The sequence below is a fragment of the Ambystoma mexicanum genome, chromosome 7q, assembly GCF_040938575.1.
Source record: "Ambystoma mexicanum isolate Mex_15411 chromosome 7q, UKY_AmexF1_1, whole genome shotgun sequence".
Lineage (NCBI taxonomy): Eukaryota > Metazoa > Chordata > Amphibia > Caudata > Ambystomatidae > Ambystoma > Ambystoma mexicanum.
In genome coordinates this window covers 805408796-805480884 of record NC_090941.1, presented here as the reverse complement: position 1 = coordinate 805480884, position 72089 = coordinate 805408796, and positions in this window count along the sequence as shown.

The following is a 72089-nucleotide window of genomic DNA, read 5'->3' as shown; positions in this document are numbered from 1 at the left end:
GGTTTCATTTGGTTGGGCTCATGGACCCGGGATTGTCTTGTATATAGTTCTTCTATGGATTTTTGGATTTTTTGGATTTTTTTCATGGACATTCATCTTCTTTTTGTTGTTTTGCTTTGTGGTTTTTCTAATTTCATTTCCATTCTTGTTTATTTTCAATACATTTTTATTTTCATCCTTCAATGTGTCGTATCATCTCATGACTTTCATGCATGTCATGTTGGGTGTTTTAACATTCACTTGCAGCCATTGTGTGTGACAGACATGTGTTCATTTGCATTATTTACATTGGGTGTGTAACATGTAATTTCCTTTGATATGTTGGTGGATGTGATAGTTGGTTGGGCCTTTTGGCAGGGGAGGATGGCCATTACGGACATGATTGGGGATTGTTGGGACCCAGGTGCAGGGGGGCATGGATGGGACATGGGTGGGGGCCTGCTGGCAGGTGCCCCACAGTGCTGGGGGTGGGGGTGGTGGGGGCATGGATGGGACATGGGCGAGGGCCTGGTGGAGGGTGCCCCGCAATGCTGGGGGGTGGGGGTGGTGGGGGACATGAGTTGGACATGGGTGGGGGCCTGCTGGCAGGTGCCCCACAGTGCTGGGGGGTGGGGGTGGTGGGGGACATGAGTTGGACATGGGTGGGGGCCTGCTGGCAGGTGCCCCACAGTGCTGGGGGGTGGGGGTGGTGGGGGACATGAGTTGGACATGGGTGGGGGCCTGCTGGCAGGTGCCCCACAGTGCTGGGGGGTGGGGGTGGTGGGGGACATGAGTTGGACATGGGTGGGGGCCTGCTGGCAGGTGCCCCACAGTGCTGGGGGGTGGGGGTGGTGAGGGACATGAGTTGGACATGGGTGGGGGCCTGCTGGCAGGTGCCCCACAGTGCTGGGGGGTGGGGGTGGTGGGGGACATGAGTTGGACATGGGTGGGAGCCTGCTGGCAGGTGCCCCACAGTGCTGGGGGGTGGGGGTGGTGGGAGACATGAGTTGGACATGGGTGGGGGCCTGCTGGCAGGTGCCCCACAGTGCTGGGGGGTGGGGGTGGTGGGAGACATGGGTGGGGGCCTGGTGGAGGCTGCCCCTGGTGACTGGGGGGGTGGGGGTGCTGGGAGACATGGGTGGGGGCCTGGTGGAGGCTGCCCCTGGTGACTGGGGGGGTGGGGGTGCTGGGAGACATGGGTGGGGGCCTGGTGGAGGCTGCCCCTGGTTACTGGGGGGGTGGGGGTGCTGGGAGACATGGGTGGGGGCCTGGTGGTGGGTGCCCCTGCACTGCTGGGGGGTGGGGGTGGTGGGGGACATGGGTGGGGGCCTGGTGGAGGCTGCCCCTGGTGACTGGGGGGTGGGGGTGCTGGGAGACATGGGTGGGGCCTGGTGGAGGCTGCCCCTGGTGACTGGGGGGTTGGGGGTGCTGGGAGACATGGGTGGGGGCCTGGTGGAGGCTGCCCATGGTGACTGGGGGGGGTGGGGGTGCTGGGAGACATGGGTGGGGGCCTGCTGTCAGGTGCCCCACAGTGCTGGGGTGTGGGGATGGTGGGAGACATGGGTGGGGGCCTGGTGGAGGCTGCCCCTGGTGACTGGGGGGGTGGGGGTGCTGGGAGACATGGGTGGGGGCCTGGTGGAGGCTGCCCCTGGTGACTGGGGGGGGTGGGGGTGCTGGGAGACATGGGTGGGGGCCTGGTGGAGGCTGCCCATGGTGACTGGGGGGGGTGGGGGTGCTGGGAGACATGGGTGGGGGCCTGCTGGCAGGTGCCCCACAGTGCTGGGGGGTGGTGGGAGACATGGGTGGGGGCCTGGTGGAGGCTGCCCCTGGTGACTGGGGGGGTGGGGGTGCTGGGAGACATGGGTGGGGGCCTGGTGGAGGCTGCCCCTGGTGACTGGGGGGGTGGGGGTGCTGGGAGACATGGGTGGGGGCCTGGTGGAGGCTGCCCCTGGTGACTGGGGGGGGTGGGGGTGCTGGGAGACATGGGTGGGGGCCTGGTGGAGGCTGCCCCTGGTGACTGGGGGGGGTGGGGGTGCTGGGAGACATGGGTGGGGGCCTGGTGGTGGGTGCCCCTGCACTGCTGGGGGGTGGGGGTGGTGGGGGACATGGGTGGGGGCCTGGTGGAGGCTGCCCCTGGTGACTGGGGGGGTGGGGGTGCTGGGAGACATGGGTGGGGGCCTGGTGGAGGCTGCCCCTGGTGACTGGGGAGGTGGGGGTGCTGGGAGACATGGGTGGGGGCCTGCTGGCAGGTGCCCCGCAATGCTGGGGGTGGGGGTGCAAGGGGACATGAGTTGGTGATCATTGGTGCAAGGAGACATGTGCCTTTGCTGGGGGGCATGCCCATGTTGGGTGGGCTGCCTGCGGGACATGACCAGGGATGCAGGGTAGTCCCCTGTGGTGTGGGCTGCCTGCAGGGGCCGTGGAGGGTGTACAGGGAACACCTGGGAGGACCCACACTGGCAAATCACATGTAGGACTCCCCGGCACCCCTGAAATACACGTACCCTGCTGAAATCGCGTGTAAAACTTTGTGCGCACCCCTGTAATACCCGCACGCAGCCCAATCGCGTGTGAAACTTTGCGCGCACCCCTAATACCCGCACGCAGCCCAATCGCGTGTGGAACTTCCCGCGCACCCCTGAAATACACGAGCCCAGGCCAATCGCGTGTGGAACTTCCCACACACCCCTGAAATACACGCGGCCAGGACAATCGCGTGTGGAACTTCCCGCGCACCCCTGAAATACACGTGCCCAGGACAATCGCGTGTGGAACTTCCCGCGCACCCCTGAAATACACGCGCCCAGGACAATCGCGTGTGGAACTTCCCACGCAACCCTGAAATACACGCGGCCAGGCCAATCGCGTGTGGAACTTCTCACGCACCCCTGAAATACACGTAGCCTGCTCCCCCAGGCCCGATCGCGTGAAAAAGTTCACGCGAACCCCTGAAATACACGTAGCATGCTCCCCCAGGCCCGATCGCGTGAGAAACTTCACGCGAACCCCTGAAATACACGTAGCCCGCTCCCCCAGGCCCGATCGCGTGAGAAACTTCACGCGAACCCCTGAAATACACGTAGCCCGCTCCCCCAGGCCCGATCGCGTGAGAAAGTTCACGCGAACCCCTGAAATACACGTAGCCCGCTCCCCCAGGCCCGATCGCGTGAAAAAGTTCACGCGAACCCCTGAAATACACGTAGCCCGCTCCCCCAGGCCCGATCGCGTGAAAAAGTTCACGCGAACCCCTGAAATACACGTAGCCCGCTCCCCCAGGCCCGATCGCGTGAGAAACTTCACGTGAACCCCTGAAATACACGTAGCCCGCTTGCCGTGCTGGTACAGGGTTAGCGCAGCCCTTTGCACTGGATTGGGGATTTTGATGGCTTTTCCCTGCGCGGAAGGCGTTCTTGGGGGCGTAACTGGCGCTGCTGCAAGGTCGCTGCGCCACTGTGCGCCACGGCTGGTTTTGGTGGCTGGAATCCATGAATACGCTGTGCGCGGAAATGGGTTTTGGCGCACGTGGCTGGCGCAGGGATTCGCACGTGCACACTGTGCGCCAGCCGCGTGCGCCACTTGTGCGCTTAATTCTATGAATTACCCCCTATGTGTCTGTATGAAGATAAAGAAGACTTAACTATACTACAATCAAAACTAAACAATGAGCAGCGTAGCATTTTTCAAGAAGTAACAAAAGAAATTGCACATGGTGTACAACATGAAAATAAAGAATGCACCTGCCAAAATTACAAACCTATACTACTGTACGTCAGTGGTGAAGCTGGTTCTGGCAAAACATTCTTAATCAAAATCATCAGCAAATTCCTTCAACAATTGACAAACAACAAACTGGCAGCTGTTGTCACTGCCCCCACAGGTTTAGCTGCCTACAACATAGGCGGTGTCACTTTACACCGATTACTACTCCTGCCAGTAGAACACCAAAACAAATGAGACTATTACAAACTTTCTACAGAAGCTGCAATGGAACTACGCAGAGTATTAAAGCAAATGAAAATGCTACTAATAGATGAAGTGAGCATGGTCTCCAACCTAATGTTGGCTTTGATTCACCTCAGATTACAAGAAGTACTCAAAACAAACTACAAAGAGCTCTTTGGAGGAAAACACATTATTGTTTTCAGAGATCTTCTTCAATTGTCACCAGTGAAAGGTGAGCCTATTTTTAAAACCTTAGGACACAAACTCTGCCGTAAAACTGTTGGCAGCATAGGAAATGTCAACCTTTGGCAACATTTCCTATACAGAGAATTAACAGAAAACATGCGGCAATCTGCAGATCTCACTTATGCCAACATCTTAAAAAGTATTAGAGTTGGTATACTATCTCAAGAAGCACAAACAATATTGAAAACCCGGCACATTCATGCACTTTATGGCGATAATGCATGTGCTATGGATGTTATGGAACAATTAATACACAAAAATATCAATTGTATGGCCTTAATGCCAACTCTTGCAAGCTGTTCGAAATTCAATGAAACAATGTTGAAAAAAGAAATGCAACCAATAATTGAAATTAGCGCCACAGACAAACTAGATTTACATGGTATGACACTACTCATGTGTGAGCAAGCCACAACAAGACTAAAGAGTTTAGAAAATTCAAGCTCCAACACAGCTGGGTTGGAAAAAATATTAAAATTTTCCTTAAACTGTAGAGTAATGCTTAAACATAACCTTGACGTGGATCAAGGACTAGTTAATGGAGCACTGGGTACAGTTGTTGGCTTTCAAACATACCCACGTGACAACAACATTCAGTTTGTCAATATTCTCTTTGACAAAATTTCAGAAGTGAAAAGGATACAACGCTCAACAGCTCGATTCCTTGTATGTATGTACGCAGAGTACAATTTTCTCTAACTCTTGCATACGTAGTCACCATTCATAATTCACAAGGTCTTACCCTAGACAAAACATCGATAGATATTGGTAACACAGTCTTCGAAAGTGATGTCATCTTTGATGTCCTGGGTGTTAGTGTTCGCAGTGCACGGTGGCACGAGTTATGGTTGCTTATCTTACCATAACTGCCGAATTTCAGGGGTTTTTCGGTTTTACTTTGAACCATAGCGTCCCTTTAACAAAGTTTTTTCACTGAATTTCATAGGTTTTTAGTAGCGCAACTTAACCATAAAGTCCCTTTAACAACGTTTTTTTACTGAATTTCATAGGTTTTTAGTAGCGAAACTTAACCATAACGTCCCTTTAACAAAGTTTTTTTACTGAATTTCATAGGTTTTTAGTAGCACAACTTAACCATAATATCCCTGACTTTAAATACATGTAACATAGAACATACTGAACCCCTAGCTAGTGATTTCGATGTCCGCGGACTACCGCCATGTCCGCGGACATATCGAAAATCTGAGCGTGGTGAATGTAAATTTAAATAGTGTGACCCATTTCTCCTTTGAGGTTGGCTCTGAAAAGAGCTGTTTTTTTGTTTTCTTTGCAGATGCTTGACAGACACCTGTTATTTAGTATTTTCTTTCTTCTTTTTTTCTTACTTTACTCCTAAAATCTTTACATAACCTTCTCCAAAGCAACCGTTACATTCCAAAACAGCATGGCATTTCCCATAAAAGATAAGGAAATGCCATCTTCTTTAAAATAAACATGTTCGGTTGATTACACACCTAGCATTGTTTTGATGAGGACAAAAAACTGAACTATTTTCCCATATTGCCCTAGGTAGTAATCCAGAAAAAATTACTTTGGCATTTGGAAGGATGTTCATTACTGCTTGAACCAAGTGTTCCAAATCTGCCAACAAAGTAGGGGCACTGACATAGCCCAAACGGAAAGCACCATACTGCAAAACTACCACATGGGGACTGTTGATCCTGCCCATATCTTCACAAACTTGTACAATTCCCTGTACATTGCAATCAGGCACAGTGCTCCACACGACCTCCACTCCTTTAACATCAAAATTCTTTGCAACATGCCTGCATTGAGCATACTGTTGTAAACCATGCACAAACATATCTCCGAGCACCAACACCCTGTCTTTCTCCACTCTGCCATCTTCACTACACACAGTCTCTTTCAACACAAATCCACAACCTCAACATCTGATTGGCTGATCCCTACAGTCTTCTTTCCATGCTGGATTTGCTGGAAAACCCCGGATGTAGCAAGCCCTGTCCACAGACAGCCGCGGTGTCGCGGTCTGCATAACTCTTGGACAGCCCTTCTACCATTTCCACTTCACTCTCTGTGCCATTCCCTCATTGCATAAAGCTAAGCAGTCACACAATACAGAGAACGTCCTCAGAACACCCCCATTTTGTTTATTTTCGAAGATTTCAGGACACCGCAAGTGTTCTTATAACACATGCAACTTGCCAGCGAACAATACGGACAACATCCTCAGAACACCCCCATTTTCTTTATGTACGAACATTTCAGGACACTGCGAGTGTTCTTCTGGCTCCTCTTTTTTCTTTTGCTGACATATCTAGGCCACATGTTTTTCTTCAGTAACAGTCAGAAACTAAAAATTGTATTTTATTTGTAGACGTATCCTACAAGTAGGTTCTTATAGTAATTCCCTTAGAGTCCAGTCACATCATATGAAACATATTCATAGGGGAAGACACAAGCTTTAAAGACAGCATTATTTTCAAGCAAATAAATGATGATTTCTCTGTTTCAAAGCTGCTATTTACCCTATGTATATGTATATTGGTATGTGTTCTTGTCTCTTTCTGTTTTCTCTTATAGTAATGCAATTATGTAATACATGGGTTTTATTAGCTACTTATTACATATTTCACAGTACACAAAAATCTATTAAGAAAAAAATTATCATTTCATTATTCAACATATTAACATTACGAATATTATACCTTCATCTTGTACTCTGCACACAATGCTATGTTTCTGTATTAGTAGCTTAGTATACTAGATAGAACCCCATAATAGAATGCTATTTATATCAATGCATCGTTCAAAGCACTAATTAGGGTATGATATTTATTGCAATGATCCTTGACACTTTTTTCGCAACATTATAATAAGAATCCCTTGTACACATATTTCATGAAAAGTACATACACATGTGATGTCATCAGTGATGTCATCAATTACATTTGTGATGTCATCTTTGATGTCCTGGGTGTAAGTCTTAGCAGTGCACAGTGGTGGTGCGAGTTATGGTTGCTTAGCTTACCATAACTGGCAAATTTCAGGGGTTTTTCGGTTTTACTTGGAACCATAATGTCCCTTTAACAAAGTTTTTTTATTAGCATGCAAACAATATACAAAGATGGAGTGTAAAAAGCAATTTCTCAGAGATGGCTGTACACAGAATGTTGCAAACTAAGAATTTATGGTCGTTTACAGTGAAGGTCAGCTGCTTCCATTTATTGCTCGCGTGCCGGAGAGGACCACGACTCGCACTATAAGTTTCTATTGTTTTTTGACTTTGACAGACAGGGATCATGCTAAAAGACTTCTTTTGAAGGAGTGCTGCAAAAACGTAAGACACGATAAGGATGACATTTCTGAAACAAAACCACTTTTATATATTATATCACTATGAGAAAGATCGTTGGCACAGACGGAGTCGTATTTTGGGACTGCACTACGCTTAGACAATGGAAAATGTAAGTAACCCTTTAGATTATTTTATACCGGAATATAATAACAATAGCGTGGCGTTGAAGCCCGGTTAAGTTGTACTTGTTCGTTCAATGTGGCATAGTGTTTTCTACCGCGCACTATCACTGCCGAATTGGTCCCCTGTCGCTTAGAGGGCTCTGAAAAAGGCAGAGGACAGAGGGTGGGTTAATGGGAATAAGTTAACATACTCCGTTGCACTATCCTCACTAGCAAATAGTTTCACGCCCTAATAAATAAAATGAATATTTTTAATGAAGATCGGCTGGTGAGACTAATTTATGTTTTTTAAAACAGGTATGTCCTTCCGTACTGTCAATGCCACGATTTTCAGACCCCGGCCGACTGATTTTTTAACTGCCAGGTGCAGCTACTTCTAAACAACTTCATGACCCTCACCATTTTATGGGACAATCGCCAAGGACCAATATGCCCTTGCGCGGTACTAGCGGCTAGAAGCAACATACCAACCATTATGGTGGTCTAATGCCTCGTTGTTGGAACAGCCTTCCGATTATTAGTGCGACCATAGTGCTTCTTTTATCATAAACCAACACCCTGTGTACCGCAAAGGAACAGCGCGTGACCCAAGATGAACTTTTGCGGATCGACAGCAAAGACAAATGCAAATCGCTCAATATTCTCTAAACATTTGATGTCAAATAAAAGTACTTTACGAAATGTACAATCTTGCTGTTTGCTTTTAAATCACAGTTTCATATTCCGAATTGTTGCGCGCTGTGTTGTGAGATGATCGGTGTTGTTTTCCGGGTTCTGTGTAAAGTCGCGTAGGACTGGAGACGACTAGGCGCGTTTGGCTACGCACCCTGTACCGTAACGGAGAGAGACGGGGAATATGAATGCTTTGATATGTCAGGCTTAGGGGCGGGAGATATGATTTAGTGTCACAAAACCGGGTCAGCCAGGTCGATGGGGCAAGTGATAGGATTATCACATAATGTCGACACACAGAAGCCTGATTTATCGTTTGTTTAGTGGACAAAAAGTCGGGTAAGGGCCATAGGAAATTGTAATGTCAACGGACATAAGGAGGGTTCTTAGAACACTTTCAACCTGAAAAACGAACAATACGAACAGCGTTCTCAGAACACCCCCATTTTGTTTAATTGCAAACATTACCTCCACGTCCACTCTTCCTCGTCCCAGTACTTACTTCACGAGGCCCCTGCCTCCGACACAGGATCTTCTTCTATTTCTTTAAATTCCTATAACTCCTCCCCCACATCCACATCACTCAGTTTCATATTACCAAGCCGGAGCATGGGACCTTCCCCGCAGGTAGGGTGAGGAGGGTCGTCAGTACTGTGACGAGGAAGAGTAGGACTAGGAGTAATGAAGATTACCGGTAAGTAATCAGAGCATTTCAGGACACCGTGAGTGTTCTTAGAACACATTCAACTTGCCAGAGTACAATACGGACAGCGTCCTCAGGACACCCCCATTTTGTTTATGTACAAACATTTAAGGACATCGCGAGTGTCCTTAAATCTTAGCTTGCTTGCGAACAAAACGGACACATGCTCAGTCCTCAGAACATCCCACCATTTAGTTTATATAGAACATTTCAGAACAGCCATGTTGTCCGCAGACAAATCGAACGCAACAGAAGTGTCTAGCATAGAAAAAAACACAACATTGAATCTATCTCATACTCCCCCACCGTCCCCAAACACTCTTACACACCAACACACTCCACTAAATACAATTTTTAATCCAAGTTTCACCGCGCTGTCCGCGGTCGTCCGTGAATGCAAGATGGCGGGCGCCACAGAAAATCTGATGCACTTCACGCACCACGTCGTCCAATCAGCGAACACGTCGCATGTCCGTGGACATCACGCAAGCCGCTCGGCCAATCAGGGCACTGTCCAGGGAGCGAACCGGGAAGTCCGTCCGCGGAGCAAACAGAGATATCACTCATTTTTTGCCTTACATTTTGGTCATTTTAAAAAAAACTACTGGACGGATTTACATCAAATTTTCAAAAGCACGCTTTCGGGACCAAGCCCCCGCTCCTGCCGCAAATGTGGTGTAAACCCGTCCAGCGGTTTGGGCTGTAGGCGTGTGCAAAGTTTTTTCCCATTATGTCTATGGGAAAAAACAAAAGTTTTGGGACCCCCCTTATAACTTTGCCCCCCCTGGACGAATCCTCACCAAACTTTGCAAAAATTCAGAGTGGGCCATATACTTTTTTTGCAAAGTTTGGTGAGGATTCGTCCAGGGGGAGCGAAGTTATAAGCCCAAAAAGTGCTCTTCCTATGGAAACACCAACTTAACCATAACTACATGGACGCTATATATGGAGCAGCAATCACCAAAATGGTGACAATACAATTCAGAAAATAAGTAAGGCAATGGAATTCAGTTTTGAGCAGTACATAAGCAAAAACACAGGAAAAAGACAGTTTTGGTTTGTGCAAAGATAGCGCTTGGCTTAATATTTCCGCAAAGTTCTCAATTCACAAATGAGCAATTCTACACTGATGTAAGTACGTAGCAGGTATTTAGGAATGAACAACAGAATACAGTGTTTGAATATAATCTTCCCTCCCCAAACAAGAGAGGAAACGCTTTTGGAACTTTGCCAATTTTAAAATGATAGTTGGAAATGGCTTTGTGAAACAATGAAAAGTGTGCAAAAATGCTTAAATGTATAAGAATTCCTATGGGAGTAACACTGAACAGGTCCTAACAAACATAAGCTACAAGATGAGCAAAAGAACACACTTTAAATCCGAATGGAATTTTAAGAAAAACTTTGAATGGGAAAAGACACGTGTAAAACTTTTGCAAAAATGCAAATTCGCGCCTAATTTTCGCTATGCAATTTTTAATAAAAATGGGTCAAATATACTGTTTTGCAATGCAGTTCAAAGTTATGGATGTAGCCAAGAGTCTTAGGTTTAAGTGAGCATTGAAAATACATTTCTATCTATAAAATTGAAGAAGTTATGCAAGTTTGAATAAGAGGCGTTTTTGAAAATAAAGACGCGAAAATGAAAACAGAAATCCATTCTTACAATGACAATTATGCTCTAAACTAGGGTATTCAGGCTGGTTACCAGTTTTAAACACAGTAAGCCCCAGAGTGGTCTACGGAAACCAACCCTAGCACCTCTGTGTCCGCCTTGGAGGACTCAGTCGGATTACCCGTGGGATGATTTTTAAGGGTTTGGGATTTTCACAAGACAAAAGGATTTTTAGAAATTATTACTATTACAAGAAATCAAGGCAAGGTTTCAGACTGGTGTGACGCTATTATAAATTCTTAAATTAAAGAGAGGATGGGTTGAGATTGGGATAGGATAAGGCAAATATACTATGGGTTACTATGATTCCTGTTGATACTTATAGTCCACTGTAAATTTAGATTGGACCATCAGGGTTCTGGTCATCCGGATCGGGTCTACAGGCAGCAGGGCACCTCTGGCAGGATGGTCAGCTGGGCGGCTCGGGTCAATGGGACTGGCACCTCAGACTGGATTTGGATTGGCCCTTCTGGTCACTGGACACTGTAGATTAGCGGGATGGTGAGTTCCGTAGGCAAGCATGAATGGTAGCAAGCCAGACTGGATCAGAATTATTCTTTCCTGAAGTTTGGGATGGTTCAGTATTTGGGGCTAGATGAAGAAGAGTTCAGCAAATGCTTGGCCTTGGTTTTGCAAAGTATTCTGGAATCAGGACAAGGTGAAAAGTTCTGGACTGGATGAAGAATTCAGGAACAAAGCACTGCGCGGAAATCAAGATGTATTCAGGAATCAGTGTGTCTGTGTGTGGTGAAGTTCCTATATTTATCATGCCAAGTGACAACGCACAGTTTATGGTAGGGGCAGAATTTCAAACCACACCCCCAGGGCTGTGATAGGTCAAAGGCACTTGCCTTTTCTTGAATGGAAGTCAGAAAGAGATGTCATATATTATGACGTGTTTTGGGAACTCCCACATTGATTTGAGCCACAATTTGTCTTTCCCACAAATGCACATTTCTATGAATATGCTCCCTAATAAAATCGGACACATGCATTACATATGTGATGGGTTATCTTTACATTCAATTCCCATCTCAGTGAGAGCTGACTTTGTGGTTCTGTGGAATTTTGTTAATTTTTAATCATTAAGATTTGCCCTAACAATTCCTAATTCAGTACATATCTGTGCAATCGCCCCTAGAACAGAGGTATTGTAAGAGGATTCAATTCAGCACTACAGCTAAGTTAACGCCTAGTCTAGAATACTGAATGAAAACCCTTATTGATATATCTTTATGTCCAGTTCATGCGTTCTGGATGACTACCCCTATATAACACCCCTCTCTTGGAATCCCCCTGACCCCACTGAGCCAAGAAGTAGTTCTGTTTTGCAAGTTTAAAAGGTTTATTTGATAATTTAAAATATATATATATCACACTTTATAATAAATTAATAATTGAATAGCACACTTAATCTGATATGATAAAGATTAACAACGGAGAATCTGGCACTAACACGCTTCTCTATAATCAATAAGGAGTTGACATGAAATGGATAAGGTAGCACACAGGTGAATAGGAACAAAAGAAGAAGGTGGTACAAAATGCTTTATAGAGTTCAAATGGATGCAAGGTTGAATGAATGAAATGCAGTATAGAAATACTCAATATGATTTCAACAAAACAATGTAATCACTTTTCTCGGGCAATCCCCTCCCCCCCTTGATGCAAGGCAAGGAAATGGAAGGAAAACACACAGTTCTCAGAAATGCAATCAATGTAAATCAGTTCACCCCAGCAAGCTTACACGACAGAAAACAGATAGGAGTTTTGAAAACACAGGCAAAATGCTTTGATATGTGCTAGCAATGGATGAGAAATATGCTGGAAATGCTTTTAATTCCCTTTCAGAGGTTCAGGGTGAGTGGTATCTAGTTAATATTAGTCCAGGCTCACACTAGCAATGATGCAGGGATAGTTAGCAGGTTAAACGAATTTCTGGCAAATGGAAGGCAAGCAGCAGCAGTTTTTACATGTGAAGAAATTTGCAAATCGCGGTAAAATTCGCGAATGCGTGTTCCGCGATTGCGGTAAAACTATAGGGGGTAGGAATGCGGTTCTAGGTTCGTAGGAAAGCCACGATTCTAAGCTTTCTAAGGCAAGTTATTGCAAGTCTCTAGCACAAACGGTTGCGGAGATATAAGCGATTTTGTGAAGGTCGTTTTTCAGATTTGAAATTTTAAAGTTCAAAAAGACAAGTGCAGCTTGCAACTAGGAAATGACAAGTGATAGCTTTACAAATGACAGGTGACAGTTAGGAGGCAGTTCTACTTAGATTAAATAGGATTGAATTATATTATTTTAACTAGGAGATTGGTTCTGCACAGTTTTCTAGGTACTCACACTATATTCTTGAGTGAAATGGGCCTCGCCATGGATCTGGTCAGGTTTTAAACTCGCCTCTGGTCTCTGCACTTCACAGTGATCTGGGTCAGCTCTCTCTGGTTCTCTGGTCTGGGTCTCTAGTTCTGGATAGATTGAAGTCTCTAGTTTGGCTCTCTGGAGGTTTGATGGAGGTAAAGTATGGATTTTTCCGGCAGAGCTTCCAGCGGCAGATGGATTTGAAAGGTCCCTATCTGTCCTGTCTGTCTGCTTTTATGTGTTTAGAATGTGGGTGTGTTCTAGCATCACTGACCCTACCTCTCTCTCAGTTTCTAATTGGTCAAACTTCCATTTATCATTTGATTGGGGGAGCTAGGTTGGGTCAGAGTGATGTCATTTTACAGCCTGCAGAAAGTCCACTCCTCCTGTCAACTTACACACAAATCTAGATTTGAAACAAATACATATTTGCAGAGGTACATATTGTTTTAAAATCATATGCACCCATCATGCATTACAGGAGGTATCCCCTGTTCAAACTCTGCTCTTCCTGGGAGCTTGCATTCAGAAATGGCACATAATTGACTTTTTAACTGATTTTTCACTTTCTGACATTGACCCAACTTTACATACATGTGTGCAGGGAGTATGGACATTAACTGATGAAGTTTCAGATTTTTAACATGCATACATTTAGAGTAATATCCACTTTTCCGCTAAAACCCCCCTGAACACGCCACCGGGTCGAAAAACCTCTTAAAATGTGGGCAGAAAAATCACAAGAATTATGGTATCATTTATAAAATTTTCACATGTCCGCTCTATGAATGATCCATCTTTTTAAAGTTATGTTCTGGCTCCAAAGGGGTGTGGTTTCCTCACAGCACAAGGTAGAAATACTGGTTTATCCAGTTCTTCCAAGCCAGCTTGCTCTCACAGGCAGTGCCCCTCCCCTTTCCTCAGGAGGAAGCCACTTTTTACGACCATTTACGACTCCTGCCAATAAAACCTTTGCCTGAGCCAGGACAGGGCTTTGTTCAGAGCTCCTGTAGAGCACAGGTAATTCAATTATCAGATAGATGGCATATCCTTAGTGTGAGCAGCAAAAGGGCAGCTAGGCCTGGGAACACAGCTGTGACTCAAGTTTCACTCCTGATGGGGGTAGTTGCCAGGCAGAATTCAGTTCCTTAAACCAGACTTTCAGCTAACTGTCATGTTTTTTTGTTGCTTTTTAACTTAACTTGCAATTTTACACATGCAGCTAGAATGCTGATTCTAAGTTTAAACTATGACATTTAAACAATTGCAAAGGCATGTGAGACCAAACATAGGTCACTCATTTAATCTAAACATTTTCGATTTTAGTGTCTTTAAATCCAGTGCAACTTAAACTGCTGCAATCCACAGCTCAGCCAGTCTTGTTATAAACCTTCAAGTCACTTCAGAATATCACTTTACATTGTATCCACCTCTCAGTAAGTCTTTCTTTGGCCTGCTTTGGGTTCATTCATTTTTACACAAAAAAGTAAAATCTGATGTGGTTTTAAAATGCCGGCTTTTGGATAGTGGTGAGTACTGGTACTGCACCCATTTTTGGGATTTAAGAATGAATTCCCCACAATTCTAGGTTGCATTTGGCAATCAGCATTGCCATTCCCAATGGTTTCAGACTACTGTGCGGGTAGTCCAATGGTGGTTTTAGGCAGTGTCCTTCTGTGCCCATAACATCGGCAAAAATGGGTGGCAGCCTATTCTTCCTGCATTTCCCTGTGCATTTTCTGGGAAGCTCTGGCCATCATGATGTTTTCATGTCAGTACTGCACAGTTTTGAGGTAGGGCTCGGATGCATGGGTAAATACAGCCCACAAGCCCCCCTCTTGCGATGGCCATTCGGTTTCACTGATGGGACTCGCAATATCTGGGATGTTTCCTCATCTTCTTCCAATAGATGGCACAGTTCAGCATCTTTTCCTCCATCCGGTCGGATCGATCGGTTCTCCTCGCCGGTCCTGATGGGAGTATTGGGCGGTCCACTGGGCCCATTGGATCTTCGTTCCCGGTCTCTGGATCGTCCTTCTTGGCCAGTCTCAAGGTCTTCTTTCTCCTAGGACGACAAAGGAAGAGCGGCAATACCTACTCATAGACGTTTTTCCACCACTGTTGAGATGGTGGGACAGCATATGCATTTCATCATGACGAAACATTACATTCTTATTTTGATAAAAAACAGTATAACTAAGAGACAGTTTCATGCAAATCACAATATTTTAGAGACTAGATGTGGTATGTTTTATGATTGGAACAGAATTAGTCCGAGACAGTACCCGCTAGGATTCCAGAGGATTCCTCCAGTTGTTGCAGAGTGTGCCTGGGATGGCAACATTTCAACTGGTTTATGTGGACCCACTTGTCTTCTCCCTCTGCCGAACCGCCTTTCGGGATGTGGATTTTGTAGGCCACAGGTGAGATCTTGTCGATGATCTCAAAGGGTCCCTTCCATGTAGGCAAAAATTTGCGCTGCTTGGCCTGGTTCCTTTGGAAGTTGTATAGATAGACCCGGTCCCCCACCTGATATTCCTTCCTGGAAGTTTTCAGGTCATAGTGGGTCTTCATGCTATCAGCTGATCTTTCTAGATTCCGCTGAGCATAAGCAAAAGCATGTTGGAGGTGTTTCCTTAAATTCTCTACATACTCATGAGTAGTGGAGGCATTTATCAGTGTCTGCTCTTGGGTCCTATAGAGCAAATGCTGAGGAAGCACCATCTTGCGCCCAGTCATCAACTCAAATGGTGACATTTTGGTTGCAGATGAAGGGGTAGATCTGATAGCCATTAGGACCAGAGGTAATCGGATATCCCAACTTGGCCCAGAATCTGCCACAAACTTCTTTAATATGCTCACAATTGTCCGGTTATATCTCTCTACTGCCCCAGAAGAAGCTGGTCTATAAGCAATATGCAGCTTTCTCTTGACCCCCAGTATCTCCCACATCTTTGTCATTACTGCACTGGTGAAGTGGCTACCTCTGTCTGACTCAATCCTTTGAGGTAGACCAAAACGGGAAAAGATGTGGTTAATCATCAAGGCAGCTGCCGTTTCTGCCTTGCAGTTTGGGGCTGGGAGACATTCCACCCACTTGGTAAACAAGCATGTCACAGTCAACATGTACTTATTCCCCCTAGCCGAGCGAATCACAGGGCCTACAAAGTCGATTTGTAAATCTGACCATGGCAGTGTCATTCCTCTCTTTTGTAAAGGCGCCCGGTGCGTAAGGGATGATGGCTGAAATTGTGCACACACAAGACACCCCTTCAAGTATTGGTCGAGGTCCTGCCCCATGTGTGGCCAGTATGCAACCTCTCTTAAGATTTCCAATGTTGTGTGAAACCCCCTATGACCGGCGGTGGCCGCATCATGGGCGTGACTTAACATCAGGCTTCGGAATGAGGTAGGAACCACCCACTGATCGTGGCCAGCTTTGGATTTCCTTACCAACAAACCGGCTTGGATCCGGAACATTTTTGGACATTTCATCAACACTCTTAGGTCCTCTTTCCCAATGTAATCGGTATCCGTCAGGCGAAAGTTCTCAGGGTCCTCAAGGTGTTGGTAAAATTTACCAATTATTGGATCCCCTTTCTGAGCGGTAATCAAATCAGCATCAGGGGTCTCCTTACTCCATTGTGCAATTGAAAGGTCGTTGTGAGCATTTGTCTGGGACCTAGTGATAGCAGTGACCTGGATTTCCCCCAACAGGGACTCAATCTCAATTAGATCCCCTTGGATGGCCCCGGTTTTGGCCAGCTGATCAGCTAAGTCATTTCCAGTTTTGTCTGGTCCCTCTACTTTGGAATGACCCTTGATCTTTTTCCAATAGATGGTCATCTCATTCGATGTGACCAGATCATCAATGTTTTGGATCAACTTCCCATGTTTCAAGGGTTTGTTGTTAGCACATAACATGCCTCTGGTTTTCCAATTAACCAGGTGCTCCACGAACCCGTTCCGTACATAATCCGAATCTGTGATTATGACCAGTTCGTGGAGTTGATGCTGGACAGCAGTGAGGATGGCCTGATGCACAGCCATCAATTCTGCCACCTGACTACTTCGGGGACCAATTTTGTATCCAGCGGAGGGTTCTGGGAACTCATTCACCCATGCATTCCCTACGCCGGCCACCAGTTCTTTCTCCCCGTTGTTGTCCACATGGTAAGAGCATCCATCCACATACACAGTGGCCATTCCCTCACACTTGTCTTCTTCAAAGACTTTGTGGGGGGAATTAAGGTATGCCTCCATGTTGTCCTTTATTTTTAGACTTTCGTCCTCGAGACAGTTTTCTCTTGCACAATCATGCAAGTCAGCCAGACCTTGCGCGAGGGGACTCTTCTTGTTTTGGCCATATCTGACCTCCACAGGAAAGCCTTGCATTGACAGAATCCAGGAAGTAATTCGGGAATTACTCACATTTCCGGCCCGGATTTTGTCACTTTGGAGATATTGCAGAGGCTGGTGTGGAGTCTCCACTATGATGTGTTCCCCCTGGATAAACGGGCGGTAATTCTTCAATGCCCACACCGTTGCCAGGAGTGCCTTCTCACAATCGTTGAATTTTTCCTCCACAGAGGATAAAGTTTTGCTCGCATAGGAGATTACTTTATTGACCTTGTCATGCTTTTGATATAATACTGCCGTCAAGCACGTATTAGAGAACCCTGTCTCCAGGAAGAACTCCTTGTTTCTGACCGGTTAAGCTAGGCAAGGCGCTTGTGAGAGGCTTCTTTTGAGTTGTTTTACTGCCTCGGCTTGTTCTGGACCCCATTCCCACTTGACCCCCCCCTTCAGGAGATGAATCAGGGGTCTGGTGATCTCTGCGTAGCCCTCAATGAACTTTCTGCTGTAATTAGTCAGTCCAAGGAGGCTCCTTAGTTCCCGCAGAGTTGTGGGGTCTTTCAGTTTCTGAAGTGCTTCCACTTTCTTTTCCTGGGGACAAAGACCCTGAGGAGTAATCTCATGCCCCAAGAAGTTAACACGGGTTTTACACCACTGTGCTTTCTGAAAGGAAAGTTTTGCTCCGGCGGCCCTCAACTGTGTCAGAACATAACGGATCTCCGCTATGTGTTCCTCAACAGTTGAGCTTTTGATGAGGACATCATCTACATAAGCCAGGTTACCCCTTGCACCCAAGTCGGGCATGGCCTTGTGTAGAAAAATGTTGAATTCATTGCCGGAGTTGAGGTATCCGAAGGGAGTCCGGGTCCATGTGTACTGCTGGCCCCCAAAGGTAAAAGCCAGCTTGTATTGGTCCTCCCTACTGACAGGCACGGTCCAGTATCCATTAGTCAGGTCTATTGCATTGAATACCTGTGACCCCTGAATCTGGGCCAGACCTTGGTCAATGTAGGGCAGAGGCCATCGGGAAGTATGGACCCGTTTGTTGAGCTCCCTAAGGTCGGCGCAGAGTCTCCACTGGCCGTTTGGCTTCAATATTCCCAGCACCGGATTATTGAAGGTGCTGTGGACTGGACGGATTATTCCCCGGGACTCAAGGTTCTTAATTATTTCAGTAAGGGACTCCATTGATGCGAGAGGCAAGCGATATTGCTTCACAAACACAGGAGTCATGCCAGGGTCCGTGGGGATTGTTGTTGTGTGGATGTCAGTGCGACCACAGTCATATGAGTCTACCGCAAAGAGATCTTGGAAATCCAAGAAAATTTGTTTCAACTTTTGCTTTTGTTCCAGAGTCACACAGGCATCAGCTAGGTTGACTCTCTCTTCCACCATCTGCCTGAAGCCTGGAAAGACTTCTGGTTTGGCTATCTCCGCGGCCTCCTCCAGCTGGGTGGAGAAGTCCCTGGTCAGAGTGCTGATTTGGTCCGGAGGCTTCAGGTGGGCAAGGCAGCCTTCATGAACCTGGAAAATCACCTCATCCCTCCTGAATTCACAAGTCACATCTTCCTTACCATAAGGGCAGGAAGTGTACACCAGGAAGTTCCCCCCATGCCGGGTAAAAATCCTGTCTGGTGTTGTATTGTCCTCACTGTCACTGTCAAAACAGTCCTTGGGGATTGGTCCTAACAGTTCATTTCTAAGATCAATGGAGAAATGTCGGTCATCAACCGCCATTCCAATAAGGGTGCCTGCGGCTAGAGTAATACTCTTTAAGTCGCTGTTATCCACCTCTACTGGAATGGTGTCATGTTCTATGTTGACTAATGGTGTTGGGTTTACCCCCAACCCTTGCTGTTGGAGAGAAGCATTTAGATGTATGTAAGCATCAGGGATTTTCAACTCTTGTCCCCTTTTAACTTTCACTTCCAGGGAGAATTGTCGGGTCCTTTCTGGGATGGTGACTTCCTCTTTAACCTGAATTTCAACTGCATAAGGTAGCAATTGAGCTGACCTAAATGCTTTTTCTGGATCATCAAAGCCCATGGGATTATCCGCTAATCGGGACCAAGCTTTGAAGTTTATTAGGTCCAAACTAATGGCAAAGCGATTGAGAATGTCACTGCCTAAGTAAAAGGCGGCAGGGACGTCTCGCACGACCCAACAATTGTGGACTATGCTCTTGTTGCCAATGGAGATTTTGAGCATACACCTGCTTGGCAGGAGATGTTTTGAATTGGGTGCTTCCAGGTCCATTTCCCATTTGTCTATCAGTTTGAAGGTGGGAATGGCTGGATCTTTTGGGAGTTGGCGAAACATGGCTTCGCTGATGAAGCTCTTACCGTTGTTCACGCACACTCGAGCGAGAACAGAGTCCTTCCCATCATTTAACTGAACAGGGATGAACAACTGCTCTCCAATTTGCTGAATATCAGCCAGACTCTGAGCTGATTTCACATCTTTCTGGACTATAGGAGTGGGAGTTTCTGATTGGGGATTAGTATAGAATTTCAGAGTGTTTCTTTCCAGCGTGGAATACCACTTTAGACTGGAAGGAAGGTTGATTTTCAGAAATAGAGAGGACCCCCCCTCACCAGTCTGTTGTCCTACTGCTATTACTGTCACGTCTGGAATTTGGTTGTTCTGGAAGTGAAATTCTACTTGGTCAGATTTTTGTTCAACCATGTGGCATGTGCCGTTTAAACTAACATGGTTGACACTCTGTTTTAATTTTATTGGTCGGCTAGTCTGGGTCCAGAGGACCTTGTTTACGCAATCTATTAGGGGTGACAGCCTTCTCAGGAGGTCATTCCCTAGTAAACAAGGGGTGCCCTCTGGGGTCACAACTATGACCGGGTGTTTCAACTTGTGTCGCCCGATCTTAATGTCCAAGTCTGCAGTCCCCTCGACGGGAATTTCCTTCCCGTCAAAGTTCTGCAGTTGTCCAGGAAGAGAGGTGAGCGGAATTTGGTAATTCTCTCCCCTTCCTGCATTCAGTTCATCAAAGGCCCTTCTGGACAGAAGGGTAGCTTGAGATCCAGTGTCCACCAGTGCCAAAATTGTACCCTGCCCCTGTACTTGTACCGGGGCATAATATCTTCCCTCCTTCTCCTCAAGGGGGCACAGATAATGCACATTTTTGGACAACTGGTGGGCTAACTTTCTGGTTTTGGACATCGCTAGCGAAGAGATTTGGGCAGAATTCTGTGGAGAGCCTTGGGAATCTGAAAGAAAAATTTGGCAACTGGAGATCAGAGCCATTGTGGGTTCCCCTGGCTCCGGTTCTGGGCCGCCCCCCCCTTTTTGGAGGCAGCCCCTAGTATGGGTTTGAACCCGGGGATTTTCTTGCTGTTGGTTCTGGGATGAGATGGTGGGCGGCGGTAGCTCAGTCTCCACATCTCCCCAGTCTGGATTTGCATCCCTAGGGACCCATTTTTCTTTGGGAGGAGTTCCCCCCTCTCTGAAGGAGAAGATCCTTTTCCCAGGATCCTCTGAGGATCCCTCTCCCTCAAATTGGAAGACCTGTACCTCCTCCTCAAACTGAGTCTGTTTGGGTCTTTTGTTTCTCCCACCCCCCCTCTGCTCCTTAGGGGGCAGACTTTCAGGGGCAAGAGATTTCGTTTCCGGTTCCTGGGTTTCCAGGGGCTGTTTACAAGTGAGGAAGGAAGCTTCCTCCAAGGCTTTACACCCCCCTTCCCTTTGTGCCTCCTCCCTGGGAACCGGTGTGTTATCGGGGTGCTGCCCCCGTCATTGTTCTGGAGCACCAGGTCCAGAGTTGGGTGCGTTCTGCGCCGGCACTCCCATCTGAGGGTTCTGCTGAGCCCTCAGTATGTGACCCAGGTCCCGCGCCATGTTTTGAACCTGGCGCTCTAACTGGGAAACCCGCTCAGGCTGATACGGGGCCCTGTTTTCTCCCCTGGGCTGATCCCGGGAAGGGTAGCTGTCCCTCCTCTGGTAATACCCCGGGTTGGGAAGATTTGGGTACCCCTCCACCCTTGGCCTCCCCTCTCCCGGATTCAGTGGTCTGGGCTCAGGGAATTGGGGAAAGAAGGATGGATGGTTTTGGGGCTGAAAGTCGGGTGGATATCTGGGGAAAAAGTTCTGCCCAGGGTTTGGTAAATTTCTGCCCTCCTGTGGGAAGTTTGGAGGGAAGTTCCCTGGGTTAGGTGCTTGTCTGGATCCCCCCCCTTGGGCTGGAGGAGTCCACACATAACCCAGGATGGGTCGATTTCCCTTGTAACGGGGACTTACATAATCAGGAGAGCGAGGGACCCCATTTGTGGGGCTGCCTCCTTGGCTCCCTGTCTGTGACTGACCCGAGGACCTCCTGGGCCTAGCATTATTAGGTGCAGGCAGGTTTTTAGGCCCCCCCATCTCCAAATCCAAAACGGGGGTGACCTTTACCTCTGCCACCTTGGCAGCAGCAGGGGTGCTGTTGGCTTTGGGGTTTTTCTGGGCATTACTTTTGCTATCTATCGGTTTCTGCACCTCATAGATCCGGGTAGCCTGTTCAATGACTCAGTCTAAAGATCTTTTCTCGTGAAAATCCCTCACGAGCTGGGTCATGATATATTTGGGCAAGGCATGGAAAAACGTATTAATAAATTCCCTGCTATCCGTGCGCACCCTTCTTGTGGTCTGTGCAAAAGCACGCTTTAACTCCTGCACAAATTCTTGTGGGGCCTGATCCTCCCCACATTGCAAATTGTAGGCTGCCTTGCGAGCCTCTTGAGGATTTCTGTGAACAGAAAAATGTTTCAAGATGGCCGCCTTATAGGTGGACCATCTTAAATGATTTTGGTCCTCCAGCCCCGCAAAGAAACTGGAGTATTCCGGGGAGAAGGTCCACTTTACATATTGAATACAGCTTTGGCTGTCCTTCAAATGGAAAGTCTCCATCATTTGTTCAAACAACTCTAAGTGCTCCCAAACAGAATACTTAGCGTTCTTATGGTAAGGCGTGATGACGCTCCTGATCGCCTTAATCTGCTTTAAGGGGTCCTTAAGCAAGGCCCTTTTTGCCTTATTGGCCTTTTTTGTTCGGGTAACCCTTGTCCATTCTTCCTCGGACTCAGAGGCACTGCTCCCAGAGGTTCCCGTCTGTTCTTCCAGGTTTTCCCGGATTCTGCGAGCCTGGGAATGGCTGGCAGAATGTGGGGACCTGGTCTCCTGTGTCCTGCGCAGTTCAGAGGAGTCTTCAGATTCCTCCTTGCTGCCAGGATTTGATGGGTACCCCCTCCACTGACCTAACTGGGCAGAGGTTTTCAGGATGCCCTTAATCGGCCTACTCTCCTGGGGTTCCCCATTGAACTGTACTGTACTTGGGTGCCCATACCCGGATGCCCACCCCTCCATTCCTGAGTGGTACTGGCCTATGAGCCCCATACTCTTAGCTGGATAGTAATCTGCCATCCCTGCGGCCCTGTGCTCATGTGCGCCAGGGGACATGGGGGTGGTAGAGTCCAGGGACTGGGGGAGATGAAGGCCCCTGGTGTTAGGGCTCCTGCGGTTATGGTCAGGAGTCACTCTTTCCCAGCGGACCTCATCTCTATCCGCCCCTGCTCCCTGTTGCAATGCAAGAGCCTGCATTTGTGCTTTCAGTTCCTCTGTTAAGGCCTTACTCGACTCTATCAGTCTCTCCTGCATCGCTACCTGTTGTTGGAGCCTATCATTGTGTTGACAGAGGGCCTCATTTTCCCTCTGTGCTTCCTGGTTGGTCCTGGAGAACTGGGCCAGTCTTTGCTGCAGGAGGGTTACCTCCTGAGCTGTGTCCCTATTGGCCTGCTCCTTTCTTGCTAGAGCATCCTCCACCCTCCTGGTGTGCTCTAGCAAGTTCTGGTGTTCTTTTTGGAGGTCACCCAGTCCCTGGTGGGTCAGGTGATTTTCTTCCATTTTTCTTTTTAAATGGCAGACTTCCTGGCCTAAGGTATCCCTTTCCTGACTGAGAGCCTGCATCTGTGCTGCCAGGTCATCCCTTTGCCTTTGGAAGGCACCAGCATTCTGGCGCTCCTGATCAAACTCTGCCTGGGTATCCAGGTCTTTCAGAATTAGTTTGTTGCTCTCTGCCTTCACTCTATCTAGGTGGCCTTGCAGGGTGACTACCTGCTCAGCACATACCCTGTTGAAGTCCAGTTGTTGCTCCAGCTTTTTCTGGCTTTGCAGTAGGGAGTCCAAACCTTCTTGGTGTTCCTTCTGCAAGGCCAGAAATCTGGTATCCTGTTCTGACTTTTCCTTTTGCAGCACATCCATATCCTCCTTTATTTTAGTGATGTACAGTCTGCTGTCATTTTCTGACTCCTGGCTCCTCTGCAGCCTCTGCTCAGAAGAGACCAGGTCAGATTGGACCTTCTCTAACACCATCTGTTGCCTATTTGCCAGATTTTGGCTTTCAGCACATCTATCCTGCATGTCTCCCATATATAGGTACAGGTATGCTGCTATCCTGGCAATCTTATTGTGTTCCTCTTTGGCTTTAGGAGCCATATATAGTTCACTCAGGGCCACATGTAATGGACCCTGATCTCTCCATAAGTCTGACCCTGTTTCAGTGACCTGTTGTGTGATGGCCTGCAACCAGGCATCCTGGCCCTGCTCAGCCCATTCACCTCTCACAAATAGTTTATGTAAGAAGTGCTCTCTGGCTATTTTCATATCTACCAAGGTCGTCATTCTAGAGATTGGTCTCTGTCCTGACTTACAGGAGTTAGTATTTTATTTTTGCAGAACAGAACTTTTCTTGGAGTGTGCCTTTTGAGGAATGCTTCACAGCGTAATGCAGCGTGGTGATCCGACCGGATATATGTATCCCGTCAGTTAGCGCACTGTATTAAGCTGCACAAGTGGTAAATCTAACCCAACGTCTCGGCTCGAGCCCCCAATTTGTAAGAGGATTCAATTCAGCACTACAGCTAAGTTAACGCCTAGTCTAGAATACTGAATGAAAACCCTTATTGATATATCTTTATGTCCAGTTCATGCGTTCTGGATGACTACCCCTATATAACACCCTTCTCTTGGAATCCCCCTGACCCCACTGAGCCAAGAAGTAGTTCTGTTTTGCAAGTTTAAAAGGTTTATTTGATAATTTAAAATATATATATATCACACTTTATAATAAATTAATAATTGAATAGCACACTTAATCTGATATGATAAAGATTAACAACGGAGAATCTGGCACTAACACGCTTCTCTATAATCAATAAGGAGTTGACATGAAATGGATAAGGTAGCACACAGGTGAATAGGAACAAAAGAAGAAGGTGGTACAAAATGCTTTATAGAGTTCAAATGGATGCAAGGTTGAATGAATGAAATGCAGTATAGAAATACTCAATATGATTTCAACAAAACAATGTAATCACTTTTCTCGGGCAATCCCCTCCCCCCCTTGATGCAAGGCAAGGAAATGGAAGGAAAACACACAGTTCTCAGAAATGCAATCAATGTAAATCAGTTCACCCCAGCAAGCTTACACGACAGAAAACAGATAGGAGTTTTGAAAACACAGGCAAAATGCTTTGATATGTGCTAGCAATGGATGAGAAATATGCTGGAAATGCTTTTAATTCCCTTTCAGAGGTTCAGGGTGAGTGGTATCTAGTTAATATTAGTCCAGGCTCACACTAGCAATGATGCAGGGATAGTTAGCAGGTTAAACAAATTTCTGGCAAATGGAAGGCAAGCAGCAGCAGTTTTTACATGTGAAGAAATTTGCAAATCGCGGTAAAATTCGCGAATGCGTGTTCCGCGATTGCGGTAAAACTATAGGGGGTAGGAATGCGTAGGAAAGCCACGATTCTAAGCTTTCTAAGGAAAGTTATTGCAAGTCTCTAGCACAAACGGTTGCGGAGATATACGCGATTTTGTGAAGGTCGTTTTTCAGATTTGAAATTTTAAAGTTCAAAAAGACAAGTGCAGCTTGCAACTAGGAAATGACAAGTGACAGCTTTACAAATGACAGGTGACAGTTAGGAGGCAGTTCTACTTAGATTAAATAGGATTGAATTATATTATTTTAACTAGGAGATTGGTTCTGCACAGTTTTCTAGGTACTCACACTATATTCTTGAGTGAAATGGGCCTCGCCATGGATCTGGTCAGGTTTTAAACTCGCCTCTGGTCTCTGCACTTCACAGTGATCTGGGTCAGCTCTCTCTGGTTCTCTGGTCTGGGTCTCTAGTTCTGGATAGATTGAAGTCTCTAGTTTGGCTCTCTGGAGGTTTGATGGAGGTAAAGTATGGATTTTTCCGGCAGAGCTTCCAGCGGCAGATGGATTTGAAAGGTCCCTATCTGTCCTGTCTGTCTGCTTTTATGTGTTTAGAATGTGGGTGTGTTCTAGCATCACTGACCCTACCTCTCTCTCAGCTTCTAATTGGTCAAACTTCCATTTATCATTTGATTGGGGGAGCTAGGTTGGGTCAGAGTGATGTCATTTTACAGCCTGCAGAAAGTCCACTCCTCCTGTCAACTTACACACAAATCTAGATTTGAAACAAATACATATTTGCAGAGGTACATATTGTTTTAAAATCATATGCACCCATCATGCATTACAGGAGGTATCCCCTGTTCAAACTCTGCTCTTCCTGGGAGCTTGCATTCAGAAATGGCACATAATTGACTTTTTAACTGATTTTTCACTTTCTGACATTGACCCAACTTTACATACATGTGTGCAGGGAGTATGGACATTAACTGATGAAGTTTCAGATTTTTAACATGCATACATTTAGAGTAATATCCACTTTTCCGCTAAAACCCCCCTGAACACGCCACCGGGTCGAAAAACCTCTTAAAATGTGGGCAGAAAAATCACAAGAATTATGGTATCATTTATAAAATTTTCACATGTCCGCTCTATGAATGATCCATCTTTTTAAAGTTATGTTCTGGCTCCAAAGGGGTGTGGTTTCCTCTCAGCACAAGGTAGAAATACTGGTTTATCCAGTTCTGCCAAGCCAGCTTGCTCTCACAGGCAGTGCCCCTCCCCTTTCCTCAGGAGGAAGCCACTTTTTACGACCATTTAGGACTCCTGCCAATAAAACCTTTGCCTGAGCCAGGACAGGGCTTTGTTCAGAGCTCCTGTAGAGCACAGGTAATTCAATTATCAGATAGATGGCATATCCTTAGTGTGAGCAGCAAAAGGGCAGCTAGGCCTGGGAACACAGCTGTGACTCAAGTTTCACTCCTGATGGGGGTAGTTGCCAGGCAGAATTCAGTTCCTTAAACCAGACTTTCAGCTAACTGTCATGTTTTTTTGTTGCTTTTTAACTTAACTTGCAATTTTACACATGCAGCTAGAATGCTGATTCTAAGTTTAAACTATGACATTTAAACAATTGCAAAGGCATGTGACACCAAACATAGGTCACTCATTTAATCTAAACATTTTCGATTTTAGTGTCTTTAAATCCAGTGCAACTTAAACTGCTGCAATCCACAGCTCAGCCAGTCTTGTTATAAACCTTAAAGTCACTTCAGAATATCACTTTACATTGTATCCACCTCTCAGTAAGTCTTTCTTTGGCCTGCTTTGGGTTCATTCATTTTTACACAAAAAAGTAAAATCTGATGTGGTTTTAAAATGCCGGCTTTTGGATAGTGGTGAGTACTGGTACTGCACCCATTTTTGGGATTTAAGAATGAATTCCCCACAATTCTAGGTTGCATTTGGCAATCAGCATTGCCATTCCCAATGGTTTCAGACTACTGTGCGGGTAGTCCAATGGTGGTTTTAGGCAGTGTCCTTCTGTGCCCATAACATCGGCAAAAATGGGTGGCAGCCTATTCTTCCTGCATTTCCCTGTGCATTTTCTGGGAAGCTCTGGCCATCATGATGTTTTCATGTCAGTACTGCACAGTTTTGAGGTAGGGCTCGGATGCATGGGTAAATACATCCCACAGTATACAATATTAGATTTGCAGCATTAATAGTTTTGGTGCAATCAGTGTTTTGGTGTATCTTTGGTTCCTTATGCAGTACAGGGTTCACTCACGTGTCCAAAGAAAGGGCCTAAAATTAGATTTACAACTAACAATTGTTAGATTTGTCCTTCTTCATTTTGCAAAGGTCTTTAAAGCTTAATTACAAATAGGCATTTAAACACCAAAAGTTCTTGGCAGTTTTTTTTTCTTTGTAACTTTACTTTCAACAGGCAACAGCTGTCAAATACCTTTGATCAGGGTGGGGTGTCCTCTTCCTTGAGAGGGAAGCTCCCGGCCCCTCCCCTGTTTGGATCAGTAGGCAGCCTGCCATTGTCCTTGGCTGGACCAGAGACGAATGTCTAATGAGTTCATTGTCTAAATATGCAAGAACCTCCAGGATCAATTAAGCCTTCCTGCTAACAGGGGAGCGTCAACCTGAAGTGTCATCTTTCCCAGGCTGGGCACTGTCACGCAGAATTGTAATTACTCAAGACTGTGTTTTAACTTGAAGTTACCTACATCTGCATTAAAACAGAGAAAATGAACACAGTTTATAGGGGATTTTGACATTTAAACAATTAAGCCTTTCCACAAAAACATACTTTTGAACAGGCAAATTTGCACTTTCTTCAGGGAAAAAGCACATTTAAACTGAGTCCTTTACATCAGCTTTTCCTCTGCAGCACCAGTTCTTTCCCGAAGTACTTGGATTTGTTTTTTCAGTTAGGAGATATGTATCCAGCCTTTTGTTTGTAGTTTCTCTGAACAGCTGAAATTGTTATATGTTGCCACGTTTAGCTGCATTTTTCCTGTGTAACTGAAAACAAACTGTTGCTGGACTGGTTTTTCATAAAATACATTTCTTAGCTGCAGTCAGTCAATGAGGCCGGTTTCTCTGACCCACCTGGAGGATCTGTGATTTCAGTACACTTTTAATTTCAATGGTTCACTGGAAAATGAGTGAATCTAGCACCACAACAGCACTTTGAAGGTTGCAATTGGTTGGGGAAGCTGCATTTTAAAAGGCATTTTCGATTTTCAGGGCAATTCTGCTGCCTTGCTCCATGTTAAATGTAACATCACCCACTGGCAATCTCCTGCAGTGAGTTCTGTTTTTACTGCAACTTTGACTGGGTGGCAGGGGTGTGCAGCCTTTAGAGAGTGTGACCCATGCACAGTTTTGCAGAGTTTTGTGTGCACAGGCGTTAGCACATCCATTTCTGGCTGTTTCTTTCCACATTGGTAAAGTAAGGCATTGGGGCCTATCGGTATGGGTAAAAATATCCCACACTGTGCACCTTCCAGATCAAACAGATCTAGCAGATAAGCAACCAAATACGGACAGAACCAAAGTTTTAACCCATGAATGCTTTGTGTAAATTGGAGGTGCTGAGTGTCCAATAAATGAAATATAGCATGTCAATTAGTGAAGACAAATGATCAAGCTTTGAGCTTGCAAGATTGGTAATAACACATTTGATATACTTGTCAACCGTGGCGTGCAGATTTGTTTTAACATGACTCAAGACTCACATTGGGGTATTATGTGATGATCACTTACAGGGAGTGTAGTCACATCAGATGAGTGATCTCCTTAAAGATGGAGCAGTAAAGAAAACCATAGTGTCAGCATTCAGGGTTTTTCCGAGAGGACATGTGTGAGGTCTCTGCCCTGATGGTATTAGGTAAGGCATTCCATAGTTTAGGAGCAATGTGAGGGAAGCTCTGTTGAATACCAAAGCAGAGGACTCTCATAGAATTAAGTAGCATACTCCTTATTGCTCATATGTGCAATTCATGGTGATAAGCACATCAGACAAGGTGGTCGAAAACAGCTTAATCGTAACACTATGACATTTTGGACTCAACCATAGAGTGTCAGTAGGTTGGACCATATGGGGGCAAAGTAAATATTACTGATGTGTACTGTTGATAGAAAGTGAAAACACAAATTCATTATACCATAGAGGTCGCCAGAATAGATTGTACACTATGAGACTTAGGGTTGATTATATATTTTTCCGGTTCAATGAAGGTCACACCTTAAAAAGATGATTTATTTCGGTCGATTACATGCAGCCCTCAAAATTCTGAAAAAAGCACATAGCCATGTTTTTTTTTTTAATGGTGTGGTCCTTGCCGCCTGGCTCTCCCACCCCCCACCTCATACACGCACAAACACACAAACAATTGCATTTCCCACCTATCCTCCCCCTTCTCAAACCTTTGTTTTCTGACACACGCACACTGCTTTGTTAGGTTTCTTGGAGGTCAGAACCTGCTTGTCATTAAGCACCTCTCTCAATGATTAATTAGTTTGCAAATTGCTTTGGAGAGTTATTTTTAATTGTTACGGTTTGAGTGCTTCCCTCTTTGTGTTTTTATTCTGTGTGATTTACTATTGCCATTTTCTCATTGTCACAGCAGCACGCTTTATCGGCACTGTTTAAGTGATGTGGCATAAGTATATATTTGTTGACTGTGCATTGTGTGTGTTTTATAAGTGCACCTTTTTCTGATTGGCACATACATGCTCCAGTATATTGTTGCCGTTCAGGCATCAGGAGTGTTGGAATAATTTGTTTCCCGTACAGAACTACCAAAAAATCTTTTAGTGCACACAAATTAATCTGCAGAATGTACAACTTCGTCCCAATATTAAAATAAATGTCTGCGGGACGAGCCCATTTCCATCCCACCCTCTAAATGGGTTGAATCTATATGATCACTGCGCTGCCCATAATGTCGACAATTAAATTGTCAACTCCCATTGTGGTGTGGCATAGAGCTCAAATAGATCACTGTGTAGCGCATCCCTATAACCGCCTCCCCCCTTTACACTTACCTTTTCGGAAGCACACCGTGAAGTGTGCCGCCGTCTCTCCTCTGACCCTGTGGTTTCAGTTCTCTCCCACAAACGTGAATCTGAACTGGCGTTGCAGGGTCCTTTTTTCCTTTTTACTTATTTTTTCTTTAATGCCACCCGCTACCATCTAATGGAAGTATGGGACCCCCCAGCAAACCCCACTACAACCACAAAAGGGAGAGGGGGACCCCCCGAAACCCCTGCTCCCATTAATCAGTGGAGTGGGGGTCAGCATTTTATTACTGCGCAAAGGCGCAGTAATGAAGAGATTGCAATTTTAGGGGTGACATGTTAGTATTATTCCAGTGGGTATAGAGTTGCTCGATGCCCTTCTTGCTACCTTGCCCCACTTTTCCGGGCAAAACATTCATGCCATATCACTTGGAAAGTTCACCAGCCATCATCAATTACCATAGCTACGGTTAAGCTCATTATAAAGCGACATATGTTGCAAGGAAAGACTATAATAATTATGATGCCACATTTTTTAATTATCCAGTGAAACTAGGGTTCTGAATGCTAAATAATAATTCTGGACAATTGTTTTTTTTATAAATACACACTATTTAAGTGCAATATAATGTTCAGCATGTATTTCGAGTGCAACTAAGGAACCAAACTAAACTACTTTTTGTACATTTCAGCACTTGCTGTGAAAATGTGTGGAGGGATTTAAGTTGAAACTGATAAAAGTATTCTGCAGAGATTGTCCAGTCAATCATGCAGAATTCTTTCGTGGACAATCTTTACCAAAATGACTTCTGTGTCAGAGAACACGTCTAAAAAGTGTCTCTGATATCCCTATGGTTCTACAAAGACATGGGGCATCCACACACCTCTAGACAATGATCCAGAGGACACTCATGCCATACATCTGGAGAACTCGGATAAAACAGAACAGATGTTTTATTGTTATCTTGCTCCTTTGCGCTACAATTTTAGTAGTGCTTCAAAGAAATGTGTTTCACATCCTCTATCAAAAAGAGTCAGGTTCTCAAACTTTGAGACGGCCCTTAATGCATCGTAGAATTCTCAAGCTCCTTCCAGTCAGTATTGCTCGGAACCCAGGCCTCTCTGCTTTCTTTCTGCGTCCTTTGTGAATACAACCTTTACCGACAACACAAGAAAACACTTCATATAAATGTGACTTCTCCTCGGACTTACGAATTAGCATTTTAGCACATTCCAGGTCCCACATCGACTGAGAAATGTTTTTGAAGAGGACGATAAAAAATAATCCATTGCTGCCTATGGCAGTTGATATTCTCGCCACATCACTGAACAGGAGAATCTCGCTGCTTTCTTCTTTTGTTAAAGTATAGTTATGTAGCTGTCATCATTCACACATACACCCATACCGTTTCTATTACCGATAATTAGAAGTTGGGTTGTTTGGTCCCAGTTGCCCATGCTGGCCTGCCCCCTCTACAGTACTATCATCATGTAAGTATGTGCCATCAGAAAAGTCTGCCAGGCTCACAGACGTAGTCAATCTCCTTACCAATTGTGGCACGTGTATCGCGTGCCTGTCAGTATGAGTGGTAAACCCTTTATTGCCCATTAACCATTTGGAGAGAAAGTGCCCGCATTAGCGCCATATGTAAGGTCTACTAAAGTTTTGGTGGAAAGGAAGTATCCCTGTCAGAAGCAGGCTACAATGAACGGTGGTTCATTGGTACAGTGTTGTGGAAAGTGTGTCAACGAACATACGAGCAAAGTTGCGCTTTGGATGGTACCCAGGAAAATGGCTGACCAGGAATGCAAACTCTCTCACCTGCAGCGGCAAGTCTAAGGAGTATGAAAGTGCAGTGCCAGTGATTGCAACTTATGGAGAGCTATCAGTATTATGATCGAACAGTGCAGCCTGGAGCGCAAGAAGTATCTGTATTTTGCATGTGTATGTATTTCATGGAAGGGTAATGCTCGTAACGGAAATACCCCAGAACTGTGCAAACACTGACAGAGGAGTATCCCATTCTCGGTTTCTACAATGGTGGAGGTGAGCAGAAGGATTACAGGATAGTTTAAACAGGCCAGTGAACAGGGAAGATGGGAACAAAAAACGGGAGCAATTAAGACACACACAGTTTCATGAACTAGGCCCTAAGTGTGCATGTAGTTGGAGAACAATGTAGGTGACATTGAACAAACACATTATTTACAACTCTGTGCTGGGGAGGGAGAGGTTAGATATCAAGAGGAATGAGAGACTATGCTTTGCTTGCCATGAACACCTTTTGTGCAAAAGAAGATGATTCTTTGTAGTCGGGCAGATTCGTGCGTGGGTATTATTATTATTATTTTGATGGTATTTATTGAGCGTGGACTTGGCTTCTCGAAGCAACAAAGCAATTTACAATCATAGGGGAAGAACACAGTGAGGAAGCAGAGAAAAAGTAGCGGTAGCTAACAACAGGGTTGGTGGACATTTGGCAGCAACCGATGGAGGAAACAGTGAGCAGCAGAACATCGAGCCTGAGGTAGGGTGGGGAGTGGTGATACACAGCTTTGCATTCTATCTCTAACTTCAGGGATGGTCCCTGTGCTTACCAATGCATGTTTCCACCTAGTCTAGCAAGAAAGAAATGCAGGAGGGATTCAGGCCTTCCTGTTATGGTGATCGCTATGTGATTTATTACCACAATTGCAGTGCTTGTGCTGTTTAGGAACTATCCCTCCAGGCTACTTACGCTGTAGAGCTCCACAGGTTCAGTGTCTAGGCGAGGGCCTGAGCTAGACAGTAAAGAATGGATAATAGGGGTGTCCACTCTCTGAATGGTTCTCTATCATATGGTGGTGATCTGTCCCGGTATCCCTCACACTGCCCCTGGGAGATTACTTGGCATAGTGATCCTGGGAGATCCCTCCTTTACCTCCTTCAGGTAGTTCTTCAAATTAGAATTACACTGAGACATCTCTGTCTCCCCAGTGTGGGTGTCAATGTGTGACTTCACTGCACGTGTCTCATGTGTCTCACTGCTTTTGTGCTCTGAAGTTGCCTTGTGGTATGCGTCATGTTACAAAAAATCCTAATATGCTAAAATGAGCAAATAGAGGAGCGGTTTAATTAATAGTGTGGGTGTGAATGTTTGATGAAGTGCTACAAATCAAGAATGTCATTTTGCCCATGTGTGAACTGTACGCTCAAAGGTTGCATAGAAGGCAACAAATTAGAGGGGCAACACGCTCATTAAGATGCAGCAGAGGGACCTTTAATCTCACCTTTCCAATCACTCAGAAAACCAGCCCGTGGACACAGATATAAATGACCACACAATGACAAGAACGTACCACCCATCATACCATCCACCTCCGTATGCACACCTTGGGCCGGCTCTCAGCGGTTCCGAGATCCGGCACCAGATGTGTAGCCGGATCTCTGGATCCGGCCAGAGTCAGCCGGCCAAGCTCTTGAACTTCGCTGTAATACTAAAAAAAAAACAAAAAAGAAAAAGAAAAAAAAAACGCCCGCGACGGCAGCATTGCCGTTTACCGCCGGCTTTGGCATTGGTGTGTAATGCACAAGGGATCAGTTGTACAGGTAGCGAGCATTGTGCATTAACCCAAAGCCGGCGGTAAAATGCAAAGAATTCATTTGATAGGATGGCCACTACCGACCCCGCCCCTTTTAGACCACGCCCCTTCTCGCACCGCCCCCTGAAACTCCTCCCCCACCCCAGCCTTTGTGGGATCCCCCACCAGATTTTTTTTCCATTTCCACCACTGCTCTCAATCTGACCCAGAGGTCCGTGTGCAACTGAAAGCTGAAGATGGCCCACAGCCTATTGGGGTAAACATTAGGCACGCAGACCATGAACAGCCGAATTCGATGGGGCGTGACCTGGTGGTCACACTAAGAGCACCGTTAGAGGTGTTTTTGACCGGGATGCCTCTCGTTGCCTCTCCAGGAGAAATTGGAACATTTCTATTTGTCAAAGGGCCCTTGTCAAAGATGCACAGGATCCATGTCTTGCAATGATGGCAACACGAGGAGACCAAATAAAAGAAGTTTGCACATCCCATATAGGTAAAGATCTGTTGCAATTAATTATGGGGAAAAAAAAAACATTTCTAGCAAACGTACATGCAAAACAGCCAGGTTTGGACTGGCCTGTAGGGCAACAGTGCAATGCCCGAAGCACCAGCCCATGATTCTAGAATGGCCACTTATTGTTGACAGAATGGACCACATTTCTGGCCAGAGTGGCCCAGTTTGATAAATAAATAAACTAGTTTTGACGAAAAGTGCGAAACAAATATGTTTTCAAATGCATTATTTGCTAAATATTTTACCAACACCGCCTCCTTGGAACAGTCTCTTTTGAATAGTTATGAGTTGTAATGTGTGCTTTTGGGACACTTTTTCAATCGTGTCTGGATGGATTTTTGGCCCCAGCCCGAACCTCCAGTCCGCCTCAGATAAAAAGAAAATCCATAACCAAGAGTAAGAACATACATGTGGCAACGTAAAACACGTGTTCAAAACAATATGACACAGAATGTTCATAGCATTAATGGTTGCATTTGGGGGCAGACATGGCTCGGAATGGCCCACAAGCCTGAACTTCCATGAGGGTGCATGGTGGTAACGACCATGCCCACCGTCATACATGGGCAGGCATGTAGCCGGAGGTGCTAATATTGTATTATGTGCTGAAACAGAGGGTTGTGGACTCATACATGAGTGAACATGTCTGCCATAGAAGGGACCAAGTAAGCGCACAGTGCACACCTTTATAATGATATTCTAACAGAGAGTTGTGATGTGTGTCTCAACGTCAAGGGAAGTAAATTTGAGGCGCAGTGCACAACATACAGCCCTGGCACATGGGCCGTACACAAATAGCCTAGAGTTAGGTTCTTTATGTAAGTGAACTCGCAACCCCTGCATACTATCTGGGGCTTAGCAAGCCAAACTCTTCAATACATCTGTGCATAAAGTATCTGTTATGTACATGTTGTATTCATCGCTGGCAAACTGCAGAAGGCTCATTTTCAGAAAAAAAGTCCTACGATAGTAATTTCCAGAAAGGGGTCTTATGATAGTGTACTTCAAAGTGTGACAACATACAATGTAATAAGCAATATAATAAAGAACCCACCGCTTTACAAGATGTCATCTCTTCATCAGGGTATGCACCAGTTGCATCTCTGACAATAATGAATACAGAAATGTCCATAAGTAAGTTGACAAAGATCATATCAGATAATCTCTAACAAAGTGGAAACACAACTATCAATGGCAAGTACCGTAAGCATGGTAATTTACCTCTAAAAATGCCTTGGTCCAAACGGTACCAATGGCTGTAATCAGGAGAACCAAAAGTAGTCTGTGGCAATATTTTCACGTAGGATGGTTTCACCGCTTCTTGGAAGCTAAAATAGAGAAAGCTTTGTGAGGGGTGAATGCCTTGCGAGATGTAAGACTAAGCTAAAGGTAAGAAATCTTACCTTAACTCTGAGTAGACTATAGTACACGCAGACTTCAAGGGCCAGAAATCCTACAGTAGTGCACCATCCCAGGTGCTGTGACCTAAGATTTCAAACCGATATGTGGATAAGGTTAGTGTTCAGTAAGGTCTAATACCAGAACATTTTAACATCTAATGAGAGCCCACCTCCTGTTTGGTGTGTTCTATGGATAGTAAATGGCAAAGTAATTACTGGGATAGGTAATCATAGGGATTGTACAAACTAAAATATTATGTCTAAGTTATGTTATATTATAGTGCTATATATGTCATATATAGCGCTTTGGATTAAAGCGCTATATAAACCACTATACAGCGCCATATAAACCTAATAAATATAAACATAAACATGATGCTCTGACATGGAGGTCATGAAAAACTGTCAATGTTGTTGCTTGTGTAGTCCCAGGCTCAAAGTTGGCAATAGTGTGTCATAATTCCTATTTCTATGTTCAGACCTCTGTTTTCTTTTTTTAGGTTCAGCATCTTCAAGTACCTGATCTCCCACACTCTGTGTGATTTTGGAGAAGCTACCTTTTAATAGCATCACTGCTTGCTTAGTTCTGGGGGATTTTTACACAACATTTGGTGCAGATATGCGGGAGGTTTTGTAGCTGCTGATAGTGCACATGTTTGTTCCATGTTCTTTTATCTAGTAGACGTGCACTTCTGGCGAGGGGCCATGCTAGATTTGTCAGTTTCATCTATGCAATTAAGGTCGTTTTCTTAGAAATATCACTAAGCTCATGTTCCCTGATGAATATTCGTTATACACCCTTAACAAATCTATTCTGTTGCTTTGGTGCTAGATGATAAGTGTTAACTAAGATATTAATTCTAGAGTTTTGTTATCCCTGAATTGTATGGTTTGTTTCTCGATATCTTCAATACCCTATCAATGTGTCCAGTTGAGTGTCCCTTTTTAAAGAAGGATGCATATAGGATGGCAAGTTGATTTTCCTTTGTCTTCTGATTTGAATACATTTGTCATATTGGATGGACTGGCTGTAGATAATCAATCGTTGTGTGTGGTTTGGATCGAAACGTGTTTTTTCCATTCCTTTCTTGTATACAGCTTTTTCTAAGTGGTTGTTACATCTAACAGAAATATTGATATATAGGAAGTGCATGGTCTTGGAGTATTCCATGGTGAAATCAATGCACTAGTGGGCACTATTTAGTGATTAATGGAATTGTTTAAGAGAATCTTTGTCTTCTGTCCAAATCAAGAACATATAATGAATGTATTGTAGGTATTTTGGCGGTTTCTGGGATTACTTTTGTAAGAACCTTTACGCAAAGTTTGCATACTGAGGCACCCTTTTTGTGCTCAACGACAATCTGGCCTTTTGTAGGAAGTGTCTTCATTCGAAGCAAAAATTGCTGTGTTGAGAATGAACCTCATAAGATCTATGATGGCACGGATTGGGTGTCTTTCTTTCTGGCCATGTTTTGCAGTAATCACCAGCATGCAACTATTCTGTCTTTATGTGAAATGTCACAATAATGTGTGGTGCCATCCAATGTGGCCAGGAGCGCATTCAGTGTTACACATTATCAGGCCGATTCATGTAATTCCTCACAAAAGTGTCACACGCGGCTGGCGCACAGCGTGCCCGTGCGAATGTCTGCACCAGTCGCGTGCGATAAAATCAATTTCCGCGCACAGCGTATTCATGGATTCTCGCCTCCAAAAGCAGACGTCGCGCAGAGTGGCGCAGCGACCCTGCAGCAGCGCCAGTTACGCCCCCAAGAATGCCCTCGCGCAAGGAAAAGCCATCAAGATCGCAAAACCATTTCAAAGGGCTGCGCCAACCCTGTACCAGTTTACCGGACTGGCAAACAGAAAACAGCAAACGCAAAGCTGGGAACGCGTATTACGGGTGTCGGGAACAGGTGTGCGCGAGAAGTTTCACACGCGATCTGGCCTGGGGGAGCGTGTGCATGTATTTCAGGGGTGCGCGAGAAGTATTACACACAAATGGCCTGGGTGCGTGTATTTCAGGGGTGCGCGAGAAGTTCCATACGCGAATGGCCTGGGCGCGTGTATTCCAGAGGTGCGCGAGAAGTTCCACACGCGATTGGCCTGGGCGCGTGTATCTCAGGGGTGCGCGAGAAGTTCCACACGTGATTTGCCTGGGCGCGTGTATCTCAGGGGTGCGCGAGAAGTCCCACACGCGATTGCCCTGGGTGCGTGTATTTCAGGGGTGCGCGGGAAGTTTCACACGCGATTGGGCTGTGTGCGGGAATTTCAGGGGTGCGCGCAAAGTTTTACACGCGATCTGGCCTGGGGGAGCGTGTATTTCAGGGGTGCGCGTGAAGTTTCATACGCGATCTGGCCTGGGGGAGCGTGTGCGTGCATTCCAGGGGTGCGCGGAAAGTTTTACACGCGATTTCAGCAGGGTACGTGTATTTCAGGGGTGCCGAGGAGTCCTACATGTGATTTGGCAGTGTGGGTCCTCCCAGGTGTACCCTATACACCCTCCACGGCCCCTGCAGGCAGCCCACACCACAGGGGACTACCCTGCATCCCTGGTCATGTCCCACATGCAGCCCACCCAACATGGGCATGCCCCCCAGCAAAGGCACATGTCTCCTTGCACTAATGATCACCAACTCATGTCCCCTTGCACCCCCACCCCCAGAATTGCGGGGCACCTGCCAGCAGGCCCCCACTCATGTCCCACTCATGTCCCCTTGCACCCCCACCCCCAGCATTGCGGGGCACCTGCTAGCAGGCCTCCACTCATGTCCCACTCATGTCTCCCTGCACCCCCACCCCCCAGCATTGCGGGGCACCTGCCAGCTGGCCCCCACTCATGTCCCACTCATGTCCCCACCACCCCCACCCCCCAGCAGTGCAGGGGCACCCTCCACCAGGCCCCCACCCATGTCTCCCACCACCCCACCCCCCAGCAGTGCAGGGGCACCCCCCACCAGGCCCCCACCCATGTCTCCCACTACCCCCACCCCTCAGCAGTGCAGGGGCACCCTCCACCAGGCCCCCACCCATGTCTCCCACCACCCCCACCCCCCAGCAGTGCAGGGGCACCCTCCACCAGGCCCCCACCCATGTCTCACACCACCCCCATCCCCCAGCAGTGCAGGGGCACCCTCCACCAGGCCCCCACCCATGTCTCCCACCACCCCCACCCCCCAGCAGTGCAGGGGCACCCTCCACCAGGCCCCCACCCATGTCTCCCACCACCCCTACCCACCGGCAGTGCAGGGGCACCCTCCACCAGGCCCCCACCCATGTCTCCCACCCCCTCACCCCCCAGCAGTGCAGGGGCACCCTCCACCAGGCCCCCACCCATGTCTCCCACCACCCCCACCCCCCAGCAGTGCAGGGGTACCCTCCACCAGGCCCCCACCCATGTCTCCCACCACCCCCACCCCCCAGAACTGTGGGGCACCTGCCAGCAGGCCCCAACTCATGTTCCCGAGCCAACATGTCATCACAATCTAGATCCCTGGTCCCTATGGTCAGCCTCCAAATGCAAAACACCCACCCGAGTATTGCATCCACCCACTCAGAAATGGCAATTACATGACAGAACACCAATTGCAAGTTTCGAAACAAACACATGTCCCTCACATACACCCAATGGGTGTCAGTGAATCTCAAAACAAAACCCATATCATGATATGCATGAAACCAATGAGATGATACTACACATTGAAGTTCGATAAAAAAATATGTATTAAAGGAAACATAAATAGATTCAAAAATAAAGAAACAGAAATGGGAATGTACAAAAATGAAAAGAAGCATGTCCGTGAAAAAAAGCAAAACCAAAAATCATAATCCAAAGTAATGGTGTCCAAAGTCACTGTCCACAAAAGCAAATCCAATGGGAGATAATAATTGAAAGCCATTGCTCCATGGGTAAATTGTGAAAGAAAAATTAAATCCAACAGTGAACTATGTACAGACGAACAAGCCAGGGTCCATTATCCCAACAAAAGAAATGAAACCTATCTAACAACACTAACTAATAAAATAAACTATATACAAAAATGTGGCCAATGTCCAAAAGGTCAAAAATAAATAAAAAAACAAAGGAAACCTAACACAACCTACATAACTATGTACAAGGGCAGCAGGCTAGTCTGACGGCTCACTTTTGGATGTCCCGGCCCAGGGCATCATAGAACTCCTGCTCAATGTCCCGGAGGCGGTCCTCCTCCATGGTCCCGAGGGTCCGCAGGGACGTCGACGTGTCCACCTCCAACCCCCTACGGATTGCCTCGAGGCACTCGGCCCGCCTCAGGGCCCTCCGCATGGAGTTCTCCGCCCTGACCATTGTGAGCCGTGCCTCTTCCGCCCGCTGCTGCTCCGCATCTATGGCGTGGCCCAACCGCTGCCACACGGAAGACACTCTCTGTCCTTGGTCCTCCTGCCCTCCGGTCGATGCCTGCCCCTCTGATGTTGAAGGCCCCGAGCCTTCATGGCTCCCACCACGTTGCTGCTGCTGCTGTGCCTCTGCCCGTGCACTGCCTCCTGCTGCCTGCACATCCTCCGCCGGCTAGGGTCCAGTCGTTGATGTGGCCACCCCTGCTGGACGTCCGACTCCCGACTGTGACAGGGATGCCTCCTCCACCAGCGTGGCCGCATCGTCAGAGGCAGCTCTACAGGGCACCCAGGTGACTGATGGGTGGGAAGATGGCACGGAGGACGACTGGCGCGTAGGGGGTTCAGTTGAGGAGGGGGTCGTAGCAAGCCCCATCAAACGGAGGAATCCGGCCTGGGTGACCTGTCCCAGCAGGCTGACGTGGTCAACGAGCCATTCGAGATGACGTGCAGTCTCCTCATGAAAAGACTGGAGGTCACCTCGCATGGCCCATTGACGCAACGCCACACCAGTCAGGACAGGCTCAACCCGGACCCGGATAGCCACGTCCGCATGCAGAGGAAGGCCAGTTGTCGTTTGCTCATCCCCTGCCTGAAAACCGGTCTGGACGTAGGCATCCCTGCTGGTGCAAGATGATGCAGGGACAGGATCAGGGACAGGATTGCACACAGGCACCTCCGCGGCGGCCTGTGCTGCCTCCTGTCCCTGGTCCTGCACTGCACCACTAGCATCAGTGGGATCCCCACCTCCAGACCCCGTCTCTGTTGCTTGCACGGCCTCCTCCTCCACCAAACCCCCCACCAACCTGGATGACTCCGTGCCATCTTCCCCCGTTGGGCCCTGTGGGGTCCCAGCTGCCCCTTCTGCTGCCGAGGAGTCCAACTCCAACCTCCGCCTCTTGGACCTCCCCCCAGCAGCTGCGGCCTGGGACGCGGCACCGGACTCCTCACTCCCCGACGAGATGACAACATGGGAGGGGAGCCGGGCCTTGCGTCTCCGGCTGGCGGTGGGATCCCCGCCGCTGTGCTCCACAGCACCTTCTCCGCCCTCTTCATCAGTTGACGCTGCAGACAGGGAGAAATAAAACACAGGCATCAGATCACTGTACAATGGACACATACACACATGACAGTTGTACATGAGTGGCATTGGCAAACCTCAGACATGCCATCACAATCCCCAACACACATGTCATTTCAACTCGCACACATGAGCCATACCACAGCCATATCACAACTGCCAGCACCATCCATACCCATACAACAGCATGAGCAGGCAAAGCTGAGCCAGACATCACATGCAACACAGGAAGTGCACCACACATGTACACACACCATCACACTTGCATGCATGTGTACACCTCTGCCAAGTGTCGCAGTGTTCAGATGGGCATCCATGTCACATCTGCCAATCAGGCTTCCACATCCCGCTGTCACATGCATCCATGTTGCATCACTGTTGCACCCTTGTCAAATACACACAAATGCACATGTACACAGTGCTGATACATGCAGCTGAAAACAACATACATGCGTGACATCACGGACATGTCTACTTACATACACATTCATCCAAACATGTGTGCCCACACAACTGCATTTGGCATGCAAGCCTACACACACAAGCACCATCCATGTCTCACACATTACAGCCCTCGCATGTGTTAGCCCCACGGCCCTGTACACCCCCACCCATACTCGACCCCATACAAACAAATCTGCAACCTGCACACTACTGAAACATCACCACACGCACAGCTCACAATCAGGATGCATGTACACTTACCGCTCGACTCCAGACGGGTCTGCCTCTCAAGGACCTGGACGTGGAGCACTGGGGATATGCATTCCAGGACCCTCATCTGATCTTCTGACAAGTGGCCCCGGCGCCCCTTGGCATCCGCTGCCTTCAAGAGGCGCCGGGCCTTGTTCAGTGTCCTGGACCTGAAGTCCTCCCAGCGCTTCTTGACATGTTGGAAGTCGCGGACTGCCACCCCTTCCGCTTTGATGGCAGTCACGATGTCAGTCCAGATCCGAATCCGTCCTTCCTTGTCGGCGCGGGAACTTCCGAAGAGGGCATCATACTGCCCCAGGACTTGCTCCACCAGGACACCAACTTCGGTGGCACTGAAGCTGGTGCCCCTCTGCCTCTCTGGCCGGGGGTTGTTAGTGGTGCCAGATGTTGCAGTGCCCGACATGACAACCCCAGAGGCAGGAGTGGGTGGGCAACTGAGTCCTGGGGCTGGGCTGTGGAGCGATGGAATCCCAGTCGGGAGTCTTCGGTTCCAGCAGGGGTGGTCACAGCAACAGCACCCCTGGCTGATGTGCAGGCAGCAAATGGCAGGGCACGTGGGCAGCAGGCAGTCAGGCAGCAGCAGATGGCAGGTGGGAGCGTGCTCGGGGCTCTGGGGGGCAGTAGTTCGGCCTTCTGGGCAGGAGCGTGGTCTTCCGTGTGCTTACGCGTGGCCAGCTTGATACGGAGTGATTTGGCACGTGAAAATTCTGCCCGTCAGCGTGTAATTCGAGGAAAGGCCCTTAGCGCGTAAGCGCGTCAGCACGCATACACGATTCCATTGGACCAAAGGCCCTTAGCGCGTATGCGCTTCTGTGACATATCGCGCATGGGTGTTGCTTTTCGTGGGGTGCGGTGCGTGTGTTTTGCAGGCGTTGGGGTTCACGCGCTATCACTTCACAGCGGGTGGGTGTTGGCTACGCGTTCTTCTACATGCAAGGCAGACGAGTGAGTGGTACCCTGCTCCCCCAGGCCCGATCGCGTGTGAAACCACCCGCAAGCCCCAGAAATACACGTACCCTGCTCCCACAGACCTGATTGCTTGTAAAACGACCCGCGAGCCCCTGAAATACACGCGCCCAGGCCAATCGCGTGTGGAACTTCTCGCGCACCTCTGTAACACACGCACACGCTCCCCCAGGCCCAATCGCGTGTGGAACTTCTCGCGCACCTCTGAAATACACGCGCCCAGGCCAATCACTTGTGGGACTTCTCGTGCACCCCTGGAATACACGCGCCCAGGCCAATCGCGTGTGGAACTTTTCACGCACCTCTGTAATACACGCACACGCTCCCCCAGGCCCAATCGCGTGTGGAACTTCTCGCGCACCTCTGAAATACACGCGCCCAGGCCAATCGCGTGTGGAACTTCACGCCACTTCTGAAATACATGCACACGTTCCCCCAGGCCCAATCGCGTGTGGAACGTCTCGCGCACCTCTGAAACACACGCGCCCAGGCCAATCGCGTGTGGAACTTCTCGCGCACCTCTGAAATACACGCACACGCTCCCCCAGGCCCGATCGCGTGTGGAACTTCTCGCGCACCCCTGAAATACACGCACACGCTCTCCCAGGCCCGATCGCGTGTGAAACATCTCGCGCACCTCTGAAATACACGTGCCCAGGCCAATCGCATGTGAAACTTCTCGCGCACCTCTGAAATACACGCACACGCTCCCCCAGGCCCGATCGCGTGTGGAACTTCTCGCGCACCTCTGAAATACACGCGCCCAGGCCAATCGAGTGTGGAACTTCTCGCGCACCTCTGAAATACACGCGCCCAGGCCAATCACGTGTGGAACTTCTTGCGCACCTCTGAAATACACGCGCCCAGGCCAATCGCATGTGGAACTTCTCGCGCACCTCTGAAATACACGCGCCCAGGCCAATCGCGTGTGGAACTTCTCGTGCACCTCTGAAATACACACGCCCAGGCCAATCGCGTGTGGAACTTCTTGCGCACCCCTGAAATACACGCGCCCAGGCCAATCGCGTGTGAGGAACTTCTCGCGCACCTCTGGAATACACGCACACGCTCCCCCAGGCCTGATCGCATGTGAAACTTCTCGCGCACCTCTGAAATACACGCACACGCTCTTCCAGGCCCGATCGCGTGTGAAACTTCTCGCGCACCTCTGAAATACACGCACACGCTCCCCCAGGCCCGATCGCGTGTGAAACTTCTCGCACACCTCTGAGATACACGCACACGCTCCCCCAGGCCCGATCGCGTGTGAAACTTCTCGCACACCTCTGAGATACACGCACACGCTCCCCCAGGCCCGATCGCGTGTGGGCCTTCTCGCGCGTGTAGAACTTTGGCGCACATATTTTTCCTGTGCAGGGATGCTACCGCCTGCTTTCGTGTGGCGGACATGTATGGGCCTGTGTGCGTCTTTGGCCGTGCGCTGTTTTTCCCTATTCGATTCCATGAATACATGTTGTAGGCGAGCGTGTGGGCGTTCTGCGCACTTGCCTCCTGTACTTCCTCCGTGACGCCCACATTTTCACGAGTTGTTCCCCATTCTGCGTGTGACGCCCCGTGTTATGCCTACTTTTGTTATGTGCGCCGCGCTATGTGCGAATTCGCTGTGGCCTTATCGCACGGCGTTCGATGACCGGTGCACCAGCGTGCGCCGCGCACTTTTTCAGCGCACATCCCACATTTTGCACGTGCACGGACTTCCATGAATAGATGTGCAATGTTTTCTGTGCGATAATCACACTTGCACTGCGATTTTCGCTATTTCACTGCGAATCGCACGTTTTCGCACGCGTGCGCCGTTTTTTCGGCGCACATTAATTCCCTGAATCGGCCTGTATATCTGTCAAATCTTTATGAGGAAATGTGCCATGTCCTGTAAAAGCTTTTAGTGTACATTGGGAGACAAAGTGTAAGGATCCTCCCATAACCGCGAGTTTGTCAGTTAAATGCTCTTCTTTGCTTTACTTTTAAAAGCCTTTTATATACTTTTTTAATTGAGAATTGTATGTTGCTAGATCCTTTGCTTGAGTACTTTTACTACGATTGATTCTATTTGCCTGTGTCTTTGACTGTACTGTTGTGCTTTTGCACATGTGTACAATGTGGAAGTATTTCTTTCATTTTTTCGATCTCCCCGGCCCAGCACCCACGTGACTCGCTGCACTAAAGTGCAGGAGCAAGCAGTCGCGCAGCGTATGTGCACAGTGGCCAGCCAGCAGCGTGCCAAAGGCACGCTTAACACAGTCCCGGGATGGGCCTTGGGTAGAGAATACTGCCTTTGACTGTGCTCAGTGGTTTACTCATGCACTTTTCTTTTGCAATCAGCCACTCCTGATACTCAACTTCCTATTTTATGCACTGTTTCTGAACAGACCCACTTGTATTTCAAACTAAGTTTACATGTACCTTGTCCCTTTGTGTCCATAGCATCCAGATGAAAACCATGCTTATCCGGATCTCCATCTCAGCTTCTCATACCCTCCATATTTTGTTAGTGTACTGCCCCTCCTGGTTATGACCAGTCCTGTCCTTCTAAGTGGCATTTCTGCAATTCACTGCAGATTTTTTCCACGCCTCTCAGATGTGATTTTGTTAGGTGATTTTAATTTACATTCCTTGCAGCTATCGGTTACCTTACTGGATAGTGTGTTGTCTGCCATGAGTGGTCTCCATTGTAAACCACCAGTAACTGGGCCCACCCACAATTCGGGGGTTATCTTAGCAGAGATCTTTTCCCTGCCATCTCTGAACAAGGTTCACTCCCTTTTTCCTGTCCTTAGGACTGACCATCTGATTTACCATTCTCCTACCCCCATCCCCTTTGCCCTTTGTTCTGCCTCATCCTCCTAAGAGAGGTGGCATTTTATTGATACCCATAGCATCTATGATGAGATTAAAGTTGCTTGCACCCCTAACTCTATCGATTTGTCATCTATCTCTCAGGCACTTATTACGGTAGCGGATCATCTGGCCCCACTTCATTCCTCCAAACCCCAGGCTCGTCCTTCCAAACTCTGGTTTTCTTCCTGCCTTGCAGAGCTATGTCTATGCCGCCGGCATGCAGAATGAAGATGTTGTGCCAACTACTGTTCGTTGGCTAAAGTGGCTTTCCAACAAGCCTCACAGGTTTATCACCTTACCATTTTTTGAAACCATGTGTAACTACTTCATGGGCCAAATCGAGTCAGCCCTCAACCACTTCAAGGAGATATTTAAAACTGTTCAGACTCTTTCCACTAAGGCTTCCTCTTCCCCCATTTTGGTGCCATCCCTGGAGTTATGTAATTCCTTTGTGCAATAGCACCTGGAGCATTCCAAGTGCCAGATGGGATTATCAATAAATGATTTCAGGCCCAAATAAGCAGGCAGACTCAAAGAATATGGCAAAATAATACTTTATTATCAGCTCAATAAAGTAGGGAAGCCTGGTGAACAAACAGATCGTAGCTCACACACTCTCGAATATATTTTCATTACTCAAATTTTGTATACCTCAATGTGCGTAAGATATGATGTCATCCTATGTGGCAAACAGTACAAACACATTGGGCAGAGGGATTGGTTAAGGGAACAAATATACCTATAGTTCATCTAGGTGTTAGTAACATTATTGGCTGCCATTTATCAGGTAGGCACGCCTTGTACTACATCTAACTACGTATAATACAGCTAATAGCAGAATAATAGCAACGTATTGGCTTCTGCAACAATTTACAGTACATTAATTAATATACTCTCAGGATTGGTTGGCATTCTCTTCCAACCTTGGTCATTTGGCTTGTTAGAAGCAAGTAAGCAAAACAAAACCCAGGTGCAGGGAACAATGTCAGACAACTGCCCACTTAGTCAATTAGCCTGCCATCTCTCATCAGTTAGGCCCTAAGCCAATGCCTCTTCTTTGTAGTTCACCTTGCTGACTGTTCTCTTCCTCTGAACTTTAAAGGCAGTGAAGGTACATTGCTATCTTCATCTAGAGCTTTATGAATAGGCCCTGTTTCCTGGTCATGCAACACGCGAGATGAGACCACAATTCTGCACATTCTGACCTTTTATTTAGTGCTTTTTGATTGAATACTACTGGGAGATATTACTCCTCTTGGCCTCTGGAGACTTGGTTGCTCTGTCCTGCATATGGTTTCTGCACCTTTGATTGTTCAATACTTGGCACTTCAAAATGTTCACTACTTTGCTTAATCTAAGAGAAATATTTCCTGCGTATGTAGCTTATCCTCTTCGACTCCTTTCGGGCCTTGTATTTGTTTCTTGCTGCGACATCCTTAATCCCAAGCCAAACAAATATTCTTTTGGTCTTGCACAAAGCTGTATTCCAGTGCCTGTCAGATCTGCAGCCTTGGTCGCTCTCCTTCAGGCTCCTTGCTTACTATTCATACAGAATCGACGCGATTTTCTCATCATAGCTGCTTAATTGGTGTTATATTTTCTACTCCGGCAAGCTTCTATATATTTCATCTACATTGTGTTTCTGCGTAAATACATCTACTGCCTCTCTTCTCACTTATCTCCTCAGTGTACATGACTTCTTTGTATTTTCATATGTTTACTTTGTTACTTTGGTCACATCTTCATACTGTAAATATTCGTATATCGTTTCAGTGTCACCTGTGCGTCTTCTCTTCATGACGTCACTTTATACTTGTCAGACTTCACTTATAGCTCTTCTATGTTCAGTGGAAACTGAAGACATTTATTTTATTTATTTATTTTAATATTTATTACACGCCACATGCCCATAGGCCTTAGAGCGCACATGAAGAACAGACAGCAACTAGACAACAAAAGTCATTTGGCAGACAGGGGAATCAGGCAGGAAGACAGGCAGTACGGGATTTAACCTGGGTTGATTCCTTCTACCATGTCAGTTTGAGGGTACATTCGATACGGTTGTCTGAGCGTATAACGTCTTTCATATCTTCGATGTGGTATTGGGATGATACCTGCTGTCCCACACAGTGTCTTCTTGTTCTTCCAATATGATGGAGGTGAGGAGGAGGGCACTATAGATGACATGTACATCTGCCTCTCTACACCTTATCTGCCTTTTTCACTAAGAAAATTGCCACCATTCGTCAAACAATATCTAGTTCATTTTCTACTCCTGATTGCGATTTGAATCTATATTAATTTATAAACCTATTGGTGACCTTTACAGAGTAACCTCTCAACGCTCACACCAGAAAACATACAACCCACTAGGGAAAAAATCCCAGCACACCTCTTGCAAGGAGAACAAGATTTAATCTCACAAAAATACAATTACGAGTCAGCAAAGAACTATGTTGCCACGTAGCGCTCTGACAAAAGCAGAATGAGCAATGGGTTTTAAAGATACACAGCGTCACAAGTGACTTACATCCCATAGGTTACAAATCCAGGTAGCTGGTTGGTGCAACCCTATATGCAAATAGCCTGCTCCATGTGGGATTCCAGGGGATTGGTCCCAACATCTTCTGTCCATCTTCTTCCACATCGGGACCTTCTTCTTTTGGCATCCGAAACAAAAGCTCTAATTGGCAATTTGGTTACACAATTTATCATTACATAGCTCAACAGTGCACCTGGTACCAAATACATGAGTGAGACAGCTACTTTCGAGGTTGCAGTAACTTCTCAGGACTATGTTAACCACCACTCCTTTCCCAGACATGCCGGCACCTCCACAACTTTCCCACCTGTGGCATACACTTGTTAACTTCTCCCCTGGCACCTCTCAGCACAAATCACATGGAGCAATAGTAGGGGCGCTGGCTCCTGCTCTCTGATATTCCTGATTGATTGGCCATGCTAATGTTTTATGGCCGGGGGTCTTGGGCTGGTCAGTGTACACAAATGTTTGTGTTTGGGTCTCGCGCTGCTATAAGTTACAGATTTAGACTAGTGAAGTACCTACAGCCCTCACCCCCTTCTCGTGGGATAGATCTTCAAAGATTCATTCCGGCCCTGTCTTTGCCTTGTATGGCACATTCCTTCTGGTTTACATAAACTACTGATAAGACAAAATAAAGAACTGTGTGTGTGTGTGTCCAAGAAATTAACATTCTGCAGAGCTGCCAGGGCTGCGAGCAAAGAATGCATGCACACCCTTCTTACCCTCAGAACTTGATTTAAGCGTACTAACATAGCTATGGAGGCCTCAATTTAAAGATGGCATCTATTTTCTAAGACAGAGTTTCATTACACACGTGATGCTAACATTGGAGTCTACTATACTTCTAACTCAATCAACTTCTCTGAGTGAATCCTCCCCCTCCATTCTCCTAGCTCCTCTATGGCATCCTCTTCTACAATCGCCTCGTCCTGAATATCTGAGGGGCCTGGGACTTCCACCCCTGCTTCCCAACATTGACCCCTTTAATTAATTCCATATTAATGAACTTCCTAGTCATTTTCTAGCCTCCTCATACCTCCACACTTCTTTCTTAGTTACCCACACTCTACATACCGTGCGCAACCATTCTCCACTTGAGCATACTGCTCGAGGGTACAAGTAAGATATATGTAGCCCCCATCTCCTGCTAAGTCAACCCAGTGCTCTTCATAGTTTTCCAGGTCTGGGGGGTCATAGTAACTGTTCCAGAGGGAACAATTCTTTGCTCTATTCTCACCATGATGGGATTATTTGTGTCATCAGTTTGTACCTGCCCATCTTTTGTACTGCAATGTGCAATCCTTCACTCATTTGAAACCATCATCAACCCGATATTAGGGATCACTTTAGCACAGCATTAAAGTCCCAACTGGCACGTGCAGAAGATCACCAACACAAACACCACCACTGGCACTAGTATCTTTACAAGTGTTCCCATCCAAGACAGTTACCCATGAGAAATTATCATCGAACCAGTCACTGCTATGGATCCCTGCTTCCATCTGCATATGTTCTTCGAGGGTGTGCACAGCCTCTATCATTTGTGTGAGAGACCCATTTGCAGCATTGTTTGGGGGTAGGTAAGCACAGCAGGATTTTCCTATTTTTTTTACAAACTCCATCTTCCATTGCTGTAAGCAGATCGAGCACATACCGGTTCTGCAATGTCATTAACCGGATGGCTCTCAGTTCAACCTTGATTGCATTAAAACCTTGTTCAGTGTCATTCGCCAGCTGCATCAGTTCATACCCCTGAGGATTTGCAGCAATTCAGCATTGGCTGCTGTTTACACTCCTAGCAGTAACAGAGAAGTGAAAAATGTCTCTTCTTTATTGAACTGTCAATATTGATCAGGTATTTCTTAAAGCAATTCAGCTGAGTTTTTTCACAGATAGATATCTTTTTCCTTTTCAAAAGTATGTTCTTTTCCTCTGGCATGATCCAGAAGACAGGGAACTGTAGAAGGGTCGTCATTTTACCAAAATGCCATTTGTAGCGCAAGTGACATCACACAACCCTTGGCCTCTGAAAACATCACAGGAAGTCATGTCATTTGACCCCACCCTGAAGTGACATCACGGGAAGCGATGGAACACATTTCACGCCTTGACAAAACAGGAAGTGGCATCACAAAGCATTGTTCATAAGTAATCTACTAAAAATATGGTTACGATATCACTGTAATGTGATGTACATTTCATACAAGAATGGATCACCATATGTATCATTACTATTTGTGTGTATAGGCCCATATTACCAAATTAGCACAAGGATTTTGTCAAGTGACCGAAGACACAGAGATGGAAGCAATGTTTTTTTATGCCTGGAGACTGCCCTTAGGTGGTAGTGGTGCGCAGTATAAATCAACATAAAATAACCTGATTGTAACAGAGACATTGGCAGAAAAAAACATGCTATAACTCGAACTTGCGAAAAGCAAAATGCATAGTTCGAAATGGATGGTTATTCTACTCTAAATGCATCGCGAAGTTGAGGTGTTTAAGAACAGACTAAATCAGTGACTCACCCCTGAAGTGTGCCTGAAAGAAACCTTTAATGAGTCTAGCAATTTTTGTATAGAGATCCTGAAAGATACATTATGTGTTATTCCTATTCTTTCTTATTTAGGGTCACTGCTCAAAGTGTTACACTTATGGAACCCTCTGTTTTTTTAAAGAGGCCTGAACAAGAAAGCCAGCCACTCAGAAAACAAAGAGCCACATGGTGCTGGCCACAGCCCAGGAGCTTCCATTAAACAAAAAGTGTTTATTTTTTAATTTTGTTTAGGGGTAGCAAGGGAGACCACATGGGTAGCAAGGGATACCTCAGGGGTTGCAGCTGCGACCCCTCTGAACCCCCAAATGACGTCTTTGGGCTGTAGCAGTAATGCAACGGGGGTTGGTTCTGGTGGTGGTGTGGGGGTAACCAAGTTCCCTGGTCTCATGGTTAGATGTGCTTCAGGGACCATGAGAAGAGCAGAGTGCAGCGTGGTCAGTGAGAACATACCCCTCCATGATGGTGGTATGTGCAGAAATACCTGCTGGCCACAGACCCAGTACATATCCATCAATGCTGCTGTTCCTTTCTTGAGCTCTGTAATGTTTATTTTTGCATTGTTTCTGCCGTTTCCATCCACATTGACATCTCCTGCCTTATCGAAGCACAGTTGATATTCTTCTTGTTTCTACACCTTCCCTAACTTCTCTTTTGCTTCAATCCATGTCAGCTTTGCCATGTGCTTCCACCAGTATTCTTGACATACTTCATTCGCCCTCTATATCAATTCGTTTTCATGTCCTATATGCCCTTCTGCCATACAGCTCATCACAGTCTCTTTCCACCAATTGACATGAATTTTACTCCTTTATAACTGCATGTAGGGTCTTTGTAAGCACTGTGGGTTTCTGGAATTACAGGCACACTGCTGTTCATCTGGCTCCATCATCACAAGGCGTATGCTGTGCACTTGGAACGTCCTTCACAACCTACATTGTGCTAGATAGTCAAGACATTTAGCATCCAAAAAGGGATCCTCTTGCAGTGTGAGTACCTTGTGTCCACCCAATGTGTGTGGTAGTAAGGAGAAAATATACAACTCCCATTAACCCTCTGCTTGCCCACCAAGCTCATGTCCGCATACCAACTGTTACTCATCTCTGGGTGGTGCACATCCTCTATCATGTCAAAACCAAAACCTCTATATTCATCATATTTTTTACTAGTTTGTCTTTTGAAATGCTTCAATATGTTTGCATGTGGCACAGATGACTTTGCATCTGCTAATACATTCAAATTCATAGTTTCTTGTGTCATCATAATATCAATTCTGAATATTGTGTTATTGTCCCAAATCTGACATGTACACCCACCCCTGGTACACCTCCCTCGGTTATCCCCCCTTTTATATGTTCCAACCATATCAAATTACATACTAAATATAGCGCAAAACCAAACATAAAAATGCAAAATATTTTCAATATTAAATGAATCACGCACATATACATAGAAAGAAGCATAGAATTTCTGAATCTCTTTTTAGCGGCACATTGTACATTAACAGTAGGCGCCTCGATAAGTAATTTTGCAGACATTATCAAATAACAGAGGAAAAGAAACCAGAAAGGTCTCTGGCCTCTAGAACATATAGATTTGGACTGGCAAAGGCCTAGAGCCCCCTACCCCGTTCTCGTGGGACAGCTCTTCAAAGATCCATTCCGGCCCTGTCTTGGCTTTGCAGGCGTCGTAAAGCCAAAGCTAAGTAAACATAAATATAATATTGTTGCTAGTACAGTGGGGAGGAAGCCTTTAAGCAGAAGTCATCTCTGCCCAATTTGTAGGTGTACTTTTTGTGGCAGCTGGGAATTCACCAGAAACAAGAAACAAACAAAACTACATGTCCCAGCAGTCTCTGGGCATAAGACTACAGCCCCAGCAGCCCGGACTCCTCCCTGGAAGAAATCAGGCACACCGGGCCTGCAAAAGTCTCAGGCCAACGCCCGATGCAACGCGCATGCGCGGATTGGCTAACGTGCAAGCGCAACCCGCGAGCGCTTGTTCGCACTCGAGATTACGCCAGACAGGACGCATTTCACAGAGCTCCAGCGAAAACTTTACGCGGGGCCCGCCCTCGCTGGAAACCAATCTCTCTGGCCCCGCGTCTCCTAAGATAAGTGCAGAGCTTGATTAATGTTATGGAGCATGTTAACGGAGCATGCCACTAATGTAACATTGCAGCCCAGTATCATAGTGTGTCACATGACCATTCTAAGAGAAGCGTGATGTGGAATTGATATTGTTGGTGTATTGGTTTGATCTGTACTCCTGAAATCCACCTCTGGACTGATAATAACAGAGAGTGAAATTGAAACAGAAGGTAACGCATGCATGGAAGTTGAATGCATGTTTCAGCAGGGGTAACGCATGTATGAATATGAATGCATCTGGGTGTGGAAATCACTGCTGAGGGACGAGCAGACCTCTGAGCAACTGCCTACAGAACTGATTGGCCAAGAACAGAGCCAAGGAGCACGCCTTCCCTAGAAACCCCCTGCCTATCCACAACCACTTCCTAACCCTCAACCCGGTTTACCTAAAACCATATACCCATCCAATCCAAGGACCCTAACCCTCTTTCCCTGTGGGGGTTGCTGTGACCTGTGTTTATCCTATCCAGGCGCCAAGACGGCCAAGGGGAGGTATGAGTTTGTGCTGCTTCTGTGTGGAACAGACCGCGCCTTGACATCAGGGCACATTCCTTCTTGGTTACCTACACTACTGATAAAACACAATAAAGAACTGTGTGTGTGTGTGTCAAAGCAATTCACCTTCTGCAGAGTTGCCAGGGCTGTGAGCAAAGAACGCACACACACCCTTCTAACCCTCAGAACTGGATAGAAGCATACTAACATAGCTATGGTACTACGCCTAAATTTAAAGATGGCATCTAATTTGTAAGATGGAGTTTCATTACACACGTGATGCTAACACTGGAGTTCACTATACTTCTACTACAATCAACTTCTATGAGTGACCCTCTCCCCCTTCATTGTCCTAACTCCTCTATGGCAACGGCAACCCCTTCTATACTCGCCCCATCCTGAATCGCTGAGGGGCCTCGGACCTCTGTCCGTCCTTCCCAACACCTTCTTCAGGTCCACTTTTCCTTGTTTTATATAAAATTACGTCACCCAGGCTATTGTCAAGCATAAGGCAGCCACCCCCATTGAACCAGTTCTACTTTCTGTTGTTTAAAATGTCTATTTCCGTAATTTTGCGACTGCTCACTGGAGAAGTATACCATTAGTTGACTACAGGCTTGGTCCCCCCTGTTATGAAGCATGCCATGGTCCCCCCCTCTTTGGACCCCCTTCTTCCTTTTAATTACCACCCCATTTCCCTGCTCCCTTTTTTGTTGAAAGTTCTTTAATCTTTAGTTACTCCTTTGTTTTTTTCCTTTTCTTAAAAAACCTCTTTTTTGACCCCTTCCACTCTGGGTTTCGACCTGGCCCTGGTATGGAAAGGTACTGCTCTCGGTCATGGATGATCTTAACAGTCTTTCTGAACAAGGTGGTATTGGAGCGCTGATCTTACAAAATCTGTCATCGGTATATGATACCATTGAGAATACTGTTCTGCTTAAGAGACTTGCAGCAGCTGGTATCTCCGGCTCTGTGCTGACTTGGTTCCACTCTTTTTTTACTGACCACTCTCAGTCTTTGTCCCTGACCCCTTTCAGGTCTGACTCAGTCCTGGTCACCTGCTGGTTTCCCCAGGGCTCTGCTTTGTCACTGATCCTACATACAGCTGGTGGCTCAACTCATTCAGTCCTTTGGTCTCTGCTGCTACATCTATGCGGATGATACCCAGATTGTGGTGCCCTTTAATCTTGCCCCCCTGGGGCTTCAGCAAATCTTAGGAACTGTCTGATTGCTGTTGGTGACTGGAATGAGTCTGAACTTGCTTAAACTGAATGGCGACAAGTCCATGTTTTTAATCATTAGCGCCCCTCCGTTTCCCTTGGCTCATTTGCTAGACCTGTTGCTGTTATTAAATATCTTAGAATTAAGATCTTGCCCACCCTTTCCATGTATGTATGTATTCATCCCTTTTTGCCTGAAGACATGTGTGCCCCTGTGGTGGCTGCCTCTATTTTCGAACCCTGTATTACTGCAATGCTCTCTTCTTGTCTCACCCTCTTTACCTACTTAACTGGCTCCAGATATTACAGAATACCACTGTCAGAGTGGTTGCTGTTGTCTCTATTCCGGACCACATTTCTCCCACTCTGCATTGCCTTCATTGGCTACATGTTAGTCGTGCCATTCACTTTAAGCCCCTCTGCATTGTGCACTGGGCCTTTTATGACCATGGTGCTGAGTTTCTGCAGTTCTGTCGTTAAACACCAGTTAGAGCTCTTCGGTCTGCCTCTGGCTTTCTGATCCAGGTCCCTAGGTTTCATCGGACAAGGACCAGTGACCATGCCTTTTTGTTTGGTGGTGTAATTCTATTGAATAAGTGTCAGTGTCCTCCCCACGCAATCGAAAATCACCTGCTTTTTTTCAGTGCCACCTGAGAACCCTCCTGTTCTGAGCTTTCTATTTTCTGTGTTGTCGTTCTTTTTCTCCCTCTTCAGCACCATGATGCCCTCTACAAATATGGGTTGTAGTGCGCTCTACAAATGTAATTAACATAACATAGCATACACCACCAGAGGATTTAGAATGGATTCAATATATACAGATATGGCTATGTTTAATATATTGCTCCCAGAGTTGAGAAGGGGGTCAGGTATTCCCAGTTTTGGATTTTGGGGAAAGTACACTATTTTCCAAGAGTTATATTGTTTGGTATCATATGTTGAAGGTGTTCCTCAATGCTGATTGGCATGGAAGTGATGATTCTTCCAGAGTTTCTCTGGACTCCATGGTGCAGATATTACTCAGTTCCTCGTAATAATCAAGATGCCACCCCTTTGTATTTCCATGTGGCCATGAATACAAAGGTACCACAACTCTCTGCTGGTTTTATTACAATGTCCTAGTTTTTTTAGGGTGTTCATATTGGCCTTGTCTCTTGGGAGAAAGCTTATTTTTAGTTATCTGTTATTTAGTGAGTATGTCATATTTTATAGATTTTCTGAGACAGTCGATGGAAATGTGAACTTTAAAGCATGTTTGAAATATGTAAATGTAGATATTCAAAACATTGGGACTCATTCCAAATGTGGCAGTCTGGAAACAAGGGTGCTGGTAAGCATACCAGCACCCTTGGTACCAGACCGCCACACTACGAGTCTGCCTTCAGCAGCCGTTGTGCAACGGCCCCTGCAGTAAGACTTTTCATGGAAGCACGGCACCGTTGGCAACGGTGCCGTGCTTCCTTCTCCCCACTCCCAAGGAGTCCTGACTCGATGGGAATGGGGAGTTACCAAACCCGCTGCCTCACTCCCGTGCTGCCGGGACTTGTAATGTCCCAGTGGCACTGGGAAGTCAGGCGGCGGATTCAGTGTTTCCGGGTCGGTGGCAACCCGTCGGTGGTACTTCGGAATGAAGCCCAGAGTCACTATGTTTAATTGGCATTAGTTTACTGTACGTGTAAAAAAAATGTAAAAAGTAAATGGGCCTCATTACTAGTTTGGTGATATTTCAGCTGTAAATGTGCCGTAAAACCACCAATTTCAATTGCCATTACAGTTAATGCCACTTGCTCCCACGGATTTACTATGGAAATACAAGTGGTGGTAGGGTGGTGTAAGTCCCCATTTTTGGAGTCTATAGAATTGCATGGGGACTTCCACACAATTAGTACGTCGGTACGGTAATGCAGGGGTAACACAGTGGTAATGGAATTACCATTGCATTACTGCCATTTTCACGAACAACCATGTGGGTAATGAGGCCCAGTGTGCTTAGATATACACATTTTGTTGTAAATGTAAACACAGTTTGTGAGGAAAAATGCATTACACCATTTTAAACCACAAACTTACTTATCTGATTTGACATTTCTCATGAAATGGCATGAAGTTTGTCTTTCTGAGAGGGGGTACACCTTTCCTCATGTGTTGAACTGAAACAGTAACCTGTTACCCCAGTGGGTGACACAGAAGATGGTAGTCACCCAAGTTGTTTTAAATACAGATATATTACCAGATATATTCTGTGGTGAAGGAAAAACATTCCTGTTGGAATTGTATTAATATCACTATTATTACATATTTTTGTAGGGTAAATCTAAATCCAGAGCAGCAAAGCACATTTCATAGAATATTCTTGTCAGGGCTTCAAAAATGGTAAACCTAGAAGTTATTTATTAAAATGGTCCAATCCAGCTCTCAGGAGTTTCAGGATGCAGCTTAGGCTCAACATATTAGCGACACAGGAGTTCATGAATAAGTGGAATAAAATAGAACAAGATGTTATGTGCAGGCATTGCTTTAGGGAAGTAGAGACAAGTGGACATATTCTGACAGCATGTACGGTATTGAAGCCATTGTATATCAAAGGTTACGGGGGCTTTGTGTGAGCTATATAGAACATAAACAGAGATCAATTTTGGGCAGCCTTGATAAACCTGAATCTATAGTTGGTAATGCTGCAGCTTTTAACATATGGAAACTGGAGACTCTTTAGATAGTCACCTGTATTCGTTTTAACTATATTGTTTGATTATATTTATGCTTTGCCTTTAGGAACTTTCTTTTATCATGTCCCTACTTAGATTCATAAATGTGATATTGTTTGTTTTTCTTCTTTGTTGTTTTGTTAAAAGTGCAAAAGTTTGTTCTTGATTGAATATAAACTAAATGCACAATAAATAAAAAATGTATAAAAAGGACAGTACAGGACATAGATCTGGTAGCGAGAATGTATCAAGTCATCAAGTAAACATTAGTAGTAATTATTATGGTCAAACATACAGGTGAGGGTTTGCACACAAGATAGCTGGAATCTAGGTTTCACCAAAGTGTTTTTGGAAGAGAAAGATCTTCGGTTCTTTCCTAAACTGAAGGAGGCTAGGAGAAGTAAGGATTGCCACTGTAATGGAGTTCCAGACAACTGGAGTGTGACATGAGAAGGACTGTTTCCTAATTGTGAGACCCAATCTAGTTTCAAGTCTGGTGATGGTTTTATTGCAACATAACAGTGTGGCGTCCAATGTTTTTAGTTTGCCCATCAGGTAGGCCGATCAACCAGCGGTGGTTACCTTGTAGGTGAAGCATGGGACGCATCCATTCCAAGATAGGGAGCCTGTGTAATTCACACAGGGTGTGGGTGATGTGGTGAAAGGTACCAGAGCCTGTGATGAGACAATATGGGGCATTGTGGGCCGTTTTAAGGGGGCTAGGCGAGTGGATGGGAGCCCTGTAAGAAGGGCATTAGCCCTGTCGATATTCAAGATCACTAGGGCCTGCCTCACCATTTGGATGTCCTAAATTGGGAAGAAGGGCTTGATCTTTCTGAGTAGAGAGATGTGGTATCGAGCCATTTCAGTGTTGCTATGATGTGTTGTTGGTAGGATAGATTGTTATCCACAATACAGCCTAGGTTTTTGCTGAGTGGATGTGGTGAGGGTTGAACCTTTCCAAGCCAATTTCATCCAGCCACTGTTGAGATAGTTTCTACTTGGAGTGGTAGCCCAGAAGGATGAACTCAATCCTGGTGGGGTCAAGCTTTAAATGGGCACTTGTCATACATGGTTAAGTGATTGTAAGGCATGAGAGAAGGCAAACAATATCCTGTGAGGTCTTCACCTTTAGATACAACTGTGTATCATCTGTGTACTAGTGTACTGTGATGCTGAGGTCATGTAGGAGTGAGCCCAGCATTTCCATAGAGAGGTTAAAGATAGCCGATGAGGGAATGGAACCCCAAGGTCACATCTGAGGGACCCTGTCTGGACGGTCTGTTGTCTGCCAGGCATGTTCAATTAACTATTTCATGGCAGTGCAAGAGAATCCCATCCTGTGTGCTAGGTGAGTAGTGTTTGATGGTTGACTGTGTTGAACACAGCAAAGAGAACCAGTAAGACTCACAGGCATGAGTCCCATTTTGCCAATAATATGAAGGCTGTTGGCCACCTTGATGGTGGCTGTTTCAGTGCTGAATTTTGGGCTGAACTTGGATTGGTAATCCCAGAGCACTCCCAATTACTCGATTTGGATAAGTAATTCATTAGCATCTGCCTTGGCTTTACCAATAAACGGGAGTCTCATGATGGGCCGTTAGTTTGCTGGGTCTTCTGGGCTAGGGTTTTTTTTTGTCAGGAGTGTCATCATATAAAATGTCTGAGAATGAACCCACACTGACGGAGATGTTAACTACACTGAGAAGAGCAATAAGGGTAGGACGGATATTAAGGATGGTGGCCGGGAGAATCTTCTTGGTGTTAAAGGTTGTTTATGTGAGCATGTACGAGAGGTCCTCATACTAATGGGGTGAAAGGTTACGCTAAGTGTTTCTTTTTTTTATCCATAAAGCATGTTTGCACTGCATTCCTAAGTACATTGTTCCTATGATGAAACAGTGAAATATTATTGAGCATGTTGTGCTAACAGTCCAGATCTACAAACTTTTCAGATTGACAAACACGAAAGAGTTCTGTAGTAGCTATGCACAATTGTCCTGTGCTTCCATGTGTTTTGCTCTTCATGAGCTTTATCAAGGCATTAATGTAAATTTAATTTCAGTTAATGATAAATATGAAAGAAAACAGAAACATGTATGCTGCTGACACATGCCACCACCTCGACCGTCCGCCTACTCTTCCCATCAACCATCGACCACCCCTCTCCCTCGCCCCAGATTCCAATCTCTCCCCTCCACCCAAGCGCCCAACCACCCCTCCCACGCACTACCCCTCTCCTCCCAGCCCCCACCTCTGCAACCTCCACATCATCCTCCTGTACCGAAATAAGATGCATCCTTTTTAATGCCCGATCTGTAGCAAAACAAAGACACAGCATCTTTGACCTCCTCGCCTCAGTCAAACCAGACCTAGTCTTCATCACGGAAACCTGGTTCTCCAACGACTTTGCCCCTATCGCCAATGAAGCCTTCCCACCAGACTACTCCCTCATCCCACTCAACGGACCCTCTAGAGGAGGAGGAGTAGCAATCGCCTTCAAGTCACACTTCTCTGCCTCAATCATCGACAGCCAGCCAACCATCCCCTCCTGCGAATCGCTTCTCGTCAAACTGTCCCTCCCCCCATCATTTTCCCACAGCTTCCTACTCATCTACAGACCCCCTGGCTACGACAGACAATTCTCAAGTAACCTCTGAGATTCGATAGCCACCATACAATTAAACCATCCCACCTTCACTCTTCTAGGAGATTTCAAAATCTGGCTTGACACCCCCACCAACCCTATGACCCACTCTCTAGTCGATTGTCTGGATGCAATTAACCTCCATACCCACATAAATGGCCCAACTCACTATAAAGGACACACCCTTGATGCCATCTTCAGCTCCCAAGACCAGATACACCTAAACCCCCCCAACCCTGTCATCACGTCCGATCACTTCACTGTCCCTTCAACATTCGCTCACCCACCCCACTCCCCACAACCGAACCACAGCCTCCAATTCTACGCAAATGCTGGAAGAAACTAAAAATCATTCCCGACCTAGCCAACGCGCTCATTCAGTCTCCTCCCCCAACCTCCCGATGCAGTGAATACTTAACCTCTGAAGCCTTCAACTCATGGCTCAATACCTCATTAATCCCACTCACCCCCACTTGTCAATCATCCGCTCACCATGACCCCTCTCCAAGATGGTTTACACCAGAACTAAAGACCGTAAAACAACTATATAAATCCCTCAAACGCAAATGGTGGAAAGATAAAACCACTCTGAGTAGATCCACCTTGGCCCAGCACCATCGCCACTACAAAGCCGAAATCCGGAAAGCAAAAAAAGCCCATTACAACTCTTGAATCCTGAACTGTGAAAACCCCAGCAAGGAACTCCACAAAATCATCTCTGAATTCACCCAACCATCATGTAACACCACCCAATCGACCCCTTCTCAATCTCTCTGCGACACACTCTCTCTCCACTTCCACACCACTGCTCTCGAAAGAACAAATTCCCTAATCAACAAACTGGCCCTTCTGCACCCACCACACAATCCACCAACCGCACCTGCCAACCCACTGCCTGCAACTGCTACCCACCCGACTTTCGACTCCTTCACTCCATTATCAATGGACCAATTTCTCAAACTTCTCTCTCCCTGTAAACCAAGCGGCTCCCCACTAGACCCCTGCCCAGCCTCAACCCTCAAAGAAATATTTGGATCCACATGCGCCGGAGAATCCGCAAGAACCATCATAAACGACTCCCTCTCTTCCCGACGCATTCAAAACTGATCATGTCAAGCCCCTTCTAAAAAAACTTCCCTCGACCCTCTCGACCCCAAAAACTACCACCCCATCTCAAACACTAGGTTCCTTGTTAAACTCATCGACCAAACCACTTACTCCCAACTAAATGCCTTTGTCAAAGCCAACAATCTCCTAGACCCCGCTCAATCAGGTTTCAGACCCAAACACGGAACTGAAACCATCCTGACCTCAATCTGGGACGACCTTAAAAGCACTGCAGACTCTGCGGGATGCGCAGCACTAATCCTTCTTGACCTATCCGCCTTCTTTGACACAATCAACCACACAATCCTCCTCGACTGCCTCCACTCCCTAGGAATCTGTGGAAACGCTCTCAAGTGTATAGCATCCTTCCTCAACAATAGGAAACAAATAACTCTACTCTCCTCCTTTGCTTCCGCCGCCCGAGCAGTGGATACCAGAGTTCCTCAAGGAGCGTGCCTATCAGCCCTCCTGTTCAACCTCTATATGGCCACCCTCCCACGAATAATCCGCTCACACAATATCCTGTGCTACAACTACGCCAACAACACCCAACTCAAAACCCAGCTGCCAGCCCGACTTCGCTGCCTGCCTCCTTGACATTGATCACTGGATGACCACAAACCACCTCCTTTTAAACCCCACCAAGACTGAAATCATGGTGTGTGGCTACACCAAACTTCTTCCACACCCTCTACCCTGGCCATCATCCATGGGCAATTCCCCGACAACCTCAACCTCAGTAAAAAACCTTGGTTGCACTCTCGACTCTGACCTAACCCTCTCGCATCAAGTCAACAATGTCTCTAAGTCCTGCCACTACCACCTCAAAATTCTCAGGGGCATTTTTCCATACCCCTCTTTTACCAACAGACTTGTAGTGGTCAAAAAATGTCAAGACTGGACTACGCTAACTCCCTCTACCTCGGAGTCTAAGCATACCACCTCACTAAACTACAAAGAACACAAAATGCTGCAGCCAAACTGCTACTAGCACTCGGCCCAAGAGATCACACCTCCCCAGGTCTCAAAACTCTCCACTGGCTCCCGTTTGCTCGAAGGGTGACCTTCAAAACCTTATGCATCTCTCACAGAGCAATGCATAAAACCGGACCTCAATACCTTCAAAACAAACTAAAACCTTACCATCCTCCGCAAACTCTAAGATCAAGCTCTGCTCGCCTCCTAGTGATACCAAAAACCAACGCAGTCAGGTTAGGTGGATCATCATTCTCAGCCTTGGCCCCCACCCTATGGAATTCACTTCCACCCCACATCCAACTCACCGAAGACCTCATGTCTTTCTGCAAATTACTGAAAATGTGGCTCTTCCCTTAAAAATCGACGGTCAACTCAAACAGTATAAACAGCCACATTAAACAGAAACCCGAGGATGATGAATACAAAAAAATAACAATCCAGCATAGAGACCCGATCAAGAAAATGGAAAACTGAAATGGATAAACTGAGTGGAACGGATGAAGTGGATGAAACGGATGAAGTGGATGGAACGGATGGAGCGGATGAAGTGGATGGAACGGATGGAGCGGATGAAGTGGATACAATGGATGAAGTGGATGGAATATATGAAGTGGATGAAACGGATGAAGCGGATGAATCGGATGGAACGGATGAAGTGGATGGAAAGGATGAAGTGGAAGAAACGGATGGAACGGATGAAGCGGATGGAACGGATGAAGCGGATGGAACGGATGAAGTGGATCAAACGGTTGAATGGAAGAAGTGGATGGAATGGATGAAATGAATGGAACGGATGAAGCAAGAGAATGGATGAGGAGGGAGCGATGAAGTGGAGGGAGCAGATGAAGTGGAGGGAGCAATGAAGTAGAGTGAGCGGGTGAAGTGGAGGGAGCGGATGAAGGATGAAGTGGAGGGAACGGATTAAATAGATGAAACAGAAAAGTAGATTGAATGCATGGAAAAGATGGAGTGGATGGATAGAGTGGATAAAGGAATGAAATGGATAAAAAGGGTAAATGATTTAAACCAAGGGAGTAGATGAAACAGATGGAGTGTATAGAATGGATGGAGAAGATAGAAAGGATGGAATGGATTTAACAGATGGAGTGGATTGAACGGATGGAGTGGAGTGGATTGAACAGATGAAGTGGATGGAACGGATGAAGTGGATGGAACGGATGAAGTAGATGTAATGGATGGAACGCATGGAACGGATGGAGCGGATGGAACGGATGGAGCGGATGGAACAAATGAAGCGGATGGAATTGGATGAAGCGGATGACACAGATGGACCGGATGAAGCAGGATGGAACGGATGAAGCGGATGGAACGGACGCAGTAGATAAATGGTTGGAAAGGATGAACTACGTAGAGTGGATGGAACAGATGGAGTAGATGGTTCAGATATTGATATTGATATTGATCTTTTATTTCTATCGCGCTCGTACACATGTGATTCAGAGCGCGACAAGGCAAGCGATGGGAGCAGGGGAGAACAAAACAGCGATCTTACTAGGCCCAGTGACATTGAGAACATGCAAGTGCATGGAAGAGGGGGAGGGGAAAGGTGCATGGGAGGGGGGAGAAGTGGAAAGTGTGAAGCAGAGAAGAAACAAATAAATAACAATAAATAATGAAGAAACATTCCCAAGAAACCTACTCGTCTTTGTAAAAATCACAAGTTGATTGTATGCAAATAAATAAAATAAAAATAAAAAATAATAATAATAATAAAGGCAACAAACAGTGGTAATGCAGCCAGCCAGCAATTTGCAAGTGCTAGGTTTAAGGCAGCAGACAGGGTAGGTCTGATAAGTGCAGGAAGAAAAAGGGGTGGGGCTGTATGGGTACAGATACAGACCCCAGTGCAAGGGGTGGCCCGGAGGAAGTGCGGGAGGGTGGCGGGGTGAGCAGGCACCTGGGCACAGAGGACAGAGGGTGGCCAGGTGCACTGTGCCAAGAGAGAACAGATCAGCAGAGAAGAGGGGGAGAGAAGGCAGAAGAAAGGAGGAAGGTCTTGAGGTGCTTCTGGAACCGGAGATGGTTCTCCTCAAGTTTTAGAGTGGCAGGGAGGCTGTTCCAGAGGGAGGCCCCAGCCGAAGACAGAGATCTACCCCCAGCTTGTTTCTTTGAAAAATGACTGACCCTGAGGGAGTTGGAAGTAGAGGAGCGAAGAGCTCGAGAGGGGAGGTATTTGCGGAGGAATAGCTAAAGGTATTTTGGACCCAGGCCCCAGAAAGCCTTGAGGACAATGCAGAGGGTTTTGAATTTAAACCTTGCATCCACTGGGAACCAATGGAGAGATTTCAGAGCTGGAGAGATACGATCCCAGGGTTTGAGGCCAGGGACAAGTCTCGCAGTCCTGTTCTGGATTATTTGCAGAGGGCGGAGAGTAGAGGCAGGTAGATTTAGAAAGGGTTTGTTACAATAGTCCAACCTAGAGAGAACCAAAGCTTGGCATACCATGAGCTTCTGGGGGAAGGAGAGGAAAGACAGAGTACCTCTGAGGAGGTGCAGTAGGAAATTTGACTTTTTAGAGACCTCAGAGATGTGGGCGGAGAAGGGAAGGGTGGAGTCAAAGATGACCCCGATTTCTTAGCCTTGCAGGTGGAGGTAGGAGGAGGACCAAGGGAGGCCAGCCAGAGAGTGAGGGGAAAGGATGGTGAAGGTGTGCCGATGAGGAGGATCTCCATCTTGGATGTTCAGGAGAGCAGTTTCCGTGCTTCTGGCAGCTCTGAAGCCAGACTGGTGGTCATGGAGACAGCCAACAGAATTGGAATGAAGGTTAGGCTGAGAGATGGCCAACTTTTCCAGGAGTTTGCCCAGAAAGGGAGTAATGGAAATTGGGCGATAGTTAGCTGGACAAGAAGGATCAGCTGTGGGTTTCTTGAGAAGAGGATGCACAAGAGAGTGCTTCAGAGGGGAGGGGAAGGATCCCGAGGCAATGCAGTGGTTGCAAAAATCAGCAAGGGCCGGAGTGAGGGTGTCAATGTGGTCCTTGATGGTTTTAGAGGAACAGGGATGAACCTGTTTTGACAAGGCTTTCATAGATCGGACTTGTCTAGCGACCTCGTCAGGGGAGAAAAGAGGAAAGATATGGAGTGGATGGAACGGGTGGGGTGGATGGAACGAATGGAGTGGATGGAACAGATGGAGGGGATGGAATGGATGGACGGGATGGAACGGATGGAGGAGATGGAGGGGAGGGAATGGGTGGAGTGGATGGAACGGATGGAGTGGATGGAACAGATTAGTGGAGGGAACGGACAAAGTCGACCAGTAGATAGAACAATGGACTAGATGTAACAGATGGAGTGGATGAAACTGACGGGATGGAACAAACACGCGGAGTAGATGATAGGGATGGATCGGATAGAACAGATGAGTAGATTGAACAGTTGAGACGAACAAGCAGATTGAACAAATGGAAAGGATGAGTAGACTGAACAAATAGAACAGAGGAAAAGGATGGAATAGATGGAACGAATCGAGTGGATGGAACGGATGCAGTGGATGAAAACGGATACAGTAGACAGGACGGAACTGATGGAGTTGAGAAAACAAATGGAATGGATAGAAACAAATGGAGTGAATGGAACAGATGGAGTACTCGATTAATCAAGAGCTTTACTGATAAACACCATATCACACTACCACGCTTACTCTCTCCTACACACCACCACTCAATTAGAACACAGCAATACTATGACACATTCGTTATAGCTGTTCTCATACTAACACCCGCCACATACTCCTCATCATCCAAATTAAACACAGCTATCACCCACTGCTATTTTATGAGTCTCTTCCAGCCTAACACAGCCAGAAATCAATCTGGGTGTCCACCATCCAGAATTGAACACATACAACTGACCGCCCCACCACCACACCTACCGCTAAGAAGCAACCATCATACTACAGCCACATCGGCTGCACACATATCCGGTGCACCCACGCACCCTATGACTATCTCTCTCTCTACTGACTTGAACTACGGTTCCCGAGGGCGTTCAACATACTAGCGCTTTGAGATCATACCAATGATACATAAGGCACTATATAAATGCCAAATTACATAACATAACATAACATGTTGAATTTATTGTAAATTATTTCAAAAGAAACACTATACTGGCTCATTTATCAGCTTATAACTACTCTATGCCTCATGGTACCTCTGTTGCCCACTCTCTTAAACGTTCTAAATCGCTCAGTGTCAAGAAATGTGATATCATTAGTGTGCGACTGTAGTTAATGGGGGGCTATTGGATATTGTATACCATTATTACGGATTTCTCGAAAGTGCCCATTCAATCATAAGTGAAGTTATCTCTGGGTATTTCCAATATGGATTTTGGAGCAGAGACATATGTATCCATACCCAGAGAAGAGCAGTGTAATGTCTAATTTCAAATCTTGTACTATTCATCAAACTCAAGCGTCAACATACAAGATATTACCCACCTCTAGACTTGATTGTTCCCTGGAGCTTGAAATTGTTCTATTGAAGGCTATGAGGTTCCTCCTAGGGATCCCTTCACCTCCCGCTCCAAGAGCCAGGACGCAAAGGAGCCCCCAGGGAAAACCCCCAACGGGGGGGAACCCTGTGTTGGACTGCTGGGGTCCATAGAATCCTGAGGGCAGCTAGGGTGATGTTCCTCAGCCAAGGGTAGTTGGTGATCGTCAGTGGAACAGGAAACTGGGTGTAATAATACAAAAGGCCAGGCTAGTAAATACTTGAGAGTAGAAAGGATAAGGAAATGAGAATAGAGTGGAAACAAGGATTACCTAGGTGTTATTCGGTCAATCCTAAATGTAAGAAAAAAGGCGGGAAGAGGCTCACTCCTAATCTAAATGAGCTAACGAAGGATAAGGTTATTAATCTTCAAGTCTTGTGCAAGTGGCTTTATCTTGAAACACAAAGTACTTCCCTTACCGCTTGGGCCAATAAGCTGAAGGAAAATCCCTTTCCTGTACTTCCGGGTAGGATCTCCTACTTCTTCTGGTGCAGTGGCTAGAATCAGGAGTGCTACGGGGAAAATAGGATTAAAACAATAATGAAGAATCTCCAGAGAATGATTGACAAAAGTAAAGAGCCGTAAGAATAAGTACGTAGTAACGCACCTGATAGAGTCGCTGAAGAGGCTAGCAGAACCCGTAAGGATGGAAAGACCATTGGCTGGAAGCCTGGTGGGTTTTACTAAGAAGAAAATAAAGAACGTCACAGCTATTAGAGATAACAGCGTAAAGAAGTGAGTAAAGTAAGTAGTAGGAGCAGATTGAAATCTACACAAACTTACGGAGCGTACAGCTACTCAGAAGGAGAGAAGCAACGCGCCTTGCCACAGGTTGAGTGTCCGGATATACTGTGCGGAAGTCTGAGGGCGTGGCCAACCTTCAGTTGAGATCCAGAAAAAACGCTAGAGCGTTACAGCTCGTTCCACAAACACCCAGAACAGCTCGCGCCGCGTACGAGAGCCGGGATATAGAACCGACAATCATATTAGGTGTAACAAGCAGCTCAGGCCCATGGAAGAAAAAGAAGAGAGAGTGTCAGTGGCTGCTCTTAGATGCTTCGGTGAGTGAAGAGGAGCATCACGTTGCCCCTGCGGCTGCCTAAGCAGTTTGGGGCACTCCTGTAGGAATGAAGAGACAGCAAGGTCAAAAGAATGGCTGTTCATTTCGTATTAAGTGCCCTTTGTAACCGTTCTACTATACCAAAGACAGGGTATTACACAACATCGGAAGACATCCCCGGTGCAGTACTAAATCACTATTTCTGTATTGTCATTGTTTAATCTTGCAACTGCATTGTTATGGTTTATCTGCATTTTACATGTTGCCTATATTTTGCTTGATCAAGATGTTTGCTGCACCTTTCACTTTAGATGGAGTCAGCGCCATGTTTCTGGTGATTTGTAATTGTCAGGCACAGCACCCCAGCTAACCTCTGTTAATCCCAAGTACTCCGGGCGTACCTTTGATCTATTATGTCGCTCATCTTCTGCCTCTTTTTGGTTCCCATAGCCACAGTTACATATTTAATACACTTACAGAGAAGCAGAGCCGCCGTTCTTTCCACAGAGTCCCAGCCACGCCAGTTACAGGCTAGGAACCTCTCGTTTTTGAAACAGTGTCCATGTGAGTGAGAAAGGATTGCGCTTGGAGGCCTAGCGAGATCCGAGCAAGATAGAGAGATGCTACATAAAACAAATAGGCTCTCATTTCGGATGGCTGCGTCACGTGTTAATGGCACTGAGGGGGATCCTTACGAATAAACGCAGGTGCCTGCAGTCCTCCTTTCCTATTTTGATTCGCTTTGGAAATGGGTGCACATGACACATGGAAATCCGCACAGACCCGGGTGCCCTTGTTAGTTTGCACCCATTACCAAAACGAACCATGAATGGCTTCAGCATTTACACTGATTCCTGTGAAATGTACTTGCTTTTCTAGAGGTGCAAAAACGACAAAATGCGATGGTCGTAAGGTATATCAATCAGAGAGGCCAATGGGTCTCTTTACTAGTAAGACAGTGCAGCAAAAGTGGTAGTAGTAACTCCAAGTAAGTAGTGGTAACTCCATTACTGCCACTTTACCATCGCACTACCACACCTCCATATTACGAGTTTTGGTGGTAAGGTGGTGGATGTACCTCCATCAAAAGGCTAGAGGTAAGTCCTCTAACTTACCACCAAAAATTGGTGGATTTCCTGCACAGAAATACCACTCGCAATGAATCAGCCAAAAATCCACATGGAATCCTATGGGCAGCGAAAACGTGGATTTACTCCACCAATCGTAATCCCATAGTAATACCACGGGACTGAGTGGCAGTAACGGTAAACAGTTTTGGTGGTGAATTGGCAGATTTATTGCCGATTTACTGGCAAACTGGAAATAATGCAGAACGAAGGGACACTAAAACACAGGATACAAACAGGTTGGGACGCATGCGCACTTCAGACAGTCGCGGCTTCGCTTGCTTCCTCATCTACAGCATTCCCTTGGAATCTTGACCATCTGCAACCAGTGGAGTAAGGAAAAAGCAGTGTCTGGGTACAGCAGCAAGTCTGGAAATTCAAAGCAGTGCATGGCCGATGATTTTAGATGAATATAGATTTTGCAGTACCCTCCCTTTTCAATTGGTCGACACTTGGTTTGCAGGAGCAATCTGGCCCCTTCTGCCTCTTGGCATCCTCCGCAAACCGATAAATATTGCTTTTCTACGGAACCAAAGTAAAGACAGAGGTGTTATGAGACCAGATTCTTGGGCAGCGGTACACAGATAATAAAATCATCGAAACTCAAATCAAATACAAGGGATGAAAATGTGTGTATTTATTTCCATGCTTTTCCTTCTTCCCAAACCAAAGCCCCTCCTTGCCATTTCAAGAGGGGGAGGGAACCTTGCCTTCTCCCTTTTTATCAGCCTCAGTTCTTGTTTTACACAATTGCTCATTCTATATGAAATTCAGGCAATGCAAAGTGTCTCTGCAAGTGTTCACAGTAACGTCAGAAGGCATTGGAGTCCACTGACCCATGAAGGAAGCAGACCCGCCATGCGGCTGCCATGGATTGATTTTTTTCAGTACCTGGTTTAAACGAATTGCTGCACTTTAAAGGTCACTTCATGTGCAGCACTGTTTCAGCATTTCTCCTGGATTCGTGTGTACATAAACGTTGCTATAAAAAATAAAAATATTTATTTTGTATGTGTTTTATTTATTTTTTTACCGTTTGCACAGCTGACACAAATCACCCTTCTTTAGGCACGCATTTTGTCAATCGAAAGCCGTGTTGGGATTCAAGACTTGAATATATTAGCAACCTGGATCTTGTAGAACTATACATTTATTTGTGGAAAACATTTTTCAAGACAAAATGTAGATGTCAACTACATTAAAGTGATTAACGTGACGTTGGATCTATATTCACAACTGCTGGTTCACTCACAACTACACTTCCGTAACAATAACACAACGTCTATGAAACTGCACATTGAAACTAATAATTGCACATTCAAGTCAAGGTCAACTATATGTTGTACATTACAGATATTAAAATATATATTTTCTTGAAATGCAAGTACTGTATCTTACTGAAAAACGTGTCTATTCATGATGTTTGCAACTTGCCTGGCTTTTGTCACACTGCAAAGTGGAAAATACGACTAAAGATGGTGATAATAATAAACATATTGCTATCACCACCACCACATGGACTGAGCCCACTTCAGTGGCCATTATGAAAGATGCACCACACTCATAGGGCCTCATTAGTGTGAAAACAGAAATAAAATATCGAGGCTGAGTACCCCAAAAGGACATACACCGAACACGGGTTACAAAGGAACATACAAAGTACTTTATTCTCTACTGAATTCAATTACAAAAACAGTGCAAAGTTAGATAGCTATCGTCCCTCAGTACAACACAACAAACTCCAGCGTGGTTTAGTGTGTTCAGTGAGAGACGCTGTACATTAGAATGCATTTGCTTTTTATACATTTTGTGGGCACTATGTCCAGCCCCACTTCGGGTTAATATTCTACTTTATACATCACCAATTCTAGGGTTCGTGCCGAGTCTCAAATAACCGCATATAACTGGTTTGTCTTTAATACATGTAACAACAAGCGTATGCATTAACTGTGTATTCTAAAGTTTCGCATGCAGGCCTTCTTAAACATAAATACAATGTAGTGAGACAGATGTTCTTCTTTCAGTATGTAAACACATTATCTCAATATATGCTCATGGATTAGTTTCATTGCATGAGTGATCCCTTTACACATAGGTCAACGAAGGACGAGGTCTCAGTTCATGACCACAACAAGTGGCCTGCAGGCAGATTACACATTAGCTATGTACAGAGGTCAAGACGGCCATGTTGTATTTTGCGATGACATCGTCCACCATTTTAGCTCACAGGGTGACTTTTCCACAACGAATCCTAAAATGGCGGTTTGACCTAAAATGGCGGCCTACATAGATTAAAGGTCAGGACCTTGCAACACAGATTTCTCTCGCAAGCGACTTTCGAGCAGCTTGGCGTAGGCCAATATTAAATATATTTTTTACAATAGGAGGCACAATATACTTTCTATTCCGACAAACCCTCCTTTTGGCCATTGCGAAGTGCTAAAAACTACTTTGGGTCTCCTTGCAAATAACTCCATGCATCATTATCCATGTACCCTGAATAACTATCTGAAATATCTATTGCCATTCGGTCTTTTGCTAAAATATCCTTTAACACATATTCTTTGGAAATCTTATCTGAGGAATACACCTTATGTCCTATCGAATCTATCGCTTCTGCGAAACATCCCCCTAGCATCGAACACATACCAGGCAGACACTGAATACAGCAAAAAAGAAACAACAGAATTCCCAAAATAATTAATAAGACCGAAGGTACCTTCCAACACCAAGATCGCAAGAAGTCCCAGAACCAAGCGCCAAGATCCCAATTTCCCTCGGGAACATGCACTTCGGAACTAAGGATGTGCAGATTATGTAGTGCCATGAAGATAGTTGGGGAGGAATCTGGAACAAAAACGCAGCATGCAGACCCCACTAATTTACATACTCCACCACGTTCAGCCAGAATGGCATCTAATGCCATCCTGTTCTGGAGTGCTACTAATCTTATTGCTTTCTGCTCTAATGTCATGTTGTAGAGTATATCCGTGGTCCAGTTGATGGTTCTCTCCAGTACTCTCGCTAGTCTCCTGATATCTTCTGAATTTGCTATCTGCCCCCAAAATGGCACAACTGATTTTGCTATATCTCCCAAGACTTGTGCTGGGGTGTCACCATTCTCATCCCACCATGGGCGAGCCTTTGAAATTTCTATAGTACTTGATACGAACACCCCAGGGAACAGGATCCCTAAATAACAAGTTCCCTGCCAATCTCTGGGCAACCATGGAAACGCTACATTACTGCAAACGAAATAGACAGGTTCGCCTACATACAAAGGTCTGTCTTCCCCAGTCAAATTTGCAACGTTGGCACAACCTTTAAAATCTCCTATTGACCGAGTGCCA